This window comes from Molothrus aeneus, chromosome 2 (assembly GCF_037042795.1).
Source record: "Molothrus aeneus isolate 106 chromosome 2, BPBGC_Maene_1.0, whole genome shotgun sequence".
Lineage (NCBI taxonomy): Eukaryota > Metazoa > Chordata > Aves > Passeriformes > Icteridae > Molothrus > Molothrus aeneus.
In genome coordinates this window covers 50191724-50263812 of record NC_089647.1, presented here as the reverse complement: position 1 = coordinate 50263812, position 72089 = coordinate 50191724, and the positions used below count along the sequence as shown (strand labels likewise).

At 38.6% G+C, this 72089-nt stretch overlaps 2 protein-coding genes across 3 annotated transcripts; both read left to right on the top strand.

Moving 5' to 3' along the window:
- Window positions 1-20935: 20935 nt before the first annotated feature.
- Window positions 20936-40726, top strand: SPART (spartin). 2 transcript variants are annotated; one of them, XM_066544913.1, is made up of 9 exons: window positions 20936-21035; window positions 25958-26793; window positions 27947-28144; window positions 29147-29251; window positions 31019-31148; window positions 31972-32166; window positions 33144-33302; window positions 33381-33471; window positions 36189-40726. In XM_066544913.1, the coding sequence occupies exons 2-9, from the start codon at window positions 25960-25962 to the stop codon at window positions 36373-36375; spliced, it is 1899 nt and encodes a 632-aa protein (XP_066401010.1). In that variant the 5' UTR covers window positions 20936-21035; window positions 25958-25959; the 3' UTR covers window positions 36376-40726. The 2 variants fall into 2 exon arrangements, with proteins under 2 accessions (XP_066401010.1, XP_066401011.1); XM_066544914.1 differs by lacking the exon at window positions 29147-29251.
- Window positions 40727-43795: 3069 nt separating this feature from the next.
- Window positions 43796-71637, top strand: CCDC169 (coiled-coil domain containing 169). Its single transcript, XM_066571061.1, has 8 exons — window positions 43796-43872; window positions 49875-49957; window positions 50453-50563; window positions 50660-50700; window positions 64034-64132; window positions 64333-64386; window positions 67710-67786; window positions 71108-71637. Exons 1-8 carry the CDS (start codon window positions 43796-43798, stop codon window positions 71208-71210), a joined length of 645 nt encoding a protein of 214 aa, XP_066427158.1. The 3' UTR covers window positions 71211-71637.
- The last annotated feature ends 452 nt before the right edge of the window (window positions 71638-72089 follow it).

Genomic DNA, 72089 nt, shown 5'->3' with positions numbered 1-72089 from the left:
TATTAAGTACATGACAGTCTTCCTAGCATATCAGTGGTTCATCTAGTTGAACAGCATACCTCAGGAAAGGATCAACACTTCAGAAAAATACGAAGTTCTTTCAAGTGCCCATTGTGTGGTTACAGAAATTGCTGCGTCCTCATTATCAGATTTCTAGTCATAATAGTGATCAGTGGCATATAAATCAGAGAAAATGTTCTTGTGGTCCAGATATGAAAAGTATAGTATTTCTCACTTGAAACCTATCGTCTCTTAATCACAAGAGAAATTTATGTTCTCTTACAAATAAAGGGAACATCTCGTTTTAAAGGTGAAAATCTGAGTCACCTTCAGGAGGTGTCTTTCTCCCTCCTTTGGCAATAGACAGAGTCTCTCAACAGGTTATGTTGAGATGAATACAATTTCTTGTGGTTATTTTCTGTCTGGAAGCATATGCATGTCTAAATGTTTCAAAGTCTAAAACTAAACTCTCAGACTGTGATATCTGATAAGTAATATGTATTCAGTATTTAGAAATGATACTGTTATTATTTTTCCATGTGGGAATGCTATTTCTGCTTATATTGATTTGTCTAGTTTTGTCTTTGACTTCAGCTGGAGTCCTTGTAAGCTTTTCATTTTCTTTATACTTTTTAACAGGTCAAAGACAATTGCTGCTTTCTTGTAAAATAGGAAAAAGGTGCTAATAACTTTCCTTGTTTACCCAGAAAGTCAAGTGTCTCTGGATTTTTACACTGTGAAAGATTTGACAGTATTTGGCCAACCTCTCCCTCTAACATGTTAATGGAGTCATGTTGCTTGTTACAAATATCCCACTGACTTCTTTTAGACATCCACATGTAGCCATCCAAGGCTATTGCAGAGCTACAAGTAATGTCAGAGTCATGCTGGGAGTGCAATTAACTATTCTTTATTTTCGTTTATTGCCATTGAAAAGTTGTGCTCAATATGTGCTCAGACAGAAGGGACAAAACACCTTTTCAAAGTATTAATTACAGATTTTATTAAAAGCATACAAAAGATTTGAAGCATAACCAAACAAACAATCACTGTTCTCTCACCCTAGGAGAAGGGAGAAAAAAGAATTCCAGTGGCAAGGAGCTTAGTTGCTTTTGCCGAGAAGGGAAACACAGGCCTCCTAATTAACAGTGCAGTTAAAGAAGGGTGAGCAGGTTGTTGCCAAATGTAACCCCAGGGAAAACTGCAACTGCTGTAATCCAGGGAGTTATTTACCCAGTCAATAAAAACAGGCTGAAACAAATGACATGACGCCCTGAACAACTGTAGTCTGAGAACAGGGAGTTGCCAAGGAACGTGCTTCTCCCTCAGTCCTGAGGAGCTCAGGTACTGCAGCAGGTACTGCAGAAGGAGGGTGTCCTGTATTGCATGGGCAGTGTGGGGCACTGAGCTTGTACCTCATCCCAGTGAAATAAGAGAAATGCCAAACTGAACATGTCTACGCGCTATGAATATCCAAAGGGAAATGATGGTCTAAAAACTCCTCAGGTATTGATCCGAGTCAACTTTTGGGCTATCACATGTTGAAGTGGGCTGCACCATTTTGGATTTTGTAATAAATCTCAGGAGATTTAGGTCTTCATCTAACCGTACCTGGAGAAAAAATGAGGTTTCCCAGTTGTTTATTTTATTTATTTATTTATTTATAAGCTTCTGGAAACTTTATATAAAGACTGAGCAAGCAGCCATTCAGTTTGCATTTGCAGGGAACAGTGGTTACAATAAGCTATTAGCAATGCCAGGACTTTCAAGTGTCATGAATCACAACATCACAAAATCACTTAGGTTGGGAGGGAGCTTTATTGAGTTATTTATTGAGTTATTTATTGAGCCAGGACTTCATTAAAGAGCTAGTGGACCTTTTTCACAACACTGTCAGCATCTTTCAGAGTGTCCAAAAAAAAGAAAGAAAATCACTTTCAAAAATCTCAATCCAAAAGTGATTGGGCATGCCTCAAAAAGGCAAAACTTTACTGTCTATGTCTTGGCTGATATTTAGGAGGATACCAGAAAATGCCCCAGATTTAGAGCTTGCCTGGCTTACCCTGGGCCACTCAGTGTTGAGTAACTCAATGTCAATGTTGAGTCCAGTCCTATGTGCACTGTATTGTGAGAGACATTGATAATGGTCAGCTAAAGATGGCTTTGCTTTTTTCTTCCCCATCCATATTAGATTATCCAGAACATCTGCCATAGCCTCACATAGGCTCATAGGCTCATTCTTACATTCTTTATGTCTTGAATGTAAGTGACAAAAGGTAGTTAAAATAAAGCAGTGGCTACATATTTGAAGAATATGGAATACTGTTGGTTGGGGTACCAATTAAAATCTTAGTGCTTATAAACAATTTCTTTCTTAGCTTCAGAAATATTGTGTTGAACCTTAGAGCCAGCTCCAGGTAATATGTGACCAGATTTTGGATTCTTTGGTACTCCTTCAGATAAAGAGGGCTCGAGTAATGAGGTAGTTCTGTGAGTAAGATTACCAGGATCAACAAGGATTTTAAGGACTTGGAGTGACATATCCTCTAAAAATGCCTTTTTGATTAGCTTTGATGTAGTCTTCTCAAACTCTGCTATCAAGAAAACCAGCCAATATTTTTTTTGTGTGACGGCAGCTGAAGTAGCAACATAAAGGTGAATCTGGAATTGAAATGGTTTCCTGCCTTTGGTTGTCTGAGTACCTGTGTCCATGCTGAAATCTCTTTGTGAACACAAACGATCAGTATCCAAGCAGATTCCCCACCATGAAAGACACTCCTGATATCAGTGTGCACACCCAGCTAGTATGAGTCATTGTGCTGAGAGCTACTTGTCCCTTTCTTGTTTTTACAGGTGTAAAACCAGCAGCTACCTGGTTACACTAATGCAAATGAGTAGAGGATGACACCCAGCAGATCATCCACACAATTGGAAAGTAATCAGTGGAAACAGCTAGATTTATAATTGTGACAAAAAAAAGCATTGAAGGCAAATGAAAGATCTGACCTAGCTGGAAAATCTGCCTGTAAATCCATCAGTAAACTCTTTGGGTTTTTCTCTTCCCTAGAAAATAACTAGAAGCAAGGTTCCTAGGTACCAGGGGCAATGATAGAGCAATTAAAATGCAGGAAATTTTAACACTGTATAGTGCTCGCCATAAAGGCTGTCCCCATGAGGCCCAGCTGCTAATGGATGGTTGTTCATAGGGCTGGGGGATCCATAGTCTCCAGGCAGGGCAGTAGCCTTACCATACACCTTTGGCTCCTGACTCATAATAAGCTTCACCTCCACATGCCACAGACATTGCTGCAGCATAGAGACCAGAGGGAAATGAGGCAAACATCAGATCAGCACAAAACCTTAGAAATGGCTAGCATAAGACAGTTCCAGCTGAGCTGGGTGTTCAATTACTGTTATTTAGGCTTTCTGTGAAGCAAATACTGAGTAAAAGACAACTTCAACATCATATAATCCACACAGCTTTTAATTGAAGCATGGTAGCAATGGCACCTGCTCACAGTGCACATCAATCTGATCTATAAGTACTTCCATCATTGCAGAACACAGCTACAGCTGTCTCCTAAAACTATATTATTTTGTTGAATGATGAATGACATTGTGAAATATTACCTATAATCAGTACCCATTATGGCAAAGCTCATTAAATTTCTGACAAATCTAGTGTTGACAGCACTTTAATTTTGTTTTATTGCCTTCTTTTATCTACACAATTTCTATCTCTGGTTTACAGTTAATGAAAGACAGCAGAACTGCACTGTGCTTAAGAATCAGAAAAATAAGTATTCATCTTTTTAAAAGTCCCTTATTTAGGCCATAGGAACAGTGGGTACTAAACAACACACTCATTGAAAAGGTGATTAAAGTTTAATAAAACTGTCAAGTGAAATAACCCAATCTCCTTGCAAAACATTCTGTTTGTCAGGTGCCTGGACTTCAGCTGTTAAAAAATTCTCTTTCCACAGTCTGTTTAAATGTGTAGCAGACTAATGTTGTGACTGCCAAGACACAATTCAGTATTTTTGCATGATCTGTTGAGATTTGATAATAAGGCTGCTAAAACAACATATTCAGAAGCCACTATAACAAGCACTATGTAGGATAAATGCACTTTTACTTAATAAATTGCTAAAAACATTCTTATCTCTCACTGTTCAAGTTAGACATTGGAGCCTGGTCTTTCACCCCTGGCTTCATAGATGTGATTCTCTACCCATCTGGTCATCTGCAAATGTCCAAACTATGTTGCTATCTGTCTGACTTGATGGAGCTTTGCAGCATTTTTTCCATATGCTTATGATTATACAAAATCCAAGGTAGTAAGAAATCAAACACATACATATGGATATAAAACCTATAGCCCCTAAATCTGTAGTCCCCACAACCATCTGAAACAACTTTATAAGACTCTAATAAACTTTAGAAATTGGTTGTTATTAGTGGATTACTAATTATTAATTGATTTGCTATGCAGTACCTGAGGTAACATTTTATGATTTTTTTGCAAGCTGTACTCTCTGTAGAGCTGCAGGTGAGCTAATACAGAATGATTCATCAGTGACATATTCCCATGATTCTGCCTGACATGTCAGAGTGTGCCCTGTACATCAGACCTTTCCTCCATGTTCTCCAGCGGCCTCTCTGAAGAAAACAGCTCAAACAACAGTGTTTCTTGAAGGTCAGGATGTTCCTGAGGGATTCACAATTATGAGAACATCACCATGTTCTTTAATGAGAACATCACCTTGCCTCTCACAAGGTTTTGCCATGCAAAGCGCATCAGCTCCCTGATTCAGGGACAACCCTGATCAACAGGAGCAAGAGACCTCAAATAATGAGGCAACAATAACACCCTGGCACTGCCCTGAGATGGAAAGGCAACCTGGCTCTCAGGAAGACAAGCTTTTATGGGGGAACTCTGGAAATTTGATGTGGCCTTGAGAGGGGGGAAATGTCCTACTGAACAAGTCTGTCTATTCACCTCCTAGCAGAGCAGGCTTTTCTCTGATTTTAGAGGCAGCCAGAAATACCCACCCAGCCAAATGCTCACTACATACACAGGAAATTAAAAGAACGACAGCTAAATCTATAATGGCTTCTGTGTCTTGGTGCTATCTGAGATATCCTGTCCTTTCCCTACATTCTTCCCTATCATAATTACTTTTGCCTGCAACTCATTTTAAATTGCATTGCAAGGTCCTTGGGAAGAGGGTGGATGTCTCTGTGTCTACTAGCTCAGCTTCATGTGTGAATTTTGTGTTCCACATGCATGTACTGCTGCTATGGCTGAAACATACACATATAAAAGATCTCTCTTGACAGGACAGCCTTAGCTTCCCCTACAAAAGTTTAAAGCAAAGATAGTAAAACATGCAAAATTAAAAGACTGTATGAATGTCTTGAATTTTTAATTTCCCCATACTTTCTCTGTGCTTATGACAAAATGTATGAATTTACACAAAACTTTAATTAGAACTAGATGGTGAGAACTGGAAGCTTCATGAAAACACACCCATTTGCAATTTTATCCTAAAGATAATGAGATAAACTTCATATTTTTTTCTCCCCTTGTGCTTGGCTTTTCAATAATACTGCCAACATATATTGTACCATGTACAGCATTATCTGTACAAACCCACTACAAAGTAAGAATGTAAGAAAAATAAGATATGCTACATTTAAGAAAAAATAATTTTGTTTCTTTATGCTTTTTACAGTGGTTTTGAAAAAAAAGTGTGCATAGCTTCTTAGTAAGGAACATGCATGATTTTTTCAGCATACAGAAATCAGGCTTTGTAGCAAGATCCTTATTAACTGATAATGCCTGGCATTCCACTGAATGCATTGCCAAAGCATCCCAGCCCTGCTGTCTGGAGCAGGGCTACCAGTGAGGCCAATTCCTCCACTCTCACACTGATAAACACCCAAGGTTTGAATTTGCTACCTGGTAGTTTAGATCAAGATTATAGAGTTATGCTTTCTTCCTTTCTGACTCAACCAAAAAAGTCCACCAAAAAGCCAAGACAGGATGCTAAGATAAAACAACTATTTCCAGGGGATTGCATTTATTTTATTCTGTAACAAAGGAATTTTTTTTTTCCTGAGGACTTTAGACCATCCAAAAGTGTGGGGAAAACCAGCTTAGGTTCATAAAATTGTTAGTGCTGGTGGTGACAATGCTGAAGTAATAAGCAGGAGAAGGAACTTCAGTTTAATGACCTGGGCCACCAAGGGCTCTATGCTCATTTTGATTTCTGTATGTTAAACATCTTTTTCTGAAAAAGCTATATTTAGCAAAAGTTGAGAATTTTATGCTCAGAGTACTATCTAGACCAGGAATGATCACCCTTTAATTCTTGATCTGTACTGTCTCAATGGCCTAGAACACACCTCAGGCCCCCATGGGGCTGAGAGTGCTACTGAGATTATTTGTATTCTCCATGGTGGGAAAAAGCAAACCACCATGTCCTGCTAAGACTGCCATTCCTAACTTGCCCAATGTAATCTTACCCTGCAAAATGAAATGCTAGAATGCTGGGAGAGCTGTTGCCTACAAATTGGTCCCAAAGCTTACAGGAGATTCTGATCTGCAGCTTGCAGGGTCAGGATCTTTTGGCTACCTATGTTCTTGAACAATTTGTTACTGCTTTTTTTCCCCCCCTAGGAGATAGATGTTTTGGATAGACATGTATAGGAATTGTTGCAGACTATTTTTCTCCTGCAAATCTTTCACTGCTGGATTACCAGGAGGATGAAGCAAACCGCTTCATGTTGGCTCAATACATGTCCTTAATCCACAGTCTCACACATAGGGCATTCTCTCAGACCACCTTTTGCTGATTTGAAGGAAGATGAAGGATACCATTTTTCCCTCTTGTGCTTTTATCACTGTTGGAACAAAGAGGTTTATTCTTGTTATCTCTCTCTGGTGAGCAAAAAAAGATAAACCACAGGACTCAGAAACTCAACGGAAAGCTGAGAAATGTAACTAAAAAGAAAAAAAAAGAGCTGGCTGCTGCAAGGCACTGCAGGAAGGCAAAGATGGTGGGGTGCTCCATGCACAGCACTCCCTCCGGGCCTAATGGATGAAGCGAATGTGAGAAGAAAGTAGCAAAAAGATGATAAGAATGTTTGTCTCCAGTGCTCTTTGTTCTTTGTTTTAGCATTTACCAGGCATCTTCTCTGCTGCTCAAATCTGTAACTAGATTTTTAAAAAAATATCTATAGCTTTTTTGTTATTGCTAAAAAATAATAGATTTGCTCAGTCTATTTCAAAGAAATTGTTACTCACCTGAAGCTCTGTGTAGATTTTATCCCTATTGCTGTAAGAATCAAAATACCTGCTCTTCTAACCTGCAGTGTGTTTTACTAATAGACTGCAACACCTTTGTAATCCAAGGCCAGAGTACAGCAATGACAGCCACACGTTTCTTCAGTTCCACAGCAAGGTGCAGCACTGCTGATGTTAGCTGCTGAGAATGCTTCCAGCTGATGTGCAATCCTATTAGGACTAGTGTACACATCAACTAGTCTATGACTTGCAGACACTCATACCAAAACCAAATACACAGGAGGCCTCTCTCTTCCTCTGGCAGCAGCTTCTCTAAGAAGTCTTTCATAAATGGCTCTTTAAAAGCTGCCTTCTCTATGCGCCTATTGACATTTGTGTATTGATCAACATAGAATATTTATATGCAGCTTCCAGCTGATACTAGTCTCAGAAGGAAAGAGTCAACGAGTGATGAATATTGTTTACTTGCTGCCTCCAAGTCATAAACTGTGTGTTTTTCCAGCTTTAGCAGAAAACAGCAAAGTGATAGGATTTGTTTCATTTATGAGAACACAGGACACTATTTCTTAGTATAAATTTAAATTATTAACAATTGAGTTGTTTGTAAAGGTGGTGTACATCAGGAGTACTAAGGTATTACTAATGATTTTTTGGCTTCGAATTTGCTTGAAGGACATACAAACAAATTCAAGGTGATGGCTAAGTGTAATTTAAGCTGTAATGCAGTCTCCTAATGAGAGTTTATGTCTACTCTGTGCAATGATGACTGCTGAAACAGATAATACTGACACATCTAGAAAAATAAAGCAATAGAAAAGATGGTATCATCACATTATTCATTATTTTTATGCCTTTTTTCAAAGGAAGCAAGCTAGGGAAAAAATATGGAGATAAGCAGGTTTCAAAATCATTTTGGCAATACTTATTTAGGACACTTAATTCAAAAAAGTTTTGCACCCAGAGATTTTAATTAACTGTGTATACCAGACAAAGGAATCACAGAAACTCAGTCATTTCTGAGGAAGAGCTCAAGCGATTCTACAGATAAAGGATGAGCTGTGAAAATCAGCTTCTCCAGCTGATCCAGAGGACTAGCTGCTTGCATCAAAGCTGCAGGGTGCGTGTAGGCAGCTCCCCCCCTAGGCCAGTGGGATGTATCATGGGGAGAGGCTGGGAAATTCGATAAATTTGTAGCTCTTTATGTCTTGGCAGGAGTGAAGCAAGATGCAGTTCATCAGTTTTCAAGCAACTGCTGTTGCAGGAGCTCCCATAGCACATGCCTGCCCCAGATCTCACACACAGCCTCCTATGCCCTTACACACCAAGCTGAGATGGACTGGACCCAACCTGTCCCTGTATCTGTCCCTGCCCCTCTCCTGTCCTTGGCTGCCTGTCTGGTGCTCCCCCATTACCCTTCCATGCCACCCAGCACTCTCACAGCTGCCACCACTGCCTGACACCCCAGCTACTCCCAGCACAGCTGGTACCCCACATCACCTGGGCCTCATTCCTGCAGATTTGCAACTGTTACAGCAGACACACCTTCCTGTGTGTGGAAAACACACACAGTTTTCCAGATTACTGATCCTGACTGTCGCTTGTGCAAGAAATGCAGCTGCTTTGACAGAGATCAGTGCTGGAGTGCCTGCCTGAACCTCCCCACCATTCCTGGGCTTTCTCAGGAGCCAGTGTGACAATAAAGCTTGGTGGCCCTGCATAACTTCTTCTTTCTGTCTGGAGACTGAAAACATTTCAGTTTTCAAGTGCTTCACAGAAAGCCTGTGTATAGTACCTGTCTCACAGGGAGACACTTCTGGGCTCTGTAGAAAGTGAATCACAAGACAAGAACAAGGCCTTGGACATGTGTCCTTTTCTGCTTCCAGCTTCAGAGCTCCCAACCCTCATCAACTGCGGCCACCACTGCTGCTCCTCAGAAGGGGGCTACTGTACAACGTGGATAATTTGCTCTGGGTAGCACTGCCAGCAGTAAGCCCTGCACTGTGCTTTGTACTCCAAGAACACACATGGCAACAGCCTTTACAGCAGTAAGTGCCTGTAAGAGTGGCAAAGTGGTGGGATTAGTTGCTGATTCTAAGGACTGTATTCAATTATTTAACAAACAAATATTCTATTCATAAAATTTATGTCATTTACTCTATATTTTCAAAGTAGAATGTTTGTTTAAAGAATGTGTCCACAAAGTAAATAGATCAATTATGGGTTCAGGCTTAAACAGTGTATTATTGTAAAATGATTAGCTAGGTTTTTCTACAGTTAATGACAGAATTTGTTCAAGGAATTTCTGAATCAACTGTGGTTTGATGTATTTTCAGCACAATTGCCAAGTTTGATTTAACTATACCACATGGCTGCCTGAAGTGCTTTAGATTGACCCAGGTTGACAATGAACATTTGTTGTTCCATTGCTCTTAATTATATAAACCTTCTCATTAGCTCATCAAGTTTTTCTGCTTTACAGTCAGAAAGAGTATGTAAGCATTAGGGTGGAGTGGGCTCTTCTCCCCTCCAGAGCCCTTACATTAGCACAGGTAATGCAATGTCCTGATTATCACTGAACTGTTAGCAAAACTTCAGTTTTCCATACCTATACGATATTACTTCAGTCATACACTATCTTTTGTTTCTTCCTTGCATATGATATCAGCCTGCTAGCAGGTCCATGTTGACTTCTCTTGGTCCATCAGTCTCTTTAAAAATTTGGTTCAAGACTTTATGATAGTGTCAGGGTCTTACTCTATTTGAGTGCATTTAACGTAGACTAACAATGGGGATCCTGCACTGACCTTAACATTAGGTGCCAATAAACAGGGTAGTGTAGTCAGTCTGGCTAACAAGTGAATAGAATTATTTTCAGTAAGGTTACAAGAGTCAAGTATGTTTTTTAGGAGGGAGCAGTCCATGCATGTAATTAGGGAAAAGCGGTATCTGCCATACTTGTTGCTTTGCATAAGGTTTCTTTTTGTTATATACTCATGTTTAATCTCTGAGATCTTTTTGTCTATAATCTTTTCCAGAAGGGAAAATTAACTGCAGGGCAATAGTTGGTTTGTAGAAAATGCTGCTTTGACTGTAAGTGCAAAAGCTGAGACGGAAAGATCTGATACAAGAAAATGAGAGTGCTATGTTTCAGAGGGGCTATAAGTCCTCTTTAAGTATTTCAAACTAGACAAAGAACTAGAAGTTGTCTCACCTCTAATGTGTGTAGTTGTGTTAATTTAGTTCAATAAGTATGAACTCAGATTTAGGTTGCAACTGGCTCCTTAATTTAATTCCAAAAGTATTTTTAATGTACTGATGTTTTCATGCCTACTAGACAAAAAAGTATACAGGAATTTTTTTTTTAAATTTTTATACAGGCTTCAAAAAGTCAAGGAAATGGTATAAACAACTTAACTACCCATCCTTAAGTCAGGAAAATAATGTTCTGCTCTTGAATATCTATTTTTTTACTCAGGCAGTTCTTGAAAATACTTACAAAATACATGCAGTTGACAAGAACAGTGGAACAAGTTCCACTTGAGTAAATATGTATTGAATTTAAAGCACTTTACAAGTGAAAACAAGTCATAGAGAATGAGTATCTTCAAAACCCCGTTTTCTTTAACTTAGAACAAAGTAAGCATTTGAACAGTCAACGAGGAACATGGCATATTGTGAGGAAAGCTAATTTACCTTTCACTGTGAGGTGCTGTACAGGTACTGTGCAGAAGTGTTCTTTTCCCAGATGATGCAAGCCACCTTGCCCAAATGCAGGTGCCTCCCTGTGCACAGAGGTGTGCTTTCTCACAGCCCCTTAGTTTTGCAGAAAGATCCATGTCCTATTGCTTCTTGTTAGCTTATGCAAACAAAAGCAATGAACTAACTACTGCACACCATAGAAACAGCCTAGAGGGTATATTTTAAATCCTTCGGGTACTGGTGGTGCTGCATTTTCTCTGGCAGCAGGGCTATTTCAACAAGTTTCTCAGCTCTGTGCTGCAGTTTGCTGTCCCATCAGCCTGCAGATGATGGAAACCTACCTTAAATGGCATAAAAGGCACTAAAACAACTGTCAAATCAAAGAAAAATAAACAGTTCTTCCTGTGTTGTTTTTGTTTGTTTGGTTTTAAACCAGGATGATTTGACTGTTAAGGTCATTATGCCCTTGGCCTTTCTGCATTTCACTAGTATGCAAACAGCATGAATTCCTGAGTACTCAAAGGGTGAAGAGACTATCTGTTCATTTGGTCTGCAAGAGGGAAAGTGGAAGGATGTTTTGGTCCTACAGGTATAGAGACCTCAAGCCAGGTTAATTCCTTAATAACATTTATTGAGATGATGCACATAAAAAAAACCCTTAGCTTTAATTAAGATGCATATTATGTTTTCTTAAATATTTTATTAAATAAATAATATTTGAGGTAATAAAAAAATCATTCTGGAATATAATAATGTCTCAGGCACTGAGGGAATAGAGTATGAAACTCATTAAAATGTAGTAATTGAGATATTACCTTGTAACTTGCATTTCAATATCATGCACATACTTTATCTTGTAGGTGAAAGAGTTCTCAGTGATAGTTATTGGAATTTGTTTTAAATTAGTCCCAGAAGGGTTTTCCTTGTATTCTGTTTATAAAAAAAAAATAGATATTAAATATTTCAATTACAATAATTCTGAAGTTTAATATAAATTCAAGAAAGTTTAAAAAAATCAATTTCATTTCAGGAAAGTTTCATGTCCACTAAATTTAATACATATTTCTCCTTCGTTCAAGAAGATTGAATGAAGAAAACAGTAATTTTACAGTAGCTTATTTATACAGTGGAACAAATTGCCAACACTTGTACTAGGCAGTTTCCCTAGGGAAGTACATAAAGGCAAAAACTAAGCTTTTGTTTAAAGTTCAACTTTTATATTGTAATATCCAAGCTGGAATAACCATGAGACATGTCTGGGTAAAGGATGCAGCCTCCTAACCTAAGAAAGAGGAGTTAGCATAAACACAGAAGTTAGCAGGTCATATTCTCTAGACCCTTGGACAAAATCCTACAGATGTAGGTCCATTTACAGCAGGTCAGTCCATCAGATTTTAGAAGTACTTAGGTGTCTGTGTCATTGTTGTCTCATTTTTCTCTATGTTTCAGCAAATTTAAAAATAAATTCAATCATACTGCAAACTAATGTATTACCTAGCATGTTTACCTGTATATTCAAGGTCAAGGCTCCTCAATGAGTTTCCTATCTAAGTATTAATAACAGAGCTGTGACCTTTCAGGTGTTTTTTTCATTCAACTTTTACATCTTCTGATGATTAGATTGAATGAACTATTGACTATTGTTCCATATTATACAGCTTTTTATTATGAGATTTACTGACCTTTACTTGATATTACCCATCTTAAGAAACTTTGGAGCTTTATGTCAGTTTCTGATGGCAGTTTTTGTCTATCAAACTAGTAAATATAAAAAATTTCTCATAAAACAAAACAGCATAGGCATTGGATTTACAGAAATAAAAAAAAATTCAGGAAGTTTTTAGTCTAGGGGTTAGCAAGTAATGCAGTCAAAACAAGGCTGTAAATCCAGAATTACTGAACTGAAACCTAATGGTGCATTCTAGCTAATAAAATCATGCTTACATTTTACATTATGACTTCAAGTAGATATGGCTACAGTACAGCCTTCGGTGTTACACAGAAATTTTGAAAATAGGTGTAAGTATCTCTCTGCTATCCTATAGTTTGCAGTACAGATGATAACAAAGCCTTGTTTTTCACTTCAGTATTACTTCATTTCAGGCTCAAACCTCTGTACATTACATAGCCATCCTGCTTTCTTTTCTGCAGTTTAGTCCACAAACAAGAGATAAAAATGTACAGAGAGCAGCAGAAAAGGCTCTTCCAATCTATCAATAGCTTCTCCAAGGACAGTTAGCTGAAATACATAAATAATTGAACTGTGGTAGCAAAGATAAATTCCATCCTGTTTTGATTGCTGAGGCCACAGCAACAGCTTACCAGAAAAGACAATGCCAGGATCTCATTGTGCCTCCAGATCAGGTCAGCACAATCCTAAAGGTTCCTTTTCCAATCCTTTAGGATTGTTGTGACCCAAGTGCAGCACCCAGCACTTCGCCTTGTTGAACCTTACACAATTGACCTCAGCCCTTTGGATCCAGCCTTCAGATCCCTCTGCAGAGCCTTCTTGCCCTTCAGCAGCCCACAGCCCTGCCTGATTTGGTGTCATCTGCAAACTGACTGAGGGGACACTGGATCCCAGATCACTGATAAAGTACTGAGCCCTGGGGAACACCATTAGTGACTGGCTGCCAGCTGGATGTAGTTCCACTCACCACCACTTTCTGGGCCCAAGCAGCTGGCCAGTTTTTTACCCAGTGTCCAAACCATGAGCAGCCAGTTTCTCCGGAGAATGCTGTGGGCAATGGTGTCAAAGCCTTTACTTTGATTTACAAAGTACTGTCTGTGCTGCACAGAACCATTGCCCATGCCTATTTGTCTCCTTCTTACCACTCATGACACTCATCTCCCTGCTCTCACTCCTCTGTGTTTTTTGTCCACTCAGCCCTTTGCAACTCACTCTGGTCTTCAGCTGAGTGCAATCAAAATCTATTTCTCATAGAGCACTGGGCATCCAAAGCTGCATATAATTGCAAAGCAGGCTTTTAGCAAATGGGCCTGAGGGCTCAGGTCATCCTGCAGAAAGCTGAAAGGACAAGGTAGAGACAGCCAAAACTTTGCTCGCAGTAGAGTGTTCTGCTCGCAGTAGAGTGTTCTGTCTTGGATTGTGTGAGCCAGGAGGGCGCAAGCTCCCTGTCCTGGGTCTTCCACGGCTCACCTTCATGTGGGCTGACATGTTAGGGAGAGGATGCTTGTGTGTGTAGTAGCCTGGACTAGACAAATAAACATCTTCTACAAGTAGGGAGAAAAAAGCGCTAATGTTGTGAAAGGTCCCTTTACAGGGCAAGGAAAGAGGTGGTGGGGTTATACTTGAGGAGATTGGTAAGGCTTGGGATAGATGATAAGAGGAGCTTGTTGGACATTCATAAAGACTTTGTTGAATAAGTCTTTTGTTCTGTAACAGAAGGGAAGTAATTTTGTGTATCATCCAAACAAGCTTGTAGGTTGTTTAATGATACAAAAATCTCACATAAGTGGAATCTCATATAAGATACAACAAAGCCTGATTTCAGGCTAAACGTTAGCCTGTTTCAAAAGATGTATACACATAATCAAATTTTTATCCTTTTAGATAAATGGGTATGTACTACATTTCATACTCATTATCTGTAGGGCCAAAGTATGAACCTCCAATTTAGACACCTAAATGAAATAGTCAGATTTTCAAATGTGTTAGTTATTCAGCCATTCTCAGGTAGCACACTTCAGAATAGGACCATGCCATTTAACTGTAACAGAACAGCCAAATCATACGAATAACTACAGTTTTTCTCAAAGAAATGTGAATGCTGCCATCTAGCTATGCAATATCAGCATATCTCTAGTCCAATTCTGCTAGATACAAACTATTTTGGTTTCAGTTTGGAATAGAGCAGAATAGAGATACAAAAATTCCAATTGCACTTCTGTCAATTAAAAAAGTTGACTGCAGCATTCATTATAAAAAAGAAATTATAGTATTATCAAATACTAATTTAACAGCAAACTGAAAGGATAAGAACAACAAGGTTAAAATTACTGCCTCTAAAGGTGAACAGACCTGTGAATGACATATTTTACAAATGCAGGATTTTATTTTTCGAAGGTTTATATATGCTTTCAGAAAAATGGACTTAATAATAAAGTTAAAAACACACATACATAAACTGAAGTCCAGATCCATTTCCCAGTTCAAGATTTATTTACCAAAGCTCAGCATTTCTACAAAAGACAGTTTAAGAAATATCCATTTTGTTATGTTTGATCCATAAACTGTTTGGAAGTGTTTATGTAGTGTCAGCTGAACCCTCAGTATTCTCACAGTACTGTTTGAGTTCTGCCATGGCCATATGGAGGCACTTTGGGACGAGTATCATTGCACACTCAAGATGTTGATCCACCAAGCATCCCTCTGAACACCTCTTTGGGTAACCAAAGGACCAAGAGATAGCAGACATGTGCACAGGACTCATCCTGATACTGAGAAGGCCATGGGTGGCCTCAGCACCTAGACTTGGGAACTAGAAGAATTTTCACATTTCATCCAGAGCATTATGTACAGAGTTGGGCAGAGCCAGACTGCTGTTTGAGTTTATTGTTTGAGTTCAACCAATCACTCTGGTTTAACTCCTGCCCATCAATTTGAGGAGCTTGTGTTTCAAAACAAATAGAGATATATGATCCCTTCAATTATTTTTCCTAGGTGGAGAAAATTACTGTAATTACAGGACAGATATACCACCTAGTTAAACACACAGTCTCTAAGTACAGAGCTGTTGGGAACGCTATCCACTTCCCTCCTGAGGAAAACAAATCTATTTCATCTAGCACACACATAGTAAGACTTCAAATAGATTGTGAAATTTATTCAAGGACAGACATAAGAGGAGAGGAAATCTACATAAGCAGATGTCTTTAATCTAGTATTTAATAAAACTGTGCCAAATAGGACACAAAATATGGCATATATCCCTGCATAGGATCAGTTCATAAAATTCTCCAGTCTAAAAACTGGCCAATACCAGGTTCATCAAAGGAAGATGCAAGAAAATTTACAAAATAATAGCCCTCAGGCCCATTCTAATTTAAGCAACAGGAGATATTTCTGAATTTCAAATTGTGAGGACCTGAGACTACAAGATGACCCAGAACTTCAATGGGCAGGGTCACAGATTGCCTCATCTAAATCATTAGGAAAACAAGTGCTCCCCCAGATCATCTGTAGAAAAATCTTGATGAAATTTATTCTTCCATACAGTATATCATAAGGCCCTAATTCTGCCAATATAATTTTGGAATAGCACACTGTAAAGTTTGGGTTTATGTGCTTTTGTGCACACACAGCTAATTAGAATTACATCTTCTTATTAAAAGACAAAGAGACTACATGCAATCGAATTACTAACTCAAGTTATCACAAAGGCAAAGCCACTTGGACATTGAATAACATGCAAAAAACAACACTTGATTTTACTGGTGCTATACACATTAGTGCTTGATGGTGTTGTGAGCCACAGAAAGCAGAAGACAGAAGAGAAGTTACCTTTCATGTTCCCAGAGAAAATAATTTAGGGTGAAGTGCTATCAATATGCAGACCTCTGTTTCTCCTAAACATCAAGAGTATTAAAAAATATATTTAATTATGGATTAATTATGAGATGCACTGCTTTCTAACTCTGCACTTTCAATCTTGCATTTTTAATCTCCTGTGTAGCCTTCCACCCTCTTCAAAAACCTGTAAAACAACAACCAAGAAACTCAGGATAAATGTCATAATTCAGTATTATTTATTAGCTGTATACAGTTTCACACCTGCACTTATGAAGTGCAAAGTGCCTCTAAATAGTGTCGCTTTTTTGACAGCATCATACTTTTCCAACTTTGGTGCTGAAACAAATATATTTCAACAACTCTGCTGCTTTCTGCAGTCTGACAGTATGCCACATCACTCTGGAAAATAATATAGTTGCTATCTAATAAAGTGCCCATTATTCCAAGTGCCACAAAGGAGGCATGATGGAATACTCACTCCACCAGCATTTGAATTTATTCTTCCTCTGAACTGAACAACCAGCATCTCAATATTGTATCAACATGTGTGAATAACTTGAGTTTTGTGGTGCCCAGCTTTGCTGTGATCTGTCACAGCACCCATAAACCATCCAGGAGAAGAGCTTTGTTACCACTAGTCTTTACAGAGCCAGATTTTTCCCTGGTCTTTCCGCTTCTGACCATTTTTGTCAACTCATTTTATGTATTGCTGAATAAACAAACTGAACTCCCAGTCAACTTAAGCTGGCCCATCATCTGTCTCTCTTGTTCTCCCATTGCTGTCCCCATTAGCAGACCCTCCAAGAGCACATTGATCCCTTTCCAGAAACACTTTCCCTAGGCTGAACTTGAGGACCATGTTTGTAGTATCTCTGACAGTCAGGAATATTAAATCTGGAGTCCCATAAAATGGTCTTGATTTTCTGTGCTTGCTCTTTGGTACAACACAAGAATACAGCAGACTGGGGAGACAGCATTTGGTGATTATACACATGCAAATACTTGCTTCCAGCAAAAGGCAGGGAAAAACCTTGCAGAAGATGGCAGCAGCCTGGCACATGGCCAAATGCAGTGCACAGATGCTGTCTGGACCTGGATATGTTTCTTTGAACTAGAGCCTCCTTCTTCCCAGGGCTGTACTGGTAACAGCCAGGTTATTCCATCACCCTTTGGGACTGGCCATCTCAGATGGGATCGTCTCAGGAATTAGGTGCTATTCCAGATGTTTCATACTTGTCTGCTCTAAGCGCATTACCCCTGCTTGTAGCCCAAGGCTGTCAACACTGCACAGAGATGTTGAAGATGTGTTCTTGTACCTTAACAAAGTGCCAGTTCAGTCTGAGGTCAGTGGCTGGCATAATTTCAAAAAGGTGCAATATTACCTTTGTCAGACAGCTCTTATTGCTGTTTCCTTGCTTGGCTTCAGGATATTTTTTCTGCAAACAATTATGGAGTTTAAAGTCAGAAAAAAGGTAATAATCACAGCGAGATCATCTATTCATCTACCACAAAAGTTTTTACTATTGTTAGGAGCTGTGGAATAATTACCTATTCAGTTGTACCCACACAAGAGTGATTTATTGTGCTTCCATCAGTGATTTGGAGGCTGCTGACTTAAAGCACTCTGTCTATGCGGCCTGATTCCCATCGGATGTGCAACCAGGTTCCAGTTGTTCCAACTGGCATTTAGCGTGAATCTATGAAATTTATTTGCATACAATTAAGTGGTTTGGGAGAATTCTCACATCATTTTTACTCACAGCCTCACTCCCCCAGGTTTGTTAGCATTTAAAGATCAGTTTGAGATCCCTCAATGATTTTACTGTTTGTGATGCTTAAGTAGCTTAGAAAGATATATACATGCCTATATACCTTAATACAGATATATTCACAGATATTGCCTAGCTTGCATAGACTTTATGTTATTAAAGTATAAAAAGGAGATATTTGGGGGAAATCACTAAAGATATAGCTTACCTTACCTAATAAGCAGAATTAGCATTTACAAATGAGGTTGAAGACTTGCAGAAAAAAACACACAGTTTAAAATTTGCAGATTCAGGTGAGGCAAAAGCAGTTTATTTCTATAGCTGTAGGAGGGAACATGTCATGGTAGCAATTCAACCCTCAGTCTAATTCTGACTTAAAGCAAAAGTACTGGGGCTTATATAAATTCACAAGAGATACAAGCTGCCCTGTGAGGTGAGGGGTGATACAGCAGAGCAGCGTTTGGTGGAAGGAAAGGCTGTCAGGGCACACATGCCCAAGTGTTCCTATAACAGATCAGAGCACAGCCTTGGTACTCAGCTGCCCAGCTCATCCCTCCCTTGCTTCTGACACTACTGTGCCCCTCATCAACTTCTAGACCTCGCAAGGTCTGCTCCCACAAAACAATGTTGGCAAAGGTACCCCCTGCATGGTTAAAAACCTTTAAAAGTCCTTCTATTGTTTTGTGGCCCTGCTTCAAAAGAGATTGTCACTTTTTGTTATAAAAACTTTATTTCCTTGTAAACTTTGTGTATACAGGCATAACATAATCCAGTGACATCTGGTTACCTGAGCACAATCTATCATCTGTTTAAACAAATGTTTAGGGCCCTCTCCACCAGTCCAAACCCTCATCTGTCCACACAGGGCTTCACGTGCAAATACTGTCCTCACTGCAGTTAGGAACCCTCCCTGATTTGTGGACAGCTTGTCTCTCATCATCACTGCTGTTCAGAAAGAGGAACTCTCCCTGATGTGTGGACAGCTTTTTCTCTTTCAGGCTGCTGTCTGTTTCTTGTCTGTAGGAAAAAGGACTGAAGAGTGGGCACATAAAAAGTTTGGAACACAGAATTCCTAGAAAAATGTTATGCTAGAAACCACAATGTGTGACAAATTTCCAGAGATACTTTGGAGCTAAATGAAGCTGAGCGGTAAACCCATCTGCCCAAGGGCTGGACAGGGCCGCCACTACCTGAAGTCAATATTTACTATGAATTTCTTATGGTGTGTGGTCCTGAGTGTGTTAAACAATGAACACAGTCAGTATACACACACAGTACCTCAGAAAGCAAGTTAGTGAGCCTTAACAGGGCTGGAACCCAGCAAGTTCTGGAGCTAGCACAGATAAAGAGTCATGCACCATGGAATGCACCTTTGCTAGATTTAACCAAGCTAGAAATTTTCCACTTGGAAGTCAAGCTGCAGAAGAATTTTAGCATTGATTATCAAAGCTGCAAATCAGTAATATTTTGCCAGATTATATCCAGTAATTTGAGCAGCTGTTTCAATGAACAGTTGGAAGATTGACAGAAAACATGAGTGTTCACTTTCTAAGGCAAGTGCTGGATGTTTAGTGAAATAATTTTTCCTTTTGTTTTTTCACAGTGCCAGTGCACAAATTCAGCTACCCCTTCCCACAGCCCAGGACTTAGGGCAGCAACCAGCTCCAGCTTGCCCAGGCTGGTAAATAAGTCTCACCTGGAGACAGCCACCTTTGGAAGTACAACCTTGCTCAGTGCAGCCTGCCTCTTCGGCACAATTAGAGTAACAGTCAAAATGAAATGTGAAAACATGACATGAAAGGGGAGACTTCAGAATGATAGCTTTTGGGTCTTAATTTTCCATTTTTTGGATATTCATACTGACTCCATAACTAGAATTTGAGTGTATTTTGTGCTTTTGTACACACACGAGCACCTAATTAGAATTACAGATTCTCAATAAAAGATGAAAAGCTATATGGATTTAAATTACTAAGTCAATTCCTTTCCAATGGCAAAGCCACTCAGCTACTGCAAACAACAGGGAAAAAGCCCCCATGGTATCACTGGGGGTATACATTATTTTTCAGTTTGATGTGTTGATCATTATACATTATTTACCACCAGGGTCACCTCAGCCTGCCCAGATGCCGGCAGATGGTGGTGAGAGCCACAGAAACCAGAAGTGAAAAGAGAAGCTATCTTCCATGTTCCAGCAAAATTACTTTATAGTGAAGTGAAATCAACACGCAGACCTCTGTTCCTCCCAAACATCAGGAGCATTACAAAAAGAGGAAAAAAAAAAAAAAAGAAGAAGAAATTTAAGTAGGGCTACTGTATGAGGCGCGCTGCTTTCTAACCCCGCATTTCCAATTTTGCATTTTATTCTCGTGTGTAGAACCTTTCCAACCCTCTCCCCCAAAAAAACCCCAAAACATAACAAACAACAACAAAAACCCAACTCACAAAAACAAGCAAGCAACACTCAGAAATACAAGCAGAAAACAAAACAAAAATAACACCAAAACCAGGGCAAACTGCACACTCCAGCGTTATTTATTAATTGATGAAGCTCCGCCCCGGGCTCAGGCCGGCCCGCGCCGGGTGACGCCACAGCCGCGGACCCTTCGGCCCCGCCCGCTGCGCCTGACCCGGGCGGGGGTGGCGGCGCAGGCGGGGCCGGGCTGGGCCAGGCCAGGCCAGGAGAGGCGTGGCCGGGCTCGGCGTGGTGGAGGCTCTGGGCTCGGTGAGGCGGGCGCGGGGTCGGGTCCTGCCGGGCTGTCGGGGGTCCCTGAGGAGCCGGGCGGCGCTGGTTGTAGCGGGGCGGGGAGGGGAAGGTACCGGAGCGGGCCGAGGCCGGGCGGCAGCCGCCTCGGGAGCCCCCGCGGGCAGGTGGTGGGCGGGGAGGGCCGGGATCTGGGCAGGCTGAGGTGACCCTGGTGGTAAATAATGTCTTGAATGTCTTGAAGGGTTATTTGTCAGAGTACTTCGGAAAGGTGCTCCTTTTCTTTTGTCTTGTTTGTTTTGTTTTTAAAGGATTCGTGTCAGACCGGTTTGAGTTTCTTGAATCTGGTAAAACGTTGGTAGAGATCAGAAACCGGCAGGCACACATAGCTAATGAAATAGTATTAAATAGCAGTCTTACATAACACTGAATTTTCCATGACGATCTTGCAATGTTTTGGAATGGTAGTACGATGTCTTTGTACTTCGGTGCTGCGGAAAACGTCAGTGCTGGGCAGCGCAGCTGCGAGATGAAGGGCATTATCTGCCCTCCTCGTTTTCTGCTTTCTCTTTTAGAAAAGTGACAAGTAGGCACCCGGGGCCTGAAAGCTGTGTGGTGACAGCATGTGATGGAGGTGCAGACCAAGGAGTCAGGAAGGAAGCTCTTTTATTCGGACAGAAATAATCTTAAAGCAGCAGTAGATGAGGAAAATTAGACGTGCTGGCTGAGAGAAGAAGGTGTAGGTTGAAATGTCAGAGGATGGCAGTTTACTGAAGTATTTGGTAATTTTTTGAGAGGAAGAATTACTTTAATAGCACTAACTCTTTCTGTTGTCTAGTCTGTGATATTATCTAGCATGACAATTTTTTTTTCTTTGCTTAAAAACTAGGAGTAGGCCACCACTTAATGAAAAATTTAAAGGCTTCTTTAAACAACCTAAATAAGCTAAAAGCATAAAAAGGTAAATTTCTTAGCTAGTACCTGGCTTGTACTAGTTTATAGTCTAGATACCATTTAATTCTTTCAATTTTTGAAAGTTACTAATACTTCCTTACTTGCTCTTTTCATACAGAAATAATAATACATGCTTAAACAATTGTGTTTGCATGGTACTTCTTAGTTGGTGGCTGAGAGAAAAACAGTTTGACAAATTAGAAGAGCTCTTTTTATGGGTGTTTTAGTTTGGGTTTTTTTTTTTTAATTTGATTTGCATTTTCCTCCCCTACTCTCCTTCAAAAATAGTGAGTTGGCAAGTGTATCCTGCCTCTGTCAGTCAGGCTGTTTAATCCTCTTAATAAGCCTTAGACTTCATGTTTACAGTCTAGCAGTGAGATCTACCATTGACCTGTATTTTTGTTAATATACATTACTTTTTAATGGAGTGGACTTTCCTGCTTCAGAGGAAGGATGGGTGAGATGGTAGCTTACCATACCACATTAAACTCTAAATTTCATTGTTGCACTGTAGCCTCATTTGGTCAAGTCACTTAAAACCACAGAGTATATCTGTACTGGTAGAAGAAAAAGGGCTCAAGTGCTCGACTGATCTGTGATTATCTACAGTGCACTTTAGCTCTTACCTCAATTTTGGACTGGCTTTCTCTGAGACAAAGTTCCTCTGAGTCTTAATTAACACTAAATGGTACAGATCTGGGCTGATCTGAACAGGCCATAGGACCAAAGATTAGCTGGCAGTGCTCTCAGTATTGTAATACACGTTATCCCGTTCATTACAGCTTTAAAACAGAGGAAATGAGATTCAGCATTATACAGGAGTGGATTACTCCTGTTGTAAGTATTATAGGAGTAAATATTTAAATACATACAGATAAATATTAAAATATGCAGGACACTTAACTACTATATTAAGGTCGTACATAAAAAAGTGAAAAAGTATATTCCTTGGATATGATTAGATTGCTATTTAAATGTTCTCTTTCAGAGAATATTTCTTCTTGTGTTGTGAGGGAGCAATTAGATAAGCTTATTTAATACCATCCATTCTTTTGTATTAGTTGTAACCAATTGCTAAGAAAGAATGAAATTCAGTTCCTGGGCTGACTTATAGTTCTCACATGTTTAGCTTGAAATCCACTGTGATGTCCTTCCTCCATTTCCAAGTGCTCTGCCAACCAAATGCATTATTTGGAGGTGACTATGCTGCACATATACTGCAAACTTGGGATGTTTCAGACAATCAGAGTTCCTGAGCCAGCTTTTGTAGCTGTGCTGTGCACCAGTGCTCTGTGTACACTGATGGTGCTGACATCTCCATTTCCTTACAGAGCTTTTCCAGTGTTATTAAAGACTGAGCTTTAGCAAGAACAGTGCTGTTGTCATTATGAGAAGTATACAGTGAAGAGTAAATGAATTAAAGATTAAGTTGCAATGTATTTAGGATTTTACTTTATGTCACTTCTTGTTATATGCTAACAATCACTAGTAAAAGAATTAGTTGAAACCTGTAAAGTATCTCTGCATTAGCCTCACCCAGAAAAAAAAACCTAATCAATAAACATGGGTCAAAGGGGACTTGTACTGCAGTTGTATTCACACAAATGAATCGTTTACGTCAAGCCTTGAGAAAGGACTTTATACAGGCTTAGGGATACAGGCACAAAAAAGCTTAAACCAGTACATTTTGCTCAATAGAAAAGTAAATGGTGATGATAGATTAAACTTGTCTGTCCTTCTCAGTCTTCTAAACATTTTCTGTGTTTTAAGAACCTACAATTCTCAAATCAGAGTCCTAAAATTCTCAAATCAGACTCTTTACTGTTAAATTGGTTTTCATCTTCATATCCTAATTAAAAGGAAAAGTGGATTTTTCAATAGTAAATACAAGTGTTGACACACAGTGATGTGGTTTGGCTGTCACCAAGTTCTTCTGCTGTAAGGATCCAGCTATATTCACAACCTTGTAAGGAGTTCTTTCCAATTGCTTTTACTCTTAATTGTTTGCTGTTGTGCCGGTCAGGAGCATACTCTTAATTTCTAAAGCTGATGTCCTTGGTGGTTAGTAAATACACACTTATGCCAGTGTTGTTCTTTAGCTTAAAGATGCTGAGCCTCTTGGCAACAAGTGACTGCAGTCAATCAGCAAACTCTCCTCTAGCCCAAAATTTGCTACATGATGGGCAGTGAACCTGGTGGCTTGAGCTGCTGCTGACCCACTGCACTGGGCTGCCTTCTCAAGCACCTCTGTTATATTCTGAGCTATGTATCTGTTGTTGTACTGAAACCACACATCTTGACTTTATGTGAAATTGGATTCTGTAGCATCATAAAAACAGATGCCTGCCAGATTACATGACGCTTCTGTTGTGTGACTGCAGATGCATCAGTTACCTAAATGCTCTCTGCATTTTCATTATAGAGTGTGGGAGTAGAACACAGTATTCTTTGTCTCTTTAAAATTTTTTCATGACCTGCACTTTGTAAGTTTCTTTGTTTTTGTTGGAGTAGAAGAAGGATATTTTCCAGATTATTTTTTTTAGTTTGTTGATAGTCTAAAAGAAGAAGAGACATTAAGTAAACTTAAATGTAGGTACTATTTCAGGATTTTATTACAAGTTTGGATTTAATTTTTTTTTCTTTCCAAGTAATTATTTATTATTACTGATCTCCTTTCTTCTTTTCACCCATTATATTTGTAGAGACTAATCCAATCTCTTAGCCTTTGTTGTATTGCCTTGGTAAGCCAAACCTACACCTTTCTAGGGAAGAGTGATTGATTCATCAGAGAAAAAACCTGCCCACCTCCTTCTGGCACAGCTTCCTTGAGTGTGGCTCAGTGTGTGAATTCTCACCAAAGCTCTGTACCGTGGTATTAATGTTTCTACCCGTGTAATGGGCGTATTTTCAGTTTTGCACTTTGTATTGAACTTACCCCCATGTTTTCTGTGGTTTAATATCATTGTGATTAACAGATGTCTCCTTTCTTTCATTTCCCTTACTGCAGAGAATCATGGTTTTACTTGAAAATATCTGCTCGTTAATTTAATACAGTATCCCATTTTTGTTCAGTCGTTATTCTCTTCTAGTATAATTGCCTGCATTTCCTCCCAAGGCTGCCAGCAAAAAAACCCAAACCAAACCCAAATTCATTGGAATTAATTATTTGTATTTTCTGTGTTTGGCCAAGACTGACAATCTGTGTACAGTTAAAACAATGAGTTAACAAATTTTAGAATTCAAATAAGCCTACTGGATTCTTTTCCACACTTCAGTTGAAATACATCAGGCATTTTGAGGAATACATTCTGAAACAGACTTAGAACCTGCAAACTTTTGTACATGTTGGTACTTCCAATTTTTGTCACTAGTGGTGCAAGGATTGTAAAACACCAATTGCCTTTTCTCACTCTATAAACACTGTAAAGGAAATAAGTAATTCCATGTTTTTATTTTGTAAAGCACAGCTTTAACTGTTCAAAGTATATCACAGTTTTGTTTGTTGATGTTAGTTGATTGAGATCTAAAAATCTGTTGAGTGCTTTCTCTTAAATTATTCAAATGGAAATGTACTGTTTGTAACTTCAGCCTTTATTTAAATAGACAAAATGGTAACTGAATTTTTTAAAACCTTAGAGATGTTTTTGCGAAAGTTAGATTTTTTTAAGTTATTTGTTTATTCCTCTTGTTTGCAACTGATCTTGAAGATGAAAAATTTAGTATCAGGCATGTCCATATTCTTCTGATGTTTAATTATTAAGAAATAAATATCTGTGATGTAACCATATTTGATGGTTATAGATTCCTTGCTGTCTTGGAATCATGTCAGCTGAATCTGAATGTTATTAGGAGATAACATATCAGACACTGTTCCACTGTTCTGCTAATACAGGCAGTAGGGTCATCATTAAGAAAACATTTTATTCTAAGGTAAACATTGTTTGGCTTTCTCTCTGTATATTCTTATTGATTTTTATTCCAATTTGCAGTAATGGAACAACTGCCGGATCCAGTTGTGCAAGAAGATGCAAATATTAAAGCCATTAACGAAGAGTACAGGAAAGCCTTTATTTATATCAATAAAGGACTGAATACAGATGAACTGGGTCAGAAGGAAGAGGCAAGAAGTTACTATGAGCAAGGGCTTAACCACTTGCTCCGAGGAGTTAGCATTCCATCAGAGGGTCCTGAGTGTGCAGGGTCCCAGTGGGAGTCTGCCAGGCAAATGCAACAGAAGATGAGAGAGACCCTGCAAAATGTTCGTGCTCGACTCGGCAGTCTAGAGCAAAACACCCCACCGGTACAAGCATCTCCTGCTATGATGGATACCCCTCCTGGGGTGCCCAAATTATACCCCTCCATTCCTTCCAAAGAAAAGCCAGAAAGACCCCCTCCCCCTAATTCTCTGTTTGTTCGAAGTCAGTTGCCTGCAGCAGATGGAAGTGTTGCAGCTGTGAGTCAGGGGCAAATTCCAGCTATGAGTCCATCATCTGCAAAACCTCTTTGTCTGCCAAATGAAGCACCTCCTGCCTATACTCCTCAAGCTACCAATGGCCACTTTACTGTGTCCTATGGCACAGACTCTGGGGAGTTTTCTTCTGTCAGTGAGGACTACTACAACAACAAGTGTACTCAGCCACCTCCCCTGGAAAACCTGGGAGTGGATGCAGATGAGCTGATCTTGATTCCCCAAGGAGTACAGATATTTTTTGTGACTCCTGATGGGCAGGTTAGTGCTCCTTCATATCCTGGATATCTGCGCATCGTCAAGTTCTTGGATACAGATAGTGAAGCTGCTCGGAATCGTCCACCGGCGTTTCTTCAGGTAACAGGAAAATAATTTTCTCCTTTAATTAAAATTTTGAGAACTGTCTTAAAGCTCTAACAGGAAATCTTCTTAGGTTCTTGCTCTTGTGAGCCTAAATATCCCTGTGATAAAACGAAGGGTGTTACAGGTGTTGCAGAAATGCTTTTCTGCAGCTACACACTTCTACAACTCTTTCTGTGAAAAACACCTCTGTGTCTTCCCAAGGTTTTCAAGTGCTCACTGTTCTGGTGAATTGTAGTATGTAAAGGACTTGACTTAACATGTCTTTCCATTTCATAAAATTGACTTATTTTTTTCATGTAGAGAAGACATTCTGATTCACCTGTTGTAACAAATCAGGATAAAATGGGGTTAAGTGCTACCCACTTCATTGTCAATTAGTGATAAGGCATTGCAGTTACAAGTGATAATTTGAAATTTGAGGGTCCATGTTAATCCAGACTCAGAATTACAGATAAAAAAGATGCATTATTTGTACTTTTTCAGTCCTTACTTTCTTCATGTGGGCATGTTCTGTAATGACCATAATATTTCTGGTCTGGATTCTGATTTTGGATCTTCTTGTTACAGCTAAGGTTGGCTGGTTTGGGGTCTGCTGGATCCTGATCTGGGGTCTGCTGGTTCAGCTCCACTCATGTTAGGTGTCTTCAATAGTAGGCCAGTGACAGCCATGCATTTCTATTTGTCCTGTCATATAAACCTGTCCTGAGATCTCCAGAGTGGTACAGGCGCTGTGAATCCTGACTTTTTTGGCAGTTCTTTTCCTTTGGGCCTCAAGATGAGACCTCAGTTAAGAGAGTACCAGCCTGAATTCTAGTCCTGTGAAAATTAATACTTTCTTTATATTAGACTGTCAGAACTAATCAAGAATGATAGTTCCAGAATCACATGGGGATTGTTTTTCTTTTTTCTTTTTTTCAGGATGGTATAAGGCTTTTTATTTTTCATCATAGAATCATAAAACAGTTTGAGTTGGAAAGGACCATAAAGATAATTTATTTCCACCCCCACTGTCATCAGCAGTGAACCTTTCACTAGAAGGTTCCACTAGAAACTTTATGGAAAATCAAGTTTATGGTGTGTTTCAGTATGTTCTGCCTATCTTCCTTCTTAAAATCATCCTTTGATTCCATGTACTTGTTTTTCCTAGGTTTGTGACTGGTTGTATCCTCTGATGTGTACCCAGTCTCCTGTTCTGTGCTGCAATACTGGGGTCTACATGTTCCCCGACACGATGTCCCAGATACCAGGGTCCTACGTGGGAGTAGTGCTGTCTTCAGAGCTTCCAGCAACTGACAGAGAGCTATTTGAGGATCTGTTAAAACAGATGTCTGACCTACGAATCCAGGTAAATTTCTGGGCAGTCTGTTATAAGCCAATAAGGAAAGGTATAAATCATCAATATATTCTCACATTTACATTTAATTGTGTAAAATGACAGACTTTTGTCTTGGTGGTAAGCTCATCTGTGAGAAATAGATAAAGTAGCCATGATAAAGCAGCATTGTAATGAAACTGTAGGTCCTGTGAGATGAGACAACAGAAGTTTTAAAATACTGAATTGTAAGCACAGAGTGGAGTTCAAGACCATTTTTTATATTTTCTCTATTCTTCTGAAAGAGACAGGACCCAAAATGAAATTACGTGTTCAGGAGAAAGCATGCTTTTCCTTACGTGTACATGCACATAACTCTCAATGTAGTTTTGATGATGGCATTCTTGGAATATCATGCCCAAACGTGTTTACAGTTCAAAAATGAAATGTTAAGCCACTTCAGAGAAGATCTGTGAAAATAGTATGTACCTCAGAAATCTGCCTTCCAATGGGATCTCAAAGTAGATGAATCTGGTGCTTTATTGCAGTAAGATGTTGACAGGTAGAGAAAACAAAATAAAAACCATAGTCTAAAAAATGTGCAATAAAATTCAGTGGTTTGTAATGAAGTGGAAAATATTACTGTAAGAGCCCTGGAGCATAATTTCAGGAAGAGTGATGATCAATAGCTACTTAAAAGATTATAGCATCACTAAATCTTTTCATGCAAGAATTTTGTTGATTCACCAAAAGCTGAATTCATTGATGATGAAGGACTAGTTTGGAGCATCCCATGAGGGTGGAGTTCTGTTAGGGTGTAAATCCTGGCAAGTTCAGCAGGGAATTTCACTAGCACAGGAGGCCACTAACTTTTCTTAAAAGAGGAAAGTACTACAGAACTATGTGATATTCACTCACTGGATAAAATTCTGTCATTTTTCCTGCGTAGAAGTAGTTCAAATTGGATATCTTGTTAGTTCCATATTTTCCTAAAACTTTTTGTTTTTGTTAATGTTCCCTGATGCGATGTCACAGGTGCCAGGATCCCATGAGAGAGTAGGGTTACCTTCAGAGCTCCCAGCAACTATGAGAGCACATTTTGAAGATAAATTTAAACAGAGGTCTGGCCACAAAGTCCAGGTAAATCCCAGGACATTCAAAAATCCTATAGTAAAAAAAAAAGTCACAGAAATGCATGTTAGAATTGCTGATTTGATTGACAGCAGCTGTGTATGCTGTGTCCTGTGGTTTTTTTTTTTTGTTGGATGGCTTTTTTGTGTTGTTGTTTGGTTTCTTCTCAAACACCAATTCTGTTACTGCACCTGCCACATTTCAAATCAGCATATTTCTGAAGTCTTAAAAACTCTGATATAGCGCAAGTATTCCAAAGCCTAGTCTGATGGCCATTTAATGTGTCTGTTTTACATAGTAATTGTGAGGATCTAATTGACAACCATATTTAATATAAATACAATACTGAGTTCCCTGTCTTATTAGAGAATCCATTTTTGCTCCTTAGGGTAGATCTTAGAAGTCTTGTTGACTGGTTTTCTTTATAGTGTCCCAACCTGTGGCATAACTAAATTACATCTGGAACATAATTTGGGTTTTTTAATAGGTTTTTTTTTGTTGCTTTTTACCTATTCATTGAGGTAATTCCTCCTGCATAGTCCTCAGAGTGTTTTGGTCACATGCTGAAGACATTTCTTGAGCTCCAAGATTTCACATTGCTGTCAAGCAGTAAATGATGATGTAGTACATGTCAGTGATACATTTTGTTGTCAGTGATACAATTGTTAACCTTCTGGGTAGCAACCTCCTAAGGTTTCATCTATTCTTTTCTGTTAATGTTGGTTTTACTACAACATTCAACATGTGCAATACCCTGCTTTTATATCCAGTAAATATTTCAGGGGAATTTAAGAATTCCCTGTAATAGCAAATACCATTCTGTATTGTATATTCTGATCTGCCTGTGAGTTTAATCTATAAATGCTCTCATTTACACTCTTCTAGACTAAAGAAAAATGTTTTTTCTTTCTGTCATTAACTAGCAGTGCTTTCAATCTTTGAAATGCTTGAGGGGCTTATTTACTTTTACATGGGACAAGTTCTCTTAACAAAAACTTAAACCTATTACAATTTTTTTAGATTTCTGTAATTAAAGTTTAATTATGCATTGCCTGTGAGCTGTGTAAAGTGATGTTACACATTTTAGAAGTGTTAAGCAGCCTGTGGTAGTGGTTGCTGTGTTTTAATGATTAACATTTACTACAGAAACAGTAGAGTTTGACACGAAGTAACAAAGGACCTGCCCACCCAGCATTAAATAGGGGTCAGTGTTGTGCATAGTTTGATGTTTTCCTTGGCTGTGCCAGTCTGAAAAAGCAGCAACAGCACACAGCATGAATAATCTCCTTTATTTTTGAATATGGGAGGAAAGAATGAGGAACAAAACAACCTCAACAGCTGCATTCTTTTAGTGTAGCTGGATTCTCTAACCAAAGACTGCAGTTCCCATGCTGAATAACAAAAGAGTTGACTTCTGTCTGAGAAGATAAAATTGAGAGATGGACAGTCTCTTATCTGTTTTGCTGGTGAACAAGTAGTGTAAATTTTCCATGCTTAGTTATTTGGCCATATGGCTGCGTTGGCAAGCAAACTTTTTCATTGTAGCCGGATGAAAAAAGTGTACAAAAAAGCTGACCTGCCTGATAAGCTTTCTTGGATGTCTAGAATTTTTGTGGAAAAAGTAATTGAGTGTTAAATTTAGCTTGAGTTTCTGTACACCTACCCAAGGCATGCACAACTTTAGTATTATTTCACAGTGGATGTGTATGATATGAACCAGAAATACTGATGATAGGTTGCAAAGTAGATGCTCAGATGTTTGCTTTCACTTGTCAGCCTTCTGAAGCCTCTAGTGATGCAATTCACTTGCCTCAGACTGTACATATCCAGCCACAACCTGAAGAAGCAGAAGATCAGAAAGAGTTACCAGAATGGAGTGAGAAAGTTGCCCATGGAATCTTGTCAGGTACAGCTGTAATAAGGGGACTTGTGTTGAACAGAAACCAATGTTAGTGACATTTAAACAGTATTTTCACATAAATGCATGGATGCTGATAGAAGCAGAGTGATCAGAAGTAGTTGTTCACTAGTTCCAGTGTTGATCCTCTAAAGGATGCCTTGATGAGCTTTATAAAAACCATGCAGAATATAAATCCATTGCCAACAGTTTGTTCAGTGCAAATGAGTTTGGCTTTTCATTTGACTCTATTAGAATATCGCCTGCTGGGACTCAAACCACTGTGAGAGAATAATTTTACCCCTGTATGAACACATATTACAGTAGGGCATCTGTTGTGATTTCTGCAGATAAACATGTGGGTTTTTTTCCTCTGAGAACCTTTGGAATATACGGATGACCAACAGCTGATTGTATATGAATCTGCAAGGAGGGCTAAAGGGCTGGGTTTGTATGTTTTCCTGAGTGCTAATAGCATTGAGATGTGCAGTTCTATAAATTCTAACTGAGCTGGTGCTGGCACATCCATGAAAAAACTGAATATCTGAATTAGGCTGACGTTTGGATGTGGGCTGGCCGTATTAAACTTAAATAAAATGAATGTAAAAGGTGGTAGTATATGGGCAGAAATTACTGCAGGACTTCTGTGCTGTCCCATTCAGGGGAGAATATAATTGTAGACTCCAATCAGGAATGTTTCTGTTTCTGCAGATAAACCCACATGTTTATCTGCAGAAAACCTTCCTGTTTTGCAGAGGCAGAGGAGGGATAGATGAAGGAATCACAGTCCATAATATTGTACATACTAAGAAAAACAATTTTTGCCTTGAAGGTGCATCTTGGGTAAGCTGGGGCCTAATGAAAGGAGCAGAATACACAGGTAAAGCTATTCACAAAGGAGCTTCTAAACTGCGAGAGCACATTCAACCAGAAGAAAAGCCTGTGGAAGTCAACCCAACTGTAGCAAAGGGACTTCATGTAGCAAAACAGGCTACTGGAGGAGCTGTGAAAGTCAGCCAATTCTTAGGTAAAAATTTTCATCTCATAGAATATAATATTTTTGTCTTAAATAATAAAAACTTAGTAAAATGCAAGCTGGTTTCTCTAGCCAGGAAACTGGAGGAGTTACTGACTTGATAAAATTCAGAGATCAGTAGTTTGTGCCTAGTTATCTCCTGCAAGAGATGTGCTTTAAGACTAGTACGTATTACTTGGCCTTGAGATATCCTTTTTTTCCTAAAAGAATAGTCTGTATAGTCTTAATTTTGACATGTTTTTGACAGTTAATTCAAAATGTTGTCTCTTATTTTTTTTTAAGTTGATAACCATATTTTTTAAACCTCTACTCTCACTGGTTACTAACATACAGTAACAAGAGAATGTGTGTGTGCATATTTTTAAACACGCACACCTGAAACAAATCTATCTAACTAGGTATAAATATCAAAATAGAAATGGCTTGGTATTCAGAGATGCCTGGAAGCCCTAACAACTCACAGTAACTTAATTTTGTTATTTATTTGCATATAATGTTTATATTTACCATCTAGTGACTCATCCAAGTTTAAAACTAAATTGTGCTGATCTTATATAACTACTTTGAAGAGTTGGAATGCTTGTAAGAAAGACTTCTACAGAAGACAAGTCAGGAAAGCAGCAGCTTGTTCTCTATCTACAAATTAGAGATAACAAAGCAGTGGAAACAGTTTGTTGAAATTTGAATGTGAAATGTGTATAAATGTCTTTTAAGGCACTTTTTATTCACAAGGCCCATATTACTTGTTTCTTAGGATTTGCAGCTATGTAGAACCTGAAAAATAAAGTTGCTTTGTATCAGTTGGGCACTTACATGTGGATTAAAGTCTGTCTTTTATATAAGCGTATTTAAATAGAAACATCACTTAAGACTTCACTGAAACTTCCTGTTAATTATGATTAAAGATTTTTAAGGAAGGATGTTCTATGTTCTCGCTAAATAACCCGCATACTCTTGTTTTATGGTAGTTGAAGGGGTCTGTTCGATAGCAAGCTGTGTCGGAAAGGAGCTGGCTCCACACATGAAGAAGCATGGCAGCAAATTAATTCCAGAATCCCTAAAGAAAGATAAAGATGGCAAATCTACTTTTGATGGTGCTCTGGTTGTAGCAGCAAGTGGAGTTCAAGGTAATAAAAATTCCTTACGCTTTTTTTAATGGCATATTTTTAATGGTATGAACTCAAATAAGCTGATTGTTTCTACAGGGTTTTCAACAGTGTGGCAAGGTTTAGAAAGTGCAGCGAAGTGCATTGCTAAAAGTGTTTCAACTGAGACTGTAAAAACGGTCAAACACAAGTAAGTTATGTTTTTATTGTTTTCATCTTCTATAGCACACTGTTACTGTCTCTGAATACTGGCAAGAAAAGCTTATGAAAGTGCAGGGAAGCTAACTGAAATACCTCCTTTGCTGTAATTATATAGCACATGATAAGGTGGTAAGTGCAGAGTAATGAGCATCTTTTGTATGCAAAAATCCGAAATGAGGAATTGTAGGAAGTATTTTTTTAGTTCTTTGTAGAAGTATTACAGCTTCAGGCTGTCTTACAAACAATGTTCAGATTTATATCTTTGCTCTATTATATAATATCATTATGAAAAAAATTACTGGTTTAAACCGCTGAGCTCTAATCCTGAATTTATGCAAACTTAGCTAAATTTATGAAAAATAAAAGAACCTTGTCTGTCAGCAGGTTTGGCTAAAGCAAGGCAGTACAAAAATTAAGAAAATTTTGTAAGGAAATCTAAGGCATATATAGCAATAATAGAACAGCCTCACTTGCAGAATAAAGATGTTCTGAGCAGAAGATAGTGGGGGAAGAGGACAATAACATTTGGGATTAAGATGATGATACTAAGTTGATGGAAAGATGAAAGCTGTATGCATGTGGAGAATAATGGAATATATTGAAATAACTGTGAAACATGAAATGCACCCCTCACAGAAAGGGCAGTAGATTCAATAGAAAGTGAAAAGTAAGCAGAAGCAAGCAGTTTAAATGGAATTGGTGATAAGTGTAGCAAAAGAGATATTTAAAAGGATTGCTGAAAGTGCATGCAGGCTACAAGCCAGTGGTAACAAGATGAACATCAGCATACAGTATTAAGCAGATTGGCATTCAGGATTGTGTTTTGATGCATTTCAAATAGGAAGCTAAATAGCAAAGTTCTAGTCAGTTGTGGTTTATTGCTAATGTTTTTTTTTTTGCAGTAGGAATGTCAGGAGAAATTGTACTGGTACTCATTTCACATAAATTCACGTTAATGTTTTTGTTTTAGATACAAATATAGGAAGTATGGAGATCAGCAGACAACAGACACTAAGAGTGAAAAACAATAAGTAACTACCTGTTGTAGCTAACTGCAATATGATTGAAAATATTTGATATGGAATCTTTAAAATCTATCCTTATAATTAGATTAAAATTTTACATAATCTCCCTTCTGTAAGCTGTTTTTTTTTCTTTCAGTGACAAAGATGTCTGCCACTCAAAATACCAGTGAATGAGCTAAATTCCACTTAATGGAAACAAAGCTAAAGGAGCACCATCAGTGTCTCTAAATAAAATTTAAAAAGGCTAAAATTTAGCTGCAGTACCCTTGTGGATGGAATTTTAAAGAGATGCTCATCATATGCATGTTGATTAGAATGGGTGGGAAAATGTAGCTTCAGAAGTAATGTGTCTGCCAAAGTCCCATGCTACTAGCTTTTTTTAAAACTATTTAAATAAATGCAGTGTATATATCTACACAATTTTTTTAAAAAGAGTTAAAAATTATGCACTTCAGGCAGGCAAACTAAAAAATTAGTTATCAGACATTAGGAAATTGTTACTCTTACTGTACTGGATAAGCTACAATCGTACTTTAAATAAGGTTACTTATTTTACTGATGCTGTACTGGCTTATGATGTTCCTGACATGAAAATAATCAAATTGACAAACTAATCAAACTGACAGATACATCTGCTGTGAGATTAATTCTCTGACCTGCAAATCCAATGTTGATGATTCAAGGCTTGTTGCTCTATCAGAAAATTAAAGGCAAAACAAAAAACCCACGAATTCTTTTTATTCGGTCTCATTGTTAGTTCCAAGCACATGCTCTGGCTGCTCTACTGATATATTATAGATTTTTTGGATTCTTTGATATTCTTTGCTTCTCTCTATCTTGAGGTCCTCAAAGAACCTCTTGTCATAACAACCACAGGGAAAAAGTAACTGCTAACTGCTGGGATTCTGATGCTGTCCGGAATACTTCCCTTTGCCCTGGTTTGTCTGACTGCAGTGCTCTCTGGAGAAATGTCTGGCTACCCAGAACAGTTGAAGTTACTGCTCTCACTGTACTCTTGTCCTCCTTCATTGTGCTCTCTGTGCACAATTGAGTCCTTAATCTGAGACTGCCAGCTTGCCCACTAAAGCACAAAGAAGCTGGACTCACAGCCCATGGGAGAGACCAAAGGTTTTTATTGTTTCGTAATTTTCATTGTGTCCTCAAGATAGTTTTGTTGACCCTTTTGGAGTTCTGTATGATGCAGCATTCCAGGGAGGGGTTTCAGAAGAGGAGAGGGGCAGAATTGCCTGCTGGCCATGCTGCTTTGGATGCAGCCCCAGATACAGTTGGCTTTCTATATAGAGAGTGTCGGAATTTTACCTAAGAACTAAGGTGAAAAAGGACCTTTAGTGATTGCACAAAACTTCTCTCCCCTCCCTTCTTATCATTCTATAAATAGGTTTTTACTCTTCAAAATTAGAGGGGAAAAAGGGAGAAAGACTGGAAGTGTTCTTGAAGAAAAAGAGAAGGAGCATATTGGTATTTTCAAAGAGCAATTGATCTGATAGAGGAGCAGCCTTTATTCAAATGGCTTCATAAATTCTAATTTTATTCTTTAGACATTTGGGCACTATGCTTATTTTTTTTTTTTGGTAATGCCTGAATTTTGCCTCTCAAAAGAATTCCAGTGAAGATTAAAATACTAAGTATACAAATCTACAAAACTGCTCTCTTTCCTTAGGTATGGAGAGGATGCTGGTGATGCTACAGACAACGCTATGAATTCTGCAATCAATCTTGGTGTTACAGCATTTAACATTGAAAATATTGGTATCAAATCTGTTGTAAAGAGAACTGCAAAGGAAACTGGCCATGCTGTGCTAGATGAATATAAAGTATTGGATAATGAAAAGAAGGGTAAAAAATGAAAGCAGTTAAGTACTTCTCAGAGCCTTACATTAGAGATTAAACTTCCTATTTAGAAGTAATTACATTGCTCATCTGACATTGAACATAAGTCACACTGTACTTTTCAAGCAACTGTTACTTAATTTAAAAGGAAAATGTAAAAGTAGGAGGAGCATTTGTAAGAGGAAAAATGAAAGTTGTCACCTCCTTGCTCAGTACAGAACAAGAGGTTTAAACAACTGGATCAGGGCTTTAGGCAACTGGAACTTTGCAGTTCATATACTTGCATCTTTAAGCACTTTTTCAAAATAATATATGGAATAATAGATTAATATAGAAGTCTATTGTGAATATTTTTGTAACACTTTATATTTATAAAGAAGGTGGTGATACAGAAAGAGTAGGATGGCTAATTCTGGAATAAGTAAAATTACCAGTTTTGGCTTTATAACTATCCTTAAGAATTAGTTTTACTAATCAAGCCTTGTCTTATTTAATATGCACTACTAATATAAGCATTGTGTTTTATTGTTTCATAGAGAATTTCTCTTTTCACCTACAAAAAAGCTGATCTTACCCAAAGTTCATGCTAGGAGAAATGAAAGGTGAACCTCAGGTAATTAGGTAGTCATTCCCTTTCGAACTTTTTTTTTCCCTCATCCAGCATATAAGTAAACCAAAGATACCAAGTATTTTTTCTAAAAGAGAGTATTTACAGTTCTAGAAAAAATGCATTTTCCAGTTGACTTCATAAGGAATATACAAAGATTCTTTGAAATTCAGGTTTTTATGTAGAGAGAATAAGTATGGTTTTGCATAAATTAAAGTATTTTTCTGTGAAAATATTAGAGGGCACTGGGAAATTCTATGCATTCTGTACTTTTCAGCTGATCCAGAAAGATTCAGATTATATATCATGACCTCATAATGGAAGACTCCTAATGTTTGAACAAATGTTTGAACAAATGATCATCATCTTTATTCCATTAAATTACACAAGGGTGTGAAGTGTTGAAAAAGACAATGAAGACAAACCCTTTTAATTAAGAGTTATGTAGAATAGACACTTCTGTGTAGATTTGTCACCCCATTTGTACCACAGTATAAAATAACTCAAGATGTTAAATCCTTGAGATGCTTTGACACTGCTACTTATTTAACACTTTACTATTTAGTTTTAAAGCTACTGCGCATTCTAATATTGGCTGGACCTACAACAGGCAGAATGCCAACAACTTACAACTTATCTCCATTTCACGTAGATGGAGAAAATAACTATAAATTGTTGTTGGCAAGTAATATTTGTAGAAGATTGAAAAAATACAGTAACAACTACAGTCTGTTAGAATGGTAATAGAGGCATATTTTTTGGTAGCTACTGCAGGCGTGTGCTTAAAGTGAGAAATGTGAACGAAAGGATCTAACCACTTGAAGTGTAACTTTGATTTATGCAAATAAAGATAAAATGTGTGCTTGATCTTTTTATGATATGAAGCTCCTATATGGATACATAAATGGAAGAACTAGGACTTCTTCAAAAGTAATAAAATAGCAGTATTGGGGTATCTATACAGTATAAACAAGCTCATTAACTAGAGCTTAAATATTTCAAACTAATAAGTTCCGTCCAAAGTACACTCAACAATTTCTGTTACTATAGTCTGCCACTTGCCAACTTGTGTAACCAATTAAAGATTGCTAAGACTTAACACTAGCAAAAGCATTTTTTGTTGCTATGAGCTGTATTTACAATAGGGATATAGGTATTTGTATCTTCTCTCCCTTGCATTTCAAGGTTTTGCATATAGCTCATACCATTCAGTTTCATCTATAAACCATCAAAGCACAAAGTTGCATTAAAACAACAGTTAAAATAAAGGTGTTACAGTCTTCAGGAGACCACATTGGAGTACACTGAGGAAAAACAACATTTAAATGCCATCAGTATGAGGTAGTGGTGTCTGGCTTAACCTGCTGTTGTTCTCTTCATGTGTATGTCTTTCAAAATGGATTAAAACTATTTTTTGAATGATGCCTACCCCATTTTAAAGTTTGTAATGTGCTATATCCATGATCTTCCCTTTTACATTGTTCCAAAGTTTAGTTAATTTTCCCAGCTGATGGTATGATGCTTGAACTTAGCTCACTTCACCTGCCACTTCTTAGGCCCAGGGTAGCAACTCCATAGGCTTCTCCTCCATTCTTTCACCATATACAACAGCCTTCTCACATTTACTGCCTTATCTCAGCTCTCCATTTATATATTAAGCTCCCAAAACCTCCTGTCTTAGGTTGGCTTTCTCTTCATAGCTTGGTTTTATTTCTTTGAACATCTTTTGATGCATGAAGTCCTAGAAATTTTACTAAGCCGTGTAATGTATAGGCTACTATGTGATTTCCTAAAGCATTCTTACTTCCAAATTTATTCAAATACTTTTCTGCTACAATATTGGTCTCATATCTTGTCTTGAGAGGATTACTATCAATGATCCCTAAGTCATTCTTAGCTATGGCCATCTCTGGAATTTTCATAATTGTGTAGATATAAACCATGGTTCTTATCTCAAATATAAACCCCTGTATTTGAACAGATTCTTCTAGATTCCAAGGGTTGTTTGATTGGTTTGTTTAATGCTGGTTTAAAACCAGCTTGGAATAGCCTATTTTTAATGTTCCCTGAATAAATCCATAATCCTTTAAAAAGAATTGGTAAACCTACCTTCCACTACAAAAAAACATGCTGACCAGCTTAGGATAGAATGATGAGGGTTGGAAGGGAGCCCCTGGTCTCTAATCCACCTCTTGCTCAAAACAGGTCTAGTCTGGAGCACTCTGCCCCAATTCTGCTCATGTTGTGATTATCTCCAAGGATGGAGACTTCACAGCCCTTCTGGGCAACTTTTACCCAACTTGACTCTGCTCAATATATCCCCTTATACTGAGCCAAACATTTTTAAATGCAGGTGCATTCTATTGCATATCCTTCCATCATGCACACTGGAGGAAACTTTGGCTTCTCCCTCTTATTTAGACTTTCCTATTACATAGCTAATTACAGCACTAAGCTCTCCTTATGCCTTCTCCAGCCTGAACAAAGGCAAGTTCCTGACCTAATGCAGCCCTTGGGACTTGTTTGGGAGTCAAAAGCTAAGTGCTTCAGCATGTGTTGAACAGAGTGGAAGAACTCTCCCTCAGGCTCCTGGCCACGCCCTTGCTATGGCAGCCCAGGAGCCCTTCAGTCTTGTTTGCTGTAAGCTGTTGGCAGCTCACATGGCAGCTTCTTCACCAGGAAGGCTGTGTCTTCTACATCATTGCATTCTAGACACTTCTCCAGCCTTATTGATCCATGGGCTTTACCCATGCCAGATACTTTGCTTTGCACTTGATTTTTTTTGAATTTCATTGGGTTTCTCTAGGCTGTACACCTACCTGTGAATGGTCACCCTTTTCCTCCTGCATACTAACTGCTCCTCCCAACTCATCACCATTATCAAATTTGCTGGGCTGGTGCTTAGTCTTCCAGGTTGTCAATCAGGAATTAAGGGTATTGGCTCAGGTATTGATCCCAGAGTCAAGCAGTCATACTGCTGATCTCCACACTTCAAGCCTGATGGCCCAGACAATTTTCTAGAAGCCTTATGAACCAGTTATCCAATCTAGAACTCACCAATTCAGCTGTAAAAGTACTGTGGGAGACTACGTGAAAGTCTTTGGTAAAGTCAAAATATACAACATCCACAAGTTTTCCCTTTTTGCTTCCAGTTTCACCCTGTCCCTTGCATCAAGTCTGGTGCTTTTCCTGTGCAGCTGGTAAGGCACTTCAGATCACCAACCAGCAGAAACTGTGAACATTAAACATTTTCCCTAATGTAAGCTCAATGTTTCAGGAGCTGTACTGGCTCACTGTAGAGTTGCACAAATGTCAAAAGCTGGCACTGAAGCAGCCAGAGAAGGTGACAGGAAGAACCTGACAGATGTGATACCACTCTTACAGCAATAATCTGATTAACACACTCCATAACAATCTACCTTGATCTACCTTTCCCTTGCCCACACAGCCATTCATCATACCTTAGTTACTGGTGCTACAGAAATAACTTCTTTGTAAAAATTAATTTATGCCTTCAGCAACTGATCTACCTTGCTTTTAAATAATTCTAGGTGTTTAATGCCTTTACACATAAATACTTATTTTAGTATAAAATTATGTTTTCAGAACACATTGTGTTGTGACCAAGTTTTCTAGCTGTTCTTACTAAAATTTTTGAACTCAACCCATTAAAAGCCTTAAAACAATGATAATACCTTTAGCAGTATCCATATACCTAATTTTAACCAATTTATTTGGAATAAAGAAATGGAGGAAAATTCTTTAGTGTTGCAAGTGTCATTATGTTACTGCTGTGATTCTTAAAAATACTGATGGTTTGAAGTTTTACACACTGTCCTGGTTTAGGGCAAACTGGGGAGAAAACCTCCAAAGGGGTTCCTCCAGAAAGCAGATTCGAGCAGTCTCTCCTCCAGCTGGTTCGGGAAAAGGTTTCCTTGGAGAAAAGTGGAAAAAAACTGTTTATTTAACAGGCAAAGCATTCACCAGCACAAAAAAAGGAGTTTTATTAAACAATAAAACCTCTCGCTGCTCCGAAGAGATGACAAACTCAGAACGTCCCCTTCGTGGGCTGTAGCTTGGCTCACTCAGTTTATTATCAGTCTCTAGCGCAGGAAATGCTGCGGTCCAGGCCTGGCCCGGTGGGCCACAGGGGCAAATTCCCAGTGCTCTTCAGTCCAGAGCAGGTCCAAACTTCAAAAAGAAAAACCACAGTCCAGGGAACTCCTCTGCCTCAGCTAGCTAAAAACTAACTAAAAACCAAAGAAAAGCTCTCTCCTGCCATCTGTCCATGCTGCAGACAATACAGTCCAGGAGAAGGATGCGGGGGAGCAAATGCAGTCCCTGATAACAAGTTCCATGCTTCTCTCTCCCCCTTCACTCTTGGAACCAGTCTTAAAGGTGCAAAACATATTTCTGGGCTAAACAGATGAATGGGGATACAATTCAGCATTATAAAGTCACCCCGGAACACACACACAAGACCTCAGTCCACCAGACACTTTTGCTTTTCTCTCACTTCAGTTCCCAAACCATCAGGCACTGCACTCAGACCTCCTGTGCTGTGCCAACCCAGCCAGTGTGGTCTGGGCTCATCCTTATGTGCACAGTGACCTGGTTCCTGAAAGTTTACCTGGCTAAGATACCTAGTAATCCCTGGGTGAGGGTGGGACTTGAAAGTATCCTGGAGAAGAGGTCAAATTAAAGTCTCCTGGGGCAGAAAGAGTATGCTGTGGGTGGGGATACAGCCCTCAGTTCCCCTGTGCCCTCTGCTCTCAGACTTCCTGTGATTCCAGGCCTCTTCCTGAGCTTTCTAAATGTGCCCACCCATTGAGAACAATTCATCATGCTGGTTACATTAATCTTGAAGCAGTTCACAAAAAATTTGTAACAAGAAAAATGGTTACTGATTAAAACCTTTGCTGTTAATATTCAGTACAGTCAGTGAGTTATGAATGCTAACCTAGGTCCAAGCGATTATTTAAATTACTGGTTTGTTATGAAATGTGTTTTCAATATGAATCTTAAAAAGGTAGCATTCAGTAAGACATGAAAACAAAATAAGCTAAATTTAAATGCACTTACAGTTCAGCACTCCTAAATTTGTTTCTTGATTAAATTCTATCAGAAAATTCTGAATTCAACCATACCAAAGATGGTAATTCACTGATTAGCTGATAGCATCAGTTATAACTTGAGACTGAAAAATCATCTCCTGCTCAAGAGGAGGAGTCTCATATATCAGACAAGTGAAATTAAAATTACTTTTTCTTCTTAGAATCAATCTTCCCACCCTCCATCCTACCATTGTACTCCCATTCATTAGGTCCTGCTGGATTAGTGTCCCGCTGTTGCAGTATAGGTGAGGCATTAGATTGGGTAATTCCAATGTGACACACTACCACTTTAGGATTACAATTCACACCATTTCAGGACTGGCTTGTGGATGGCAATACTGGTTAATGCTATGTTAAAGTAATGGTAATACATAACCCATGTTTTAAACTTTTAAATCAGTGCCTCTGTTACCCAGCAAGTGGTAGGGCTATGGCATTTGGCTTGCTACTCATGCAACAGAATTACTTGAACTGAGAAAAACATACCCTTTCTCATAATGTATCAGTAAAGGAAAATTAAAGTTCACCCCCTTCCTGGGAAAGTGAACAGACAGTTTCTTTAGTGAGCATTAAGTCTTGTGAAATGGTGAGTTGATTTTTTGCTCCCAGTTTCACCCTGTCCCTTGCATCAAGTCTGGTGCTTTCCTGTGCAGCTGGTAAGGCACTTCAGATCACCAACCAGCAGAAACTGTGAACATTAAACATTTTCCCTAATGTAAGCTTTCAATGTTTCAGGAGCTGTACTGGCTCACTGTAGAGTTGCACAAATGTCAAAAGCTGGCACTGAAGCAGCCAGAGAAGGTGACAGGAAGAACCTGACAGATGTGATACCACTCTTACAGCAATAATCTGATTAACACACTCCATAACGATCTACCTTGAGAAACCCATGAACTGATCTGGAATTCCTTGTTTGAAAAATGCAACATCAAACATTTTTAAGCATCAACTGAGACCATGTAAGATAATTAAAGTATTTCCCAATATATTTTGACTAACACCATTGATTTGATCAGTGATGATGATTAAGGCAGATTATTCTGAACTCTCCTGTCTCAAGTTAGGGTCTTACACACTGATTTGGAAATAGCACAGATCACAATTATCGAGTGTGCTAAAAGATGGGCTGGTCACGCCATAGGCCAGGTTCCACAGCACTGTGCCTGCCTTCACATGTAGGTCACAGTGTCTACTTAAAATCGTGCTACTTCCCATCCAGAAGAAATATTTTTAAAATCTGCACACATTTGTGTTTCCCTAGGTAATGAAAAGCTCAGCTCACAGTTCAACCTACACGGTCAAAACTCTTAACTGGGCCAAAGCTGTATCCTATCTCCCCCATCCCTTTCTGGTGCTGCCGAGCCACATGCTGGGCATTTCGCTAGACAGAGGACAGAACAGCCCGTCAAACGCGGGCCTTCACCGCAGCGGCGGGCGAGCGCTGCTGCAAACGCGGCGGACGGGACGGGGCGGGGGGCGCCCGTCGGGGCCGCAGCACGTGCCGGCGGTAGCGCCCGACCCCGTCGCCCTTCTCGGCTTTCTCTGGGCAGAGGGAGAGCCGCGGGGAGTGAGGAGTAAAAGTTGCCCGAGCCGGGGCTGGGGTGGCTTCAGCGCGCCGCTCCCTCGGGCTCCGCCGGCCGCCCGCAGCCGTCACCCCGCGCAACGCCGGCCATGCGGGGAATGCGAGCGGGACGGGCGCCGGCGGCAGCGGCGGCAATGGGGGAAGGCGGCGGCCGGCGGATGGCAGAGCCGGAGCGCTTGGCGCTGGAGTTGGGGCGGGAGAGGCGGAAGCAGTGAGTCCGGCGGGGGTCGCGGCGAGGCCGGGCACAGCGGCGAGGCCGGGCTCGGCGGCGGCTCCGGGAGCGGCGCCGCAGCACCGCCCGCGGGGCGCTCCCGCCGCCTCCCTGCGGCAAAATGGCGGCTGTCTCCGTGGCGAGGGGAGCGGGCTGGGCCCACAGTGTGCCCGGAGCCCCTCAGCGCGGCCCGGCTATGCGGGGAGTGCCGCTGGCTCTGCTGGGCGCCGGGAAGGGCTGGCCCGAGTGATGCGAGTGGCACGGGGAGCCTGAAGAAGCGGGATAAATCATGTCAGCCGAAAAGGAAGATAGGGCCGGCTGCCGTGGTTAACCGCAGCACGCAGCTCAGCACCACACAGCCGCTCGCTCCCTCTCCCCCCAGTGGGTGGGATGGGGGAGAGGAGGAAGGAACGGTGAAAGAGGGAAAATTAGCGGGTTGAGACAAGGCAGATTAATAACTAAAAAGTAACAACAACAACAAGGAAACAAACCCAAGAAAAGCAATTGATGCAAAAACCTCCAGGTGTTCACCACCAGTGGGACAATGCCTTTCCCGAGGCAAAGCAGCCCCAGCAAGTCCCAACACCTTAGTTTTTCTTTCTGAATGTGACATGATTTAGTATAGGATATCGCTTTGGTCAGTAGGATCAGCTGTCCCAGCCATGTCTCCACCCAACTCCTTGTGCACCTCCAGCCCTCTCACTCATGGGGTGAGGAGCAGAAAAGGCCTTGACCCGGTGTAAACAATGCTAGATGGTAACCAAAACATCACTGTGCTGTCAACACAGTTTTCATCACAAATCTGAAACAGTCCCATGTTACCTACTATGGAGAGAATTATATGTGTCCAAGACGAGCACAGTACACTGGGCTGGGAAGCCACTTGGGGGGAAAAACAGAGAAGACTTTTACATGGGTGCATGCCTCACTGGGGGAAGACAAATAAAATGGAGAATGAGGTGCCTTTATGGACACTTCTTTCTACAATGTTGAGTAAAAGTGGAAAGCTGGATTTCACTTGTCTCTAGGGTTGGTAAATATTTCTGAGACCTCTAAGTAAGGTACGGCATTTCTGCATGTAGTTTGCAGGGATGAGGATGTGTTTTAGCAGTCCCCTTGCTAAAGCAGCAGTTGTTTCAGTGCTGTGATAATTGTTGATTCTCATGCCTGGTGGGATTGGTTTTTTCCCCAGTTTGCTTAGGAAGCTACACATTTTTCCCTGTGTTGAACAATATGATTGCCTTTTGAGTGTTAATAAATGGAAACAGGAAATGTCAGAAGCTCCTGTGCTGCCTTAATTCAGACCCTTGATATTTACATTTACATACTGTTTTCAAGCATTCTATTCATACTGATTTTTTGCCTGAACAATGTTTCTTTCAGTGTCTGAGCTGCAGACCTCTTCAAACTAGTCCTGCAGTTGTGGACTTTATAAAACATTCATTCATAAATGGAAGAGGAAAACCCAGGACTAACAGATTCAAAATGGCACTTTATGTATTCAAAATGGCACAAAAAGTAGCTTGGACATGCTTGCACCAATGTGTAAGCAAATGACCTTTAATAAATCTCCTGACTTAGTAGTGCCTCAGGGTAGGTAGATCAGTTATCCTCTGCATGCACCAGTTCTTTTACCTGACACATGGCATTAATGATGATCAGGTAAAAAGTTGAGTTGTGGTGACTTACTTATGGATAAAAGCAAAATATATGTTCAATAAAAATCTTTATGGTGGTGGCAGTAAAAGATTTTCAGCTCCAAGTGAAACTATTTTCTTTGTGTGCGAATCGACAGCATTATTATTGTCTGTTTCCCAGGAGCTATTTATTCAGCTTAATTGCCAATGACCAGGCTTGTTAGACATCTCCATCTAAACCAGTGGCATGTGTAGTCAATGAATACAGAATAGCTTTTTGAAGGTGTGATTCATCTGACCTACTTTGCCTGGCTGTTCGAGCAGGAGATGACTCACACCCTAGGAGGTGCCAGTTTCTCTCCCTTGGGTAGAAAGCAAGCTGAGGATGAGTGGCTTGCAGATAGATGTCTGCATTCCTTCACTGCCATCTCACCCTTGTGTTCTTTTTACTGGCATATATGATTGTTGTGCCAATTAGGCAGTTTGCTAACAGCCCACCTACCGCTCTCATTTAGCAGTCATGAAGAAGAGATTTCTGCTTCACAGAGTAAATTGAATCATCCATGTCCATAAGGGCATGTTCCTAATGTACCTACTGATTCTCGATGATTGTGGATGTAGTACTATGAAATCTTTCAAATTTTTTTCTGACTGTAATGAAAGTCAGCTCAAATCTGACTCTGTGTTGTTGTGATCAAGATTCAGTGTACGTTTTGATTGAGAAATGTCATGGCAAATGTTTCTGGGGGAGAGAGAGAGAGAGAGAGAAGGCATATAATACTGCAGTGCACTATTAGACAAAGAGGTTTTAAAGACATATATTCATGCATGTCAGCTACTTAGTAATGCTGATGGAATTGTATGTTACTTCAGCTTGTGAGATTTCATTTCCTGTGGCTTTCCTTGCCAGGAAAGCTGCAGCATTTTCCCAGCACACTGCTGACTGCAAGTGTCAGGAGTCCAGAGCTTTCAATACTGTGCAGGCTCTTCCATGTGGTGCCCCTGCACTGTGCAATATTGTTTCTGCTCTGTTCTTAGATTCTGAAGGCATCTGTGCATTTTATCTTCTACAGGGCTCAGTAAAGATCTGCCATGTTATAGAGCTGATGCCCTAGAGCTGATGACTTGCCCTGAACTTCTCCTGACTTTTCTCCTGAGTTTTCTCTTCACTATAGAAAATCGCTTCAGGCAGCCTTTTGCCTGATGTGTGTTCCAGATATCCAGACCTGGGTAGCAAAACGTGCAGGAAAATGGTTTTCATCCTAAATGGCTGCCATTGTCAAGTAAAGTAACACCTTAAGCCTTAAAAAAGAAATTTAGCTTTTTTTTTTCTCTTTTATAGTTTCAATCAGCACCTTCTTAACTGAACTGCATATTTTTTTCTCATTTTCTTCACAAGAGCTTTTTTGTTATGCTTAGTATGCAAGGATGTGGTTAGGTTCTCATGATAACTTAAATGTAAGGTTTCAGGATTTACAGGCTTTCTTCTGTGATGACTGTAAATTGTCCATTGACATGGAGAAGATTAATAGGTCTTGAATAAACGATTTATGTCTATGTGGGGTTGCAGGTAAAAAGTGCAATGCAGTCCCTCTAAGCAAAGACCAAGTCTCTGGGCAGGTAGCCAGCTATACACAGCTGCATTAAATTTACACTAACAGATACATGGCATGACCTTCACTTCCTATCACAATTAGAAATAACTCCAAAAATGCAAAATTAACATTAAACCCCAGCAATACTTACCAAGCCTCTCAAAGTGATTTATTTCTACATCCCTTCTCTATCTGGGCAGGGATTGCATTTTACTGAATATACACTACCTAAAATAGAGTGGTTTCACCCTGGATGCATTCTGGGTGCTACTGGACTATTAAATGTTGTTAACAATTATATTTTTTTAAAAAACTGGTTTCTGTTCCCACATGGAAAAAAGACTTTCTGTCAGTGTAGCAATTACAGCGTGACACCTGATAATTTACCATTTTCATACATATATTCATCAGAACAAAATATAATTGGAATTTGGCTTCTAGTTTTGTTAATGGTGCAGAAAGAATAATAAAATCTAATGAAAGAAATGTTTTATCTAGTCTTGGAATGGTAACAGAAATTGAAAACTGGAAACACTAGATTTAAAGAGTTTATTCTTCCTGTGTTTTCCCTCTGCATCTGAGCACTTAGTTAAGATTTCTTTGAAAATGAAAACAATTTCATTTTGATACGGCTCAGGTCTGGTTACAGCTTTGACTGTTTCTAATTTTCAGTGTTATTTCCTTTTAAAAACTCCAATTTTAGCACTCACTGTCATCATAATTTCCTCTTCTCCAAGCTCTGAGAAGTTGATAGAAATCTGCTTTGCAGAAACCTTATCTATTTGTGTTGAAATGATAGCAGCAATGTAGTAAGATTTTGTCTTTCTTCTTCCCAGCCATCTGCCTCTTTTATTTGGAGTGGGAGAAAACAGGCAGCAGCAATCAGATTTCCTTTGGTTTTCCTACATCTAAAGCTTTTTGAGTCATGCTTCAAGGCTATCTTTGACTGGGTTTCACCCTATCCTTTTTGTCTCTAGCAAGTTACCAGTTATTTTTTTGCCAATGCGCCCCCTGTCTTAGTTTAGTGTTGGTAAAGACAAAAAGAGCAATGGAGCAAGGAGGGCTTGGAAGCCCCACCTCCTCCCTGCCATTCAGGATATCTGTCTTACTGTTCTCCAGTGTGTCTCTTTCACTGAAAACAAACTTGGCTTACCTGGAATTACTCTTCTTTATATTTCTTTGTGATTTCAGCTCTTCAGCCCTCCTTATTCCAAGCTTACCTTTTCAACTCCCTGTGAGCAGTTGGTTTGCTTCTGCAGCTTGCAGTTGAAATCTGTTGTTTCAAGCTATGAAAAAGAAGTGATTGTGTGCACTAGGAGTGCAAAACCAACTGAATGTGAGCACAAGGAGTGCAAGAGGTGATGCAGTTTCTCAGTAATCAATCTCTGTCATCAGAGATTTGATTTCTCAGAGGTTATATTATTATTTCTTGAAGAGTGTTTCTCGTGGACATGTTCAGAAAATGAATATCCGTGTTGACAATGGAAGCTCTCCTGTAAACACCCCCTCCACCCCCAAATATTACAGCCTAATAATTTTCTCACTTGCATGTTTTAATGAGCTAGGCTTCAATGTTTCAAAGACACCAGTCATCATATTGGCATTGTAAAGCATTTCCCAAAGGGCTTTCTTTGTAGAGTTTGTGTTCTCAGTTCTTTTGGAATATCTTAATTTGGGCACTGAAAAATTGAGGTACCCAAGAACCATTTTTTTTGAAATGTTGGCCTTTCAAACTTAGCTTTAAAGGACAAAACTACAGACTGCCTCTGCATTTCTGTGCATTGTGTTTTTTGCTTGCACCTATCTTGGTGGGGTCTGACTTCCTGAGACCTCACAGGCAGGACCCTTTCTCCATAGACATCTCCTCAGAGAACCAGGCTGTTAGCATGAATATGGTCAATAAATTATCAGTAATGTGCTCTTGATTTGATCAAGATCATAGGGTTCATTGTAAGACACTGAACTACCATCTGGCCACTTTGAAGGATGCAAGTCACCCAGCACCTTGTCTGAAGCATGCCAGGTGGGTTGTGCTCTTGTCAAAGTCCCCTGCTACCTTCTCCTTCTGATTATACCTTCCAAGGCAGAAGGAGCCTGGTTTTCATCATACCTTTCAGCTTTCTGGCTGACCAGTATACAGGATAGGCAAAAATATATTTTCCTTAAAAATGGTGGCTTGAGGTCCTGTATTTTTTTAAACACTCATCTTACTTTAATTACTCACTTTCTTTTCTGATAGTCATAAAACATCATTTGTTTTGATTGAATTTAATATGGGTGCAATTTAGGAAATGACTATTAATCATTGAGCAGTAAGTCAAAATGAAGAACTAATTCAGAATTTCAAATAGTACATCTTTCAGGCATTCTTGTTTTAAAAAACATACTCATTGGGCATCTTCTTTTAGATGAAAATCTAGAGTCAGCGTCCCCTCTACATTTTTTTTAATTCTGATGCATGGCTAGAAAATTATTTTATTTTAGGAAATGTCAATCTTGGGTTTTTGTGGAAGTAGTTTTATTTGCAAAGTAGAAATGCTTCATTGTTTTAAAGACACTGCAATAACCACTGTAGTAACCATTTTTCAATACATTTAAGAATGGACAAGATAATGTAACTACATAGAAATGACCAATAGATTTGAATCTTCTGAATCAATCTTCTGAAAATATATTTGATCTGATTTTTTTCTGATTTCAATAATAGGACTAGTACAAGAGCCGTTTATTGGCTTGTGTAGCAATTTATTGACTTCTTTTAATACCACAGGCAGATGCTTGAAAGCTCAATATTTGAACTGAGAAACACTGTAACAGAACTAGAAAAAAGTCTTAACAGTACTGAAAATGAAGGTAAGTGAATTACAACAGTCTTTCTAATTGATTGGGAAACACAGATAAAGAATTATTATAGGAAGGATCTACAGGGTCTCAGATTTTATTTAGAAATTTAAATTTTTGCTTTTCAAACATGACTATTATAACTGTGGTGCTTCAGATGTGAAATTAAGAAATACTATGTGTGGCCATGCTAGCTTTTTTTTGTTAATTATTAATGAAACTATGAATAATATAAATTCACAGAGTTGGTTAATATTCTGACCACAGTAAGCCTAAATTCCCTTGATTTATATTTTCAAAATATAAATCAAGGGAATTAAAAATATAAAATTTCCCTTGATTTATATTTTCAAGCTCTTTTATATGCAAAGATGCTTATTATGAGGATTACTAAGTGAAGACTTTCTCAGTCTCCAGTTAGTTAAAAGAAACAGATTTAAAAATGCTTTTGCTTAAAATGACATGAACTAATCTGGAAATATAATAATTCTGTATTTTTTCTTTAAGATAATGAATGGAAAACCAGATATGAGACACAAGTAGAATGGAACAAGCAGCTGGAAAGGCAAATTAATGTTCTTCGAGATAAGGTGGAGCTTATTCGTGGAAATCCAGCAGGTAGAAAGGGATATTCGTAACTTTTTCAGTAAAATTAGTGATGATTAGAGATGTTGAAATTATATCAACAGGTCACAATTTTCTGCTTATTTGTAGATAAACTGTCCCTTGTTCGCACCTTTGATAAAATGCCTGTGGTAAGTACTGTGACATTTAGTTGGCTTAACAACAAATCACAGTCTAGTTGGAAAACTCATATTGTCTTTGTTTTTTCATGACAAAAAATAGCAGCAGTCTGGTCTAGAAGAAAAAAACAATCAGTTCTGCTTATGTTTTTATTGTTTCATATATGAAATTGCTTATAAAATATTGAGTAAAATCCTTATGTAGGAAGTATATAAAACCTGATGGTGGGAAGAGTTATGTAGTGAAATTTATTCCTGAGTGAAGGTTTTATAGTTGAATCTGCAGTACAGCTTGTGAGATGGAATAGCTGGACTAGATCTATGAATAAATGGGAAAACATTAAACCTCATGGAATCATTTAGTCTTTGACCACTCTCACGATAAAAGGTGTCTTTAGTTGTGACAAAATAGAGTTCCAGCTGTTTCAGTCTTGTCCTATCACTGGGCACTGTTGAGAAGAGCCTGGTTGTTTCTTCTTCATTCCTTCCCATCACAAATTTATACACATTGATAAGAACCCCTGGGCCTTCTTGTCCCCAGGCTGAACAGTTGCAGATCTCTCAGCCTTCCCTCATCTGTCAGGTGCTCTGGTCTCTTAATCATCTTCATAGCCCTGTGTTGGACTTGCTCCAAGAAGTCCATATCATTCTTGTACTGAAGAGTCAAGAACTGGACCCAGCACTGCCACTAAATCTCACGAGTGCTAAGGATAAGGGTTGGAATACCTCCCTTGACCTGCTGGCAGCATCTTCCTAATGCAGCCAGGCAGCCACAGGCCACCCTTGCAGCAAGAGTGCATTGATTACTTGGGGTTGCCTTGCTCACCAGGACCCCAAAGACATCGTCTCCCAGGCTGCTTCCCAGTCAGTCTGCTCCAGCATATACTGGTGCCTTATTTCTCCCCCAGGGGCAGGACTGCATTTAAACTCCACATGATTCCTCTCTGCCTGTTTCTGCAGCTTCTTGAGGCTCCTCTGCATGGAAACACAATCTTCTGTTGTATCAGTCAGTAATCCCTGTTTTGGATTAACTGTGATAACCTAAGTAAGTATTTGGAGTAACATTTTGCATGATATAGTCACAGGAAAAGTTTTCATTTAACAGTAAATTTTTGCATCGCTGAAGGAAGTATCTGTTTTCATTTTTTAAATTTTATTCCTTAATGCACTCATACTTCATGTCCTTTATTTCAACACAGCATAAAATATTTTTTCTGCAATCTTGAGGAGAAAATGCCAAGGAAAAAAACCCAGCAAGTGTTATGGTGATTTTGTCTTCTAAGGTAGTAAATGAAGTAAAAAAATAATTGTAGATTCAGAACTGCTTTTCCCTTAGCCTGTCATCTGCTGAAATATTTGATAACTTTTCTGCTCCTTACCCACTTTTAGAAGTAGGGAAGGTAGATAAAGATGTGATAATGCCTTGTAATACATTGTGATAATGAACATTATGAAGCAGGAGTGTTGTGATTTTTATTCCTGTTGCCTATACTTAAAGAAGTGTTACCATCAGACTTTTTTGGTACTTCAGAATCTGAAGATTGTTGGAAGTTTAGTGAGCCTAGAGGAAGCTGCGTGCTCTGTTAGTGGGAAGGATAATTATCTGCTGTAAACAGGATGTGAATAATTAACTGCTTTTTCTGATCTGATCCAAGGCTTTCAAACAGTCAGCATTTTTGCCAGTTTTAGTGTTGTCCTAAGGACCATGGTGCTTTGTAGGTCGGCAAGATTTTTTTTTTCTTTAGCAGCCAATTAAAAAGAGAACAGAATCTTCCCCATCCCACTTTCCTGTTTCACTAAGTTCATCTGATAATACAGCTGGGATTATGTTCAAAGAAAAGTCTCGAAGACAGAACACTGATCTAGAAAATTTACAGCAGTCTGCTTTGTATGATATTATTCCTGTCAGCCTGTAAAGCACAGACCGGCGTGCATAGCTACAGTATCACAAGTATTTATTTCCCTCCAATTGCCAGTACTCTCCTAACCAATCAAATTACACCTTGCCGGGCACTCCAGGAGGCATTACCCGAGGGATAATCCCCTTTCCCACCAACCCAGTACATTTCTAATCCCTGCTATGCACTGCATTGCCTGCTCACCAATGAGCCACGGTTCTCAGAGGTTTGATTACTGTTTCCATAAAGGGAAGAATGCCAGCCCAACTGAAAGGTTCATCCTGCCAGAAGGAGTCTAGAAAAGCTTGAGGAGTCCTAGGCTCAGTGAAGCCTGGGAAAGTCTGGAGCCCATGTGCTAGACCACACAGTTTCAAATCCTTACTTAATTCTTCCACCTTAGAGTTAATAAATCCTCCTGTTTGCTAATCAGAAAGGGAAGTGCTTTAAGGATTTAATGAAATGTTTAATTTCTTTTCTTGTTTTGATTTTGGGAGATGGAAAGAACAGAAAAATAGTAAGGTATTATGTGGGCTTTGCTGTTTTTTGTTTTGGTTTTAGGTTTTTTTTTTAACTGAAGCTATTAGAAAAGTGTTTATTTACAGATACTCTTGGAGAATGAAGAGCTGCTTTGCTTTTTATATATATAATTTTGGATGATAAAACATTGGTAAAAATACACAGATAATTTTTTGTGGTGTTCAAGCATTTAGGTTTGTTAAAGTTCTTTTGGGGTTTTGAGGGTTGTTCAGTAGATTAGGGAAGAATATTTAGCTTCTTCACAGATGAGAATAAAGAGCAGATGTGAGTGGTAGAAAAACAAAGAGTTTTCAGCCAGTCATAAATATACATTTGCTCAAAGTGAAAATGCTGAGAGTGGGTATATAAAGCATGGCACGTGTGTCTGTAAAATCAAAAGTACACTGTGATAGTCAGCTTTCAACTTGCAGTTGCATATGAATAGGAAATATATTCCTATATGAAAATATTCTTCCTAAGTGTATTACATAGGAAAGATTTCTTCACTGAAAGGCTTGTCAAGCACTGGAACAGGTTGCCCAGGGAAATGGTTGAGTCACCATCCCTGCAGGTATTTAAAAGACAAGTATTGTGATGCTTGGCAACATGGATTAGTGGTAGACTTGGCACTAATGGGTTCATGGTTGGACTTGAAGTTGATTCTGTGATTATGTGAAGCTCTATGGAAAGATTGAAAAGGGGTTCTTTCAGCAAGGTGATACAATTCCTACAACGTGGCAATTGTAGACAGTAGATTTTCAGTAGATTTTGTTTTGAGCAACATATTTAGAAAATTAAATATTATTTTCAAGTACTTATAACCTGTCTTCCCAAGAAATTTAAAATTATAACAAGCATTATTAGAAGGACCTCTAACAATTCTTAATTTATTAAACAATTTCAGTTGTATTTAATAGAGGAGTTATCTCAAAGTTGCTAAAGAGATTTAGCTCACTCAAGCTAGTTATTTAAGATCCCACTATAGTGAATAGAGGGAGAAAAACATGCCTATAGAGTAATTCATCCTCTTTAGATATAGGTAGAGTAAAATATTTTCTTAATATCAAGCACTTCAGGCAAAATAAAAAAAAAAAAATATCAGTCATCAGGGACCTGGCAGTCAGCAAGCTATAAAAACCTGAATGAAAGAGAAGAATACAAATGCAAATTCTGGAGTGATGAACAAGGAAGCACAGAGGATTTTCTGTGTTGAAAAATTGCAGTAATTGTTGCAGATGGTTTGCACTATTTTTGCTTTAGAATTAGAATTGAACTGAAGGATAATTTCTTTCTATTAAAAACACCCCTACACCATTTATATATACAGTTATTATTCTGAAGTCTTTATACTGATATGAGATAATCCTTTTTTTTTTATTTTTGATTCAGAAAAATTATGTAGATGTCATGTAGCAATAAATGCAGAACCAATACCTTGAACACAGAAATTCTTACTGCCAGGGTCTAGAAAATATTTTTTTTTTGTGTACTGAGGGCAGATTAAAAAGAAAAGTGACAAGCACAAAGGAGTTCCGACAGTGAAAACTGTTTAGTCAGTAATTTCCTTTATGTTCCAATAAAAAATACAAATGTCATATAGTACTTCAGAAATAATTACAGAAGGAATACATTCTCTCTAAAGTATAACAAGATGTGAATTTTACTTACATCTTTTAAACATGCTGCTTTCATTTGTTTGCATTTTTTCATAAAATGAGTTTTGGTAAAATACACGTTCTCTGCTAAGCATAATTTCCCATATAAGCAGAAAGGAAACTATTCCTTTCTCTCTCACCATTTGTGCAGGAACGAATCCCTAGATAGCAGCTTTAGTATGCAAATACTGAAAAGCACACTGCGAAATCAGTTCACAAGAGCACACTCCTGATAGCATTGCCTTAGCAACGCTCTAGTTAAGATTAGCCCAGGAACCAGGGCTTCTGGGATAAATCACCATTTTTTTCTGAATGTCCAGCACCACAGAGGAGAAAATTCTGACATTAAGGGCCAGATACTTGCTATGCAAAGCTGCCTTTCTATAAGGACAGTGACCACAGAGCTGATAGCCTTACACAAGCACCTCAGAGTTTTTTGCTGTCAGTTTTAAACTGTAAGCAGAATGTGTGGCAATGTCACTCTGGAGACATATGTGATTGCAATATGACAGGAAGGGAACCTTGGGTTTCTGAAAACATGCAGTGAAGACTTTGTATTTCAGTAGGTGTTGATAACTGCCTATAGGGAACATCAGCACTTATAATGTCATAGGAAATGTTGACAATTCTTCCAGCAAGTGACTCTTAAATGATCCTTGTTGCTCTTCCTGGGTCAAGCCATGAGTAGCTCTATGGAAAGAAGAAATCTAGTATCCTAGCTTTTCATGAAACTTGGAAGTATTTTGGAGAAAGTTCTGTCTCTGGTCTGACTGCCCTAAGCTGTTATCCTGCCTCCTCACAGACTTCCCCTTCCTACTCCTTTCATTTGACCTTCAAATAAATACTTCAAATACCTCCAAGAGACCTTTTTTCTTTTCCTTGTCAAGTTGGCATTAATTGTTCCTCCTGGTGGCTTTGCTCAAACCAGGAGATTGTTTTACTCAAATCACTTTGTGTTTCAAAGAAAACAATCAGCGAAAAATCTTGGAGTCAAGTGACATTCCTATTTGTCCTCAAGAATTCCTCAGTTCCTTGTTCTATCAATTTGAACCACAGCGCTGGAGGTCTCCGTTTTAACTTCCCCTGCCCAAGTCAGCGCGTAACCCCTGTGAACATTGTGCAGAGACCACTGAAATAAAGATTTAGGGAGTGAGCATCCCACCCCTGTGCACTAGTACAGCACACTGAAGCAATTCCACTCTGGGTCTGGTTTGGAATCTAAGGATGGTGCTGACCACAAGGGGGCACTTGGCATTTAGGCAAGTGCTGGGAGCCTTTCCCCGCCTGTGCTGACGCTTTAAGAGGATCCAAGTATATGTTGCATGGAGAAATATGCTAGGCTAAATAATTTTGAGGTATAATTTTTTTATGCGATGTATGACTCGTGAACTTATTGATACCAATCTAAAATCCATTTCCATTTCAGTAAAACTAAAGATGTATTATTTGGTTTTGCTACTAGTGAGTTTGAAATTATATGTTAAAGGCTTCTTGTGTTGCTTTTTTTAAGGAAAACTGACAGATATATTGCTTTTTTTCTAAATCATGGAGAAAAAATAAAGATCAAGCAAATTGCCATAAGGATCATTAGTCTGCCTGAGCAGGGCTCTGATGAAAACAAGTTTGAGCTGCTTGATGATGCCATGGATTTTTTACCTTGTCTGTTGTGAAATGATTGTTAGAAATTGTTACCTCTGTTGCCACTGAGAGCAGGGCAAGGAAAAATCCAGAATGAGAGCAACTTTTGTGGGTGGCCTTAAAATTCACTTGCATTATCTTTCCATATAATTTCATTTTCTTGCAATATTAAGCCAAATGTGTAACTTCAGTCAAGTGAAAAGAAAATGGTGGGAAAAAAGAAACTGGAGAATTGGTGTTCCCTTTGTAAAACTCTGGACTTGGTCATTGCTGGACACAAGATTAATGTGTCTTTGCTCTGAGAGTGAACCATGCTAAGCACCACAAAATTTTGTTCTATAAAGGAAGTATTCATTTAAAATCTCAGTGTGTCTTTTAGCTTTTTACCAGCTTGCTCAGAGTGGTTTGACATAGATGATATATTGAAAACTAAGGATCTTAAATTCAGGTTAAATGCCTTGGCAGCTTATGTCTTCTTTTCAGGCATACAATGTCCCACTATTCAAAGCTTAGTAGAAGAACCTGTAATGAATCTATCTTTAAAAAAAGATCAGGATTCAGTTAAACTACTTCTAAAAAGCTTTTCCAGAACTTACCATACTGGTTCATCGTGGAGTTTTGTGGACAATTTTTCATTCTGGGGGAAATCTGCATAGTTCAGAAGCTCCTTCTGGTTCTCTTGAGCTATCACTGGTCTTTTCTTTGTTTGCAGTCTTTTTTATGATGTAACAACTCTGCTACAAGTCGGTGTTACTGTATGCTTTAAGTTCTGTTTTCTGTGAACTTTTGTGTAGTTTTACAGTATGAAGTACTAAGCTGATTATACAACCATGATCATAGAGAATTGAATCTGTTTTGGTGAGGTTTCTTTCTGCATGCTTCCCACAGAATTCAGGAAAGGCAAATCCAGCTCTTAATGATTTGGCTGAGTTGATATGCTGTTGTTTCTCACTTCTTGATTTGTGTTGATGTACAGCAGCTAAAACCTGCAGATAAACAAGGACTCTGCTAGCTCCCCAATAACTGCCTTGAAAGTAGGAGTGGGAGATAACTTACAATCAGTCCTGGCTAAAGTAGACCTCTAGAACCTCTATGAAGTTTTGTCCTTTAAAGTTTCTTAGTGTCTGGTTTTGAAATTGCATTCTGTAGTGTTTGGGGACTCGGAGAGGTCTTTTAGTTGAGTAGGAACATCTGTGTCATGAGATTTCCACAAGAACTTCAGTACTGCCATACTGAGCTCTGTGTCATCAATTAGGTTCATGGATGCAGGAATAGAAGTTCTCAGGCTGGGTTAGCTGAGTAAATTTAATAGGTATTAGCTGTGAGAAATGCAGCTAGATTGGGATTCAAACAGATTGCATATTAGAGATGGAAAACCAATAGGAAGTTGGTAAGAAAAATCCAAGAAGTGTGCCTGAAATCCTGCCTTTGCTTCAGAAATAGACATGACCTTTCAGCCCTTTTCCCTTTTTCCATCTACTTCCATGCAAATATTTGTATTTCTGACTCATTGACAGCCTGGCTTCAAAAACTGTGTCAGCACTAGTTAAGTATGATGGTGGCAAGGGTATTCTCAGGCTCTGAGATATGAGAATTCAAGTCTTGGGGAAGCAGAGGACTAAAATGTAACTCAACTACTTTATTTCTGGGTTGAATTTTAGGCTGTTGGATAGAAGAGGCTTTCTTCCCCAGGTAATATGAGTAGAACATCCTTGCCAGGTTGTACCCTGTTAGAGGGATGATGACTGGAAAGCTTTGTATTGATACTCCATGAAGGCTTTCAGCAGCAAACCAGGCAGCTTGATTCAGCTTGGTCAAATGGGCAGTCACAACAGCAACAGCTCAGATGCCTCCCTGTTATTTGACAAAAGCAGATGTGAAGAACGTAAGACATTGCATAGACTGCTTTATTAGCACTAAGATGTTAAATTCTGCCTGAAGTGCAATTCCATCTCCAGTCCTACTTTGATTTTGGGCTTCACTTCTCAGTCTGTAAATTTTGAATATTTTATAGCTTTCTTATTTCACAAGGGATTTGTAATCGTGGGTTTATTACAATTTATGAGGTAGGTTTATTACAATTTATGAGGTAACTGTGTTCTTAGTCACATTATCAACCTATTTCCGTCTGCTTGCTCATCAAAAGCAGTGTAGTGCACAGTTTGTTTGCTTGCATTTGGATAACATCCTTCCTTGCTCCAGAGCTGAATGAATGCCCAGGCATCTGCAGTGGACCAGCTGCATTGGCAGCAAAAAATAGACAGTGCTTCTGAAAGGACTAATGAAAAAAGATCTAAAAGTAGTTTACTTTGTAAGTGAAAGAACTCAAAGAAATTAGATGAGTACCATCACTGAGGAGATACCAAATTGCTCTGTTGTAAGTAACAGCTGCAACACCAAGTCTTGTTGTCTTATATAACAATGATAGACAATCTAGTAAAGAAATAAATAGTGTGTTGTGGAATTACATGGAACAAATCTGGAGAGCAGCATGAACTTTTGTATTTACTGTATTTGAGCTTACTGTGGTGATACAAAATATGTAGTAGGTGGTACAAAAGATTTTGTACAAAATATTCTGTCATGTGGTTATAATCTTTAATGTGCACTAAGGTCAAGAAGGAAAAAAAAAATTGTTTCCTAGTTCAACAGTACTGAGATCTTCTCTGTCTTGTTTAATTCTGTAGAGACACTGATGTTTGAAATGAAATAGCACATGACCCTAGTGGAATTAAGCCAAATCTTCTCTTTAATCTGCAGCTTACTTTTTCTCCTTGAATTGGCCAACATTGCCTGAATTGACTGTAGGACCCTTCTGTATTTGGACAAAGATTTTATCTGCATCCAAGGCACTTCTGCTTTAATTAGGAAAAAAACCTGCAACTACTCCTCAGTTCTTTTCATGTCTCCAGTATGCCTGTTGTAACAGATTAAAGTTAATAATGGTTGAATCAGGGGCAAAATACTCCTCAAAGATACAACTCTTCTGTATCTCTTTTTTTTCTTTTGAACAATGGGAGGGGTTATTCTCTCTTGCAATGTTTTAAAAGTACTGTGCCTTTCGCCATAATCCTGCAAAATCTTGATTGTAATAGAAATTCTCCCTAGGGAAATCTTCAGGAAACCCAGAATTTTTAAAATGAAAAATAAAATTTGGAACCAAGAAGTAACATGTTATGCAGAAAATTATGCGAAAGAATAAAAGTTGCAATAATCTGCAGATGCTAGGAAAGACTGGAGACTTAAAACAGGCAGATGTAATTTTTTTACCAGCAGCAAGCATTCATAAACTCTCTGAGAAATAAACCATATATTGATACTGGCCTTCTGGATCTGAGACTAGCATGATAAAAAGGGAAAAAATTAAAAATTCCCATGGAAAAAAGAACGGAAAAATATTTGGAGAATTGTTATCTTGTTTCAGTGTTTACCAGGAAAATCTGGTAAACAAAGGCCTGGCAAAGCATTAAGATCATGAGAAGAAATAAATTATTATTAAGGGATTGGTCAATTAATCAGTATAGAAAGGAAAGGATTCATCTATTTTGACTAAGGAGGTGCTTGTGTTAGAAATAGAAAAAAAAAATTCCAAACCAGATACTTATTTTACACAGGGGACCTGAGCAAACAAATGGAAGAACCTGACTGTCCAGGAATGTAATAGCATTGATATCAAAACCATGAAGGGATAACAAGTATTAAAGGTACACACTTGCCAGGAAAGAACAAAACAGAGATAGATGTGGTATGTAGCAGATATGAGAGACTTTGACAATAATGTTGTTGATTCTTTCTTCGTCAGCTATTGGGATGAACTAATCTTGAGAATGGGTTGGAAAACAAAGTTTAGTCACAATAGTACTTGGAAATAATATTGAAATGTACATTGAACTATATGAATCTCTTAAATATTTTTCTTTTATGGTAATAAAAAAAATACTTTGCTTTTCCATATGTAGCTGTCTACCTCTTCACTAGGTCTTTTAATTCCTACTGTAGTCAGTTAAGGTCTTATTAATATAGTCAACTAAGTAAAGAGATTTGTATCTAGATTTATTTAGTTGGCATCTTCAGTGGAATAATTGTGTAAGCAAAGAGTTTTGAAGATGTTTCAGTGCACAGTAGCCCATTACTGCTCCAGGAGGATGTGTCTTGTGTAACCCATGTGTCATATCAGCCACACATGAATGTCTTGGACTCTCTAGAGCAATTCAAATGGAACTGAGCTGAGCTCTTTAGCTGCTTAGCTGAGTGAATCACTGCACATCAGTGATTGTCTTCACTCTGACTCTTAGTAGGAGTTCAGTTCACATTTGCACACTCAAATGTAGATACCCTTACCTCAGACTCAATCCATACAGTCAAATATATATATATATAAATATAATCATTCGATGGATGAATTTGAATGTAATATTATTAGACTACTGACAGAAATTGTATTGTATGCTAGACTTGTAAATAAAGACTAAAAAGAAGTGCTAATAATGATGAGACACAAAACTCAATGGATAATTAACACATTTTATCAGAAAATAATAGATAAAAGAGACGCAATGCTATTTATATTTTTAAGATCTACCAGAACATTGCAGAAAAGCCAGTCAAAAAACTTGTCAGATTAAGTGCTCATGAATTCATTCACTTTAAACTAAACATGTACATATTGCCTAAGTTTTAAGTAAAGGCAGAAACAATAAAATGCAGGAAAGGAAAAAATAGGTAATGTTAGCAAGTGCTTGGAAGAAGAAATGACAATAACCAAATCCTAAGGAAAACTCAAAGAGCTGTATATGCTTGAAATGAGGCAAATGGGTAATCCATATCTCAGGATTCTGGAAGAACTGGCTTGTCACATCACTGATATGATAGCAAGTGGTTCTAATAAACGTGAACATTGTGTGCACTGGAGAAAAGCACATTTTTCTGTTTAAAGAGAGGAATAGTTGTTGTAAAATGAAATTGAAATATGGATTTATTAAAAGGGGCTCATGGTGGGAAAACCTGTTGACATTCTGTGTTAAAACAATATATTTGTTGTCACAATAAATACAGTAATCTTGTTCACTGTGACCTCTGATAAAGATATCATGTCGCATGGGAAGTGACTGATTAATTTGGAGAAAATGAAAATGAATAGATTTGTTAGAGGAGTAAAGAGCTGGCAAATGGAACATGATAGCAGTGATTAGTGAAGGAGTCTGCTGGGAGAGTACAAGCAGAGGTCTTCCAGGACCAGGTTTAAGATGAACCTTAATATTTAATGCATGACCTTGATACAGATAGTAGAATTAGATTGTGATATCTCTCTCCTGAAACCAATTATATAATATAATTGGGATCTGGATGTGGTTTAGAAAAAGAAAGACAGTGAAGACTAGATTATTAAAAATGTGAGTAAAATTTAATAGTGTAAGCCAAAGGATTTAGAAAAGAGTAAAGAAATTATGTTATGAATTGAGAAGTGATACAGGTGCAGAGGAGCATCTAGGTATTCTAGCTGATGCCTTGTTGACTGTGAGCCATTATTGTGCAGCTGTGCAAAAGGAAAATGCTATCCTAAAATTTATATAGGTAAAGAAGCATCACTGATTGTTCAAGGCAATGAGATGGCTTTTGGAGTACTGCATAATGTAGGCCAGTTCTGTTCTCTAGCCATAAGAAGGTTGAGCACCAGCCTGGTGTACAAAGGGATTACTAGGATGAAAGGACAGCCTAGTGTGTGAAAGATAATTTCTACAAATTCAGCTTAATCATCCTCATAAAATGAATGTGGAAAAAAGATGCTCGTGTCTTCAGTATATACATGCTGGGGAGAAACAGCAGGGAGAAAGAAGAACAATTATTTAAAACACATTTAAGTACAAGAACAAACACGTGTAAACCAACCTTGAATAATAATAGAATAATGGAATGGTTTTGGTTGGAAGGGACCTTAAAGACCTATTAATTCCAACCCCCATGCCATGGACAGGGACACCTTACACCAGATTGTCTTCCTCAGAGTCCCATCCAACCCTGAAGACCTCCAGAGATGGGGCATACACAACTTCTCTGGGCAACCTGTACCTGTGCCTCACCACCCTCACAGTAAAAAATGTCATCCTAATAGCTAATCTAAACCTGTCCTCTTGCAGTTTAAAGCCATTACCCCTTGTCCTGTCACTCCGCACCTTTGTAAAAAGTCCCTCTCTGGCTCTCTTGTAGGCCCTCTTCAGGTACTGGAAGGTGCTGTAAGGTCTCCCCAGAGCCTTCTCTTGTCCAGACTGAACAACCCCAAATATCTCAGCCTGTCTTCATAGGAGAGGTGCTCCAGCCCTGTGATTTTTGTGGTCCTTCTTTGGTCCTTCTCTGCTGCAACAAGTCCAGATCCTTATCTTGGGAACCCCAGAGTTGGATGGAGTACTCCAGGTGGGGTCTCAAGAGAGCAGAGCAGAGGAGGGAAATCACTTCCCTCAGCCTGTTCACCACTTGTGATACAGCCCAGGAAACTGTTGGCTTTCTGGACTGCAAGCCACATTGCCAGATCATGCCAAGATCTACCAACATCCCAAGTCCTCCTTCTAAAGACTGCTCTCAAGCCATTCTCTGGAAAGGATGCATTCTCCCTAGACATTCTATTATCACTAACATACCTATAGAAGCTTTACTTGTTGCCCTTGACATCCCTGGCTGTGTTTAATTCTGTCAGGGCTGTAGCTTTCCTAAACTGATCCCTGACTGTTCAAACAATCCCTGTATTCCTCCCAGACTACCAGTCTACGTTTCTAGGCTTCCTCAAAGCTCTCTAGGCTTTCTCTAGGCTTCCTCTAGGCTTCCTTTGTGTGTTTGAATTTGTTCAGGAGCTACTTGTTTATCCACACAGGCCTCCTGGTATGTTTGCCCAAATTCCTCTTTATTGTAATACAGTGTTCCTGAATTTGGAGGACAAAACTCATATAATTATGTCTCTACTGGATGGAATGGATCAAATTATGAGTGGGATTATGAAAAGCAATTCTCTGTATTAGTAGTAGAAGAGAACCTGCTTGGGTCCTCCCAAGTGTGGGTGTGTGTTTTAATTCCATTACACAACAAGCAAAGATTTGGCCAGTGCCAGTAACCAAAAATGGACTCTACTGGTGTTACTCATTCCTATTGTAGACAATGTAGATGGCTGCACACCCCACAAAGTATTGCTTTCTAGCCAAATTGGTATGACTTACCTTTGATGTCCCATGTGGTTCTTCAACCAGCTCAGCAGCTCTCTCAGAAAGCAGTTTGAAAATGGATGTCCTGGTAAGATGTGAAAACTTCTTCCTACTAAAAAAGAGCCATCAGAGGGAATTTTGCTTAGAGCAAAGGAGCAATTCTGACTGGTTACCACAAGGTGAATTTGCTTAAGATGCCAAGGAGCAGCAGCATGGAATATGTTCCTATGTCATTTTAACACAGTGGAAATGTGTAATGCATAGCTGGTAGCTGGAGCATGTGGTTAATTGCTTTTGCCTCTGCAGTGTGCCAGCTAGAACCATGAAAACAAAATATGCACAGGAACCAAAGAGAATGACAAACATCATAATGCTTGAAGAATAAGGACTATGGTGATGTCATCTTTATAGAGAATGGAAATAGATGTTTTATTTACCATAATCACAGGGTTCCTTAAAGGAGGTTCTTAAACAGCTAGAAGAAGAGAAGAAAATTCTCCAGAACCAGCTAAAGGACTATGAACTTAGACTGGAACAAGAAGCAAAGGTTTGTAATCACTCTATCCCTCTAGACTGTAAAAGCTGCTATGTTGTGTGGCAAACAGATTGTGTGTGGAACACACAATAGAACAGTTCCAAAAAAATGTGTCACTAAAAAAAGGCTCTGCTGTATATCTGAATCTTCTGTATGATTCAGATTTTAAAATTTGTTCTTAATGATGAGCCTATATCTCATTTTAACTGTAGGCTTACCACAAAGTTAATGATGAGCGGCGCTTGTACCTCTCAGAGATCTTACAGGTAAGAAACATGTGTGACTCAGTAACTTTAGTGCTTTCTTAATATAAAAACAGTATCTGTAATGCCATTAGATCGGCGTGTTTTATTACTTCATTTGTGTACCAAATACCTTACAAAAGCTGATTTTCAAAAAATTTAAGAGCCATAAATTGAAAGATCATACAGTTTATTTATTTTAAATACTTTTTTTGCTTTTGTATCGATTGGAGTTTCAGTGTTCCCTAGCATAGTAAAGTGCCCATAACTGAGAAAACTGAAGCAATTTTCTGATGCTTGGCCATCCATTAGTCACAAGACTGCTGTGCAGTTGAACAGAACAGAAGCAAATTGTCAGCAGTAGTGACAGCCACCTTAAGTAGTAATTCCTCCTTTTCATCTGTCTCCTTTTTTCTTTTAAAGATAAACTATCCAACCAGTTCAGAATTAAATACAGCATATATTTCCGTTAACTTTATAAAGCAGGGATAAAACACCTTGCTTTGGTGAAATCACAGGTTAAATTTTATTGATGCAAATTATGTAATACATGAAATTTAATACTACAAACTGGAGAAACCTGTAAAGAAATCTGTAAAGATTTATAGTACTTATTATTCTAGGAAAGCTCTAAATTCCTAAATAATGTAAAAGTAATAGCTTAGTGTGATATTCAAGAATTGCTGCCACCGAGTCCCTTTCATAGCTAACTGGGGTAAAAGCCTGTAATTAGCATGTGTTTGCACAGTAGGCAACTGATTCCCTTACATGGTTCATTGCTACTTTGGGAAATCTAAAAGAATTGCTTAAATGAACTTTCCAGCATGAAACCAAGAAAAAGCCTGGGAAATGCTCATGATAACAGTTAATATTTTTACATTAGCCATAAAACTGAGAACTTCTGGAGGAAGAAAGGAAATAAAAGCAGATTTTATTACTGAACATGCTAGCAAGAGAAGTGCCTATGTTCAGCTCCCTATAAAAACACTTAAATATGCGTGAGACACCATTTGAAGTGAGGTATATGCATTGGCATGTGGCTTAGTGAGGCACTGGGATCTAGAATTTTGCCATCAACACTCAAGGTAGTTAGTACATTATATTTTCAGCCGTTAACTATTTACTCTCATGATTTCAGTATCATATGAGGCAAAATAGTCATCCTCAGATTAATATTCCTATCTTTAGTTCTCTAAACATCAAATAGCCATTCTAAAGTAGTTGTAGAGGAATCCTCTGTAATCCATGAAGAAAGAATCATGTGCAAAGTATCACATCTGTTTTAGGTCAAGATGAAATTCATTTCCCTGGGGACTTTTCTGTCCATCCTCCTGAGCTCTAAGCAGAGTGTGAGTAGTTTAGATTAAACATTGCTGATCTGAGCAGGGCAGTCACCCCCACATCCCAGGTGCTGTGTGCAGTTTTGAGCACCTCAATCTAAGAAGGGTATCCAACTACGTGCGTGTGTCCCAGGGAGGGTTAGCAGTGTGGTCTGGCCTCAAGGGCAAGATTCATGAGAAGCAGCTGAGGTCACTTGGTTGGTTCAGCTGGGATGAGAGAAGGCGGAGGGGTGACCACATTGCTGAGCAGTGACCTCACCCCACACTACACCTTCCTCCAGGGGGGCAGAGGAGGGGAAGGTGCTGATCTCCTCTCCCTGGTGACCAATGATAGCACATGAGGAAAGGGAATGAAGCTGCATCAGGGGAAGTGCAGATTGAACATAAGGAAAAGGGTCTTCATTGAAAAGGTGGTCAATCACTGCATCACAGTCCCCAGGGAAATGGTCATAGCACTAAGATTTCAAGGAGCAACTGGATGACATTCTTTAATTTTAGGTAGTCCTGTGAGGAGCAGGAAGCTGGAATTGATGATCTTTATGAGTCCCTTCCAACTTGGGATTCCAACTATGATTCTGTGGTTTACTGTTGATTTCAAAAGGATCAGTGGTTTATGTGTTCCCTTCAGGTATTTTTCTGCCATGACTTTGATTTAACTTTTATATTATTTTAAAATCTGTATATGTTAAAATCTGTATGTGTTAAAATCTGCCTTCTCTTATAACAGTCCACTTTAACAATAGAGGCAGAAGTAGATGTACATTCAGTACAGACTCTTCCAACTGTACTAAAATATCAATATTCTAGAGTAATATTGCACAGTAATATTGGCTGCTGTTGAGTTAGCAGGATTTACCCATAGGCTAACAATTTCCTTACCTTGCACAGTAAATATACCACAAGGTATTGCTGTCCTGTGACAACAGTGTATCCTAGTGACACTCTCTTATTGACAGTGAATAGATAGAGTGTTCTTCTAAGCCTTTGTTTTATCTCATTATGTTTGTAATTTTTTTTATAGCTGACAGTAAGAAAAAAAAATCATAGAATAGAAGTTTTTTACTGGTAGGTATTAAAAAATACCAGGTGGTGAAAAGCCAGCAGGTTTTTCCTGCTTTGTTTTGGATTCCTCCTGAAGCCTGCGGCAGAAGCAGAAGACAAAGATGTTTCTGAGAAGCCATTTATTTTATTTACCTTTTTATTACTGAGTGCATTTCTGCCTTTTTTTTAAAATTTATTTACAGAATATATTTATCTTCTGAGTGCTTTTGATGTTTGTCTTATCTGGCCCATAAGGATGCAGTCAGTTTTAAATGATAGTTTTAAAAGAAATAAAAAATTACACAATCTTGAAAGCTCATGCTAGAGGCAATGGTTTCTGGTGTATTCTTGTTTGCTTTTTTTGTTTTGTTTTTAGTCTGGCAAAGCATTGGTTTAGAATTTGGAGTCCACAGATGTCAAAGGCACTCTCTGCTGGTGTTCAGAAATTGGTTTGAGAGCAAAGCAAAGAAGAGCTATAGTGGTTCTTTATAAAGGCCATTCTTTCAGGCCAGATTTTTGCCACAAACTGTTGCAAGCAGAGTGGCATCTGACTTTTGACTGGGATTTCTTTTCAGAAAAGGCCCAAGATTATAGATAGCTACAGCTGGAAAGCTGCTTGTACAGCAATGGCTAATTTTACTTGGGATAGGCCTGGAGTAAACCGTACCAGCAAAAACAGTGCTATGGATAATAATCATATATACAGGCACTCTGTATTCATATAAATTACAAAAACAGTGAAGGCAACCTTGGCATTGCTGTTCCCTCGTGTGTCACAGAATCACATCTGCTCAGATATGATAATATGATAAATTAAACTAGCCATTGTCTTTAATACTGGAGTTCCTCAATTATAAAAATTTCTTGCCTTCAATAAAGTAAATCCGTGCAAATCCCATTTACGTCTGTAACTGTGATTGGGGTTAGGATTTAACTTGTATTGTAAAAATTTGGCTATTATTGCAGACCTCAGCTAAACCGAAAATTTTTGAAAGGAAAAAAACAGATGCTCTGACTGGCAAGGGAGAAAAACAGATACTGAGGTAAATTTCCTTTATATTCCTGTTTACTGGTTGATTATTTGTTGCTAAGTACTGTTTTGAACAATGCAACTTTCTGTTCATGTTAAATATATGTGGCATAAGCCCACTGACAAAGTATTATTCAACATATTTTTTCATATTGCTTTTCATCAATTTTATTTATCGCAAATGTTGAAAATAGATATATTTAAATCATTGTTAAGAGACTTCTGTTTAGTTATATGGTTTAGAAATACAAATTTGAAAAAGTCCACCTGCTCTGAGATACATAGAAATAAAATTAATTTCTGATTGCAATACTTGTGGGTAAGCTTGATATTTGAGGAGATATATTTTTTAACTGAATTGAATATGTTAAGAATATAAAGTGTGAAGAATATAGGGAGCATATATGAAAAATTTGTTGGACCCAGTCACCTGCCTCCAGTGGCCATAAACAGATTCTTACAAAAGTGTGGAAGCAAGCAGATATAATACTTAATTTTGAAACTCTCCCAAATAATTTATATTTGGAAACTTCCTAAGATAGTATGGTTTCTATGTATTTAGTGTCTCACAGTGAATACTCTTCCACAAACCCACTTACCTATATTATTAAAATGAGCATACACAATATATATTGGAATAATCTAAAAATGTAATGAGTAAATTATAAACATGATATTGTGTTGACCTATTTGCTTACCAGCCTTTTCCTTTCATTCTGTATAAGCACAGAATCACAGGATTTCATAAATTGGAATAGTGGATCTTCATGTTCCTGGAGAGTATATTAGTAGAATATGAATTTATGCAGTACAATATGAATTCAGTTCTATAACTGAAGTTTCTCAATACATAAAAAGCACTGTGTGGGTTTGAAGTGCCCCATATGCCACTGTATCACTTTTGACCTCAGTGATATTTAACATGGTTCCTATGGAGAAGGTCAGAAAGCTAGAACCAGGAGGATTCACTGCCTCTGCAGTAAGATTAAATATCATCAGCCAGATACGGAGGTTTGCTGAGGCTTAGCACTGATCTGTGATCATGGTGGGGTTTTTTACAATCTATTTTAGCAGACCATTACTTACCCTACTGTTATATTACAGTGTGTTTTTGTAATTTTCTTTATATCAAACAAAAGAAAATAAAGTGTAAAACAAAATAAAGTGTCCTCTACCTGCTGGTCTCAGAAGATGTATGGTATAACAAAATATTCTGTTTCAATCCATTTTCCCTAAGAGGACTTTTTTTTACTTTTCAATGTTCTTTAAACACATGAAGATAATTTTTCATCCTTTAAATTGTCCTTAGAATATAAGAGCCTAGTTTTCAGATGATTGACTGTTATAGCCAGTGACTTAGAACTTTCAGGACAAACTTCAATGTTTGCTGGCAACATGAATGTAAGAGTGGGGATTTGGCATAGTTTGTGTTTTAAGAAAATACTAGAATATAAGTATGCACCTCATGAACATCACAAGGTGACTATAGCCATTGTTATATTATTCCTTTTTAATTATGTTTTGGTTTATAGCCTGGGGGTTGTTTGTTCAAGCTGACATTAATGAGAAATAATTTTATTAAAATAAGAGAAGATGTGCATGTTCTTGAGAGTAATTTGAACATTTTCTGTCTAGAGTTCTTATCTCACCTTTGTTGCCCTTTTACGAAATACCTGCATTGGAATTCAAACCATACTAAGAAACTGCCTAATGATTGTTTTAACTATAGGAACAGGTACAGAAAGCCCAACCTGTGTATTAGACGAACACTGAAAACATATTTGTGTAGTAGTTGTGAGCACGAATGTCGATTCTTTGCTTTTTTTTCCTAAGGTTGGGATTAAATGTGTGAGATGGTATAGAGATCAGTGCCTGTCAGCACAGAAAATTGAAAATTCTCAGGATCCAGAGTTCCAGCAACTAATTGTTGATGCATTCAGTTCCTTGCCATCCAAAACAGAAGCAAGTTCAGCAGAGGTCCTTTTTGAGGTTATTACAGGACAAGAAGATAGGCTAGCTGACAGCTGGGAAGAGCAGGGATGTCTTGATGGCTCATATCTCTGATGCAATTTGAGCAGCCAATTTATTGTCATTCTGACCCCTGCTGTTACACTGAGATTTATGCTGGGGCTTATTAGCTGAATTTCAACACTGCACTGCTACAATTACCTGGCTTCTAAGTCTGTGAGTCTAGCTGGTTTTGAGTGGAAGAGGTTTTGCTGCCTGCAGAATTTCACACAGGCATTTTCTGCTACATTCAGCTGTAAAGTGATCTACAGTTTAATCAATTGATTTTGAGCAATCAACTGATTTGAATTTGAATAATTGATTATCAAGCACACTGGGGCCTTGGATTGTGATCTTCCAACTCTGAGTAGAAGTACCTCTGTATCTGTATGGGCACATTTCTCCCTCCAAGACCAAGACTGCTTGCAAGAGCTGGAACAAAACGTGTTCAATCCCAAGAAGACTAGTGAGCTCTAGGTTTGACTTTGTTCCCTCTTTCCCCACAAGTCTGAAACTTGCACAGATACCATCACTTCTATCACATATCTGGGTATCATGACAAATATAACAGTGTGATGTTGTGATATATTTTCCTTCAAAATGTCTTTGCTTGAGAAAGACACTGAAGCTCTGTATATTGTTGTTAGTATGTAAAGTACTGACTTTCCTCTGCAGTAATGAACAGGAAAAGAAGCAAAGGGACATTGTGTAGGAGCAGAAAGGCAGGCTTCTTATTCAGGAGAATGACCATTCTAGACTGAGAAAGCATCATTCTTTCCCTGGAGGTTTCTTTACATTCCCACAGATTTCTTAGAAGATCAAGATGAAGCTCTAGCTGGTTTTATGTAGATGGTGTATGTATCCGTGATGAGTACCACTTCAAAAGTCTGCTGGCAGCATCCCCTGCAGGCATTTCTGGTGATCATGGGTTCAAGAGCCTGGCTTTCCAGAGTGGAATACCTGCAGAGAACTGTAACTGCATCTACAGGAAGTGTTTTCCCCTTTTCTGGTGGGAATTCTTTAACTGATGAAAATGTCTCTGTAGCCAGTTATCACTCTCCTAGTGCCAATATTTAGTATTCTGTTCATGTTCTCCAAATGACATCACTTAGGTAACAGGAATCATGAGATGAAGATTGCATTTGCAGAATAATTAGATTCTCTGCTAACCTGCGAACCTAGAAATATATTTGTTTTTTCCTTTCTCAGGTTTATTAATTCACAGTAGTAATCAGATATGCAAATATAGAAAGCATGCACATTTTTAGCTGTTAAAACATACAGGCAATATGACATTTGCTGACTAACTTCACCCATTTTATTTCAGAGGAAGACAGAGTGTTCCAGGAAACCCGAAGATGGTTAATCCTCAAAAACGATCAATTAAAAAGACTGTAGGAGTGAACCAGCTTCCACAGCTAAAGCACTGATTTAATATTAATGCCAAGAACTTCCAGTCACTTTTTAAAAAATTTAATTTGGCTGAAAGTTTCTAAATTGAAAATAAACTTATTTGTGGCTTATTGCAATGCCAGACCCCAATGTCTTCTTGGCTGCCCTCGTCTAAGTGTTCCTCTGCCTAATGGAATTGCTCTTCTAGTTGCCTCTTTGCACTGGTCACTTCTGACCCTTTCCATTCTGCTTCACATCAGTGATTCTGAGGATGTTGGAAAACTTGGAGAATATTTAATGTCTTATACACCATGTAGATCCTTGAACTATGCAGCCATGGAAAACAAACAAGCCTCTAGCATTTTTGACCTCTCAATCCAAGACGAGATAACCTGGAGTGTTGTCTAAATATAACTTTTTTTAAAAGCTGGCTTGCCACAGATCCCATGTTGACTACCACTTTCTGTCTGCATGGTTTAGAAGCACAGCACCATTTCCAGCTACTTTAGGCACTAGTAATGGATAGAAATGACAGAAAAATTGGGCACTTTTTATTAAGTAATCTTCAGAGCCTATCTTGTGGAATGTTGTTTCTTTTAAACACTATATATGTTCTATATGGAAACACATATCCTGATATTGGTATGTTGCTCTTTGAAATTTGAATTCTCAGATGAACCCTTGTATCCACAGTCTTGGGGTCATAAAAATCTCTGTCTTCTTCAGTGACATTGATCCTTGTACTTTTTGGATCCAAAATAGTGCCAGTCTTAAAAGTCATCTCTTCAGTGAAAGTAGAACTACTTTGTCTCTTCATTCTTAAGCATGCAATTACTGTTGCAGTTTTATTACCTACATTTTAGTTATTAAATTCAGCAAAATTTTTTCAAGTGCAACAGGAAAAATGTTTTGGTAAT

Bases quoted from the DNA above. Each gene is read 5' to 3' on its own strand.
- SPART (XM_066544913.1), top strand. From the start codon at position 25,960: ATGGAACAACTGCCGGATCCAGTTGTGCAAGAAGATGCAAATATTAAA. The intron at 28,145-29,146 runs GTAAATTTCTGG...GCGATGTCACAG, and splicing joins TGTCTGACCTACGAATCCAG to GTGCCAGGATCCCATGAGAG. The intron at 33,472-36,188 runs GTAAGTTATGTT...CTCTTTCCTTAG, and splicing joins GTAAAAACGGTCAAACACAA to GTATGGAGAGGATGCTGGTG.
- CCDC169 (XM_066571061.1), top strand. From the start codon at position 43,796: ATGGGGGAAGGCGGCGGCCGGCGGATGGCAGAGCCGGAGCGCTTGGCG. The intron at 49,958-50,452 runs GTAAGTGAATTA...TTTTTCTTTAAG, and splicing joins TAACAGTACTGAAAATGAAG to ATAATGAATGGAAAACCAGA. The intron at 67,787-71,107 runs GTAAATTTCCTT...ATTTTATTTCAG, and splicing joins GGAGAAAAACAGATACTGAG to AGGAAGACAGAGTGTTCCAG.